This window comes from Nerophis lumbriciformis, linkage group LG36 (genome assembly GCF_033978685.3).
Source record: "Nerophis lumbriciformis linkage group LG36, RoL_Nlum_v2.1, whole genome shotgun sequence".
Lineage (NCBI taxonomy): Eukaryota > Metazoa > Chordata > Actinopteri > Syngnathiformes > Syngnathidae > Nerophis > Nerophis lumbriciformis.
This window is the reverse complement of record NC_084583.2, coordinates 23,877,838-23,949,926: the sequence shown is the minus strand read 5'-3', so window position 1 is coordinate 23,949,926 and position 72,089 is coordinate 23,877,838. Positions and strand designations below refer to the sequence as shown.

The 72,089-nt window shown below is 40.5% G+C and overlaps 1 protein-coding gene across 3 annotated transcripts; it reads right to left on the bottom strand.

Moving 5' to 3' along the window:
• Positions 1-19,786: 19,786 nt before the first annotated feature.
• Positions 19,787-55,130, bottom strand: LOC133576987 (uncharacterized). Of its 3 annotated transcripts, none has more exons than XM_072912415.1 (14): positions 55,018-55,130; positions 54,620-54,958; positions 44,606-44,734; positions 44,364-44,531; positions 39,935-40,005; positions 37,118-37,364; positions 33,824-33,907; positions 26,901-26,975; positions 26,683-26,811; positions 26,434-26,598; positions 24,050-24,102; positions 23,830-23,938; positions 23,722-23,752; positions 19,787-20,012 (listed from the first exon to the last, which is right to left on the bottom strand). In XM_072912415.1, exons 1-14 carry the CDS (start codon positions 55,061-55,063, stop codon positions 19,955-19,957), a joined length of 1,704 nt encoding a protein of 567 aa, XP_072768516.1. In that variant the 5' UTR covers positions 55,064-55,130; the 3' UTR covers positions 19,787-19,954. The 3 variants fall into 3 exon arrangements, with proteins under 3 accessions (XP_072768516.1, XP_072768517.1, XP_061786429.2); XM_072912416.1 differs by lacking the exon at positions 19,787-20,012 and adding an exon at positions 21,734-21,958; XM_061930445.2 differs by lacking the exon at positions 19,787-20,012 and adding an exon at positions 22,809-23,640.
• Positions 55,131-72,089: the final 16,959 nt, after the last annotated feature.

Here is a 72,089-nt window from a genome sequence, read left to right as displayed (position 1 = left end):
GTTAGTTGAGACGTTTTTGCTGTATGGGGGGTTGTACCAGATGATGTTGTTTCGTTTTCTGTTCTTTTTTGGTTGGTTTCCTGGCGTGGGTTCATAGGTGAGGGTGAAATTGTATCCGCTTTCATCAAGGGCTTTTTGGTACATGGGGGGTTGCTTGGTCAAATTCAGCTTTGCTAGATGACAGCATCGATAGCCTTTTATTAATTCCGGTAGGTATTCTTTTCGTGGTGGTGGGCGGGTGGTTGCTGTCATGGTGCATGTGAATGCTCCCATTAAAATCTCCTGATGATTGAGGGAATCCCCTCATGAAACAGGCCTGTAGAGATGAAATAGTCTTGTGATTTTTTTTCCCACACATACATATATTGCGCTCTACTACGGTATCGAGCACTATTTTTTGGATAACCTTATTAAGACATATATATATATATATATATATATATATATATATATATATATATATATATATATATATATATATATATATATATATATATATATATATATATATATATATATCAGTTTCTGATGGCCTCACCTGCCATCATGGAAAGAAAAAAAATGTAAAAAGAAAAAAAAGAAATTAAATTGTCATATGTATCCAGTGATTATACTATAAAGTTATTTTCCATTTAACTTCACCAGTTTTAGATTATTTGTATTCAAAATCGCTGATTTTTCACATTTGCCGTTCAAATACTGAGAAGAGACGGTGCGGTGAACAGCAGCCAGTCGAGGCACGTCACTCAGTGCCTCAACATGGATTGCGGACTCGGCTAACTGCTGGCCTGCTGTGCAGTGAGACCGTATTGCTATATGAATTATATTATACATTTCCATAGTTTAGTTAGCTGAGGTATATAATGTACAGTGTATTTTGTCAACAACTGTATGTGTGTAACGTATTTCTTGTGCTGAGCGATCATAAAACGGCTGCAAAAGACGCACTGGCTGAGGCTCCAGTAGCCCCGCCTCCTGCACCCCCGCCGTAGAATTGTTATATCAACTAAAGCCCACACTTAAACTTTCCACGTGCAAGATTGAATCTATTTAAAAAAGTTATTTCATAAGAAGCCAAAAAGTGCAAAAACAATAATGTTCGTGTTGGAGGAGTTGTGAATGACTGCAGGGCCACAACATTAGGTACACCTGCAGACTGCAGGTGTACCTCCTCCTTCACAAACATTATTGTTTTTGCACTTTTTGGCTTCTTATTAAATAACTTTTGTAACCTATTTTATGGGCTTTCCACTTTGAGATGTTAAGTTCCTGTTATGCGCTGTTATACAGTATATGCCTTGAGCTCTTATTTTGAAGGCGCTAAGAGCGGAAGTGATGACACGTTGGAGTGGAGCGGAAGTTTTTGAAAGAAGGTAAATAAAGTGGTCCTCGTGTAAACTGGAGCCTCCGTGTTTGTTATTTTGTAGTTTCATACAGTATAGGCCACATTTATAAACCCTCGGTTACACTTTTTTAAATAGATTCAATCTTGCACGTGGAAAGTTGAAGTGAGGGCTTTAGTTGATATAACACTCTCGTCAGGGGGTGCATTAATCAAGCACAACAGCGGCTCATTTACTTATTTTATAAGTAAAGGAAAGACCATAATAAAAAAAGATTTAATTAAATGTACTTTTTTGTGTGCTACAGTTTGTATGTGTAAAGTTAAAGTTAAGTTAAAGTAGCAATGATTGTCACACACACACTAGGTGTGGTGAAATTATTCTCTGCATTTGACCCATCCCCTTGATCACCCCCTGGGAGGTGAGGGGAGCAGTGGGCAGCAGCGGCGCCATGCCCGGGAATCAATTTTGGTGATTTAACCCCCAATTCCAAGCCTTGATGCTGAGTGCCAAGCAGGGAAGAATGCTGGTATGAGCTTTTAAACATAACCCGTTAACTGCTGCCAATCAAATGGTGAATAAGATACTCTTTAGGGTTCATATGTTTGTAAATCTGACTGTGATGAAGTCAGTGCCTCACCAGCCATCAACCTCACCGCACGTCACTGATATGTATGTATATATGTATGTGTATATATGTATGTATGTATATATATGTATATAGTTATATATGTATACATATATGTGTATGTGTATATATATATATAAATGTGTATATATATATGTGTATGTGTATGTGTATGTATATGTATGTATGTGTATATATCAGTGACGTGCGGTGAGGTTGATGGCTGGTGAGGCACTGACTTCATCACAGTCAGATTTACAAACATATGAACCCTAAAGAGTATCTTATTCACCATTTGATTGGCAGCAGTTAACGGGTTATGTTTAAAAGCTCATACCAGCATTCTTCCCTGCTTGGCACTCAGCATCAAGGCTTGGAATTGGGGGTTAAATCACCAAAAATGATTCCCGGGCGCGGCGCCGCTGCTGCCCACTGCTCCCCTCACCTCCCAGGGGGTGAACAAGGGGATGGGTCAAATGCAGAGGACACATTTCATTACACCTAGTGTGTGTGTGACAATCATTGGTACTTTAACTTAACTTTAACTTTACACATACAAACTGTAGCACACAAAAAAGCACATTTAATAAAAAAAAACATTTTTATGGTCTTACCTTTACTTAGAAATTAAGTCCATGCGCCGCAACTAAAGCCCTCACTTAAACTTTCCACGTGCAAGATTGAATCTATTTAAAAAAGTGTAACCGAGGGTTTATAAATGTCGCCTATACTGTATGAAACTACAAAATAACAAACACGGACGCTCCAGTTTACACGAGGACCACTTTATTTACATTCTTTCAAAAACCTCCGCAACGTGACATCACTTCCGCTCTTAACACCTTCAAAATAAGAGCTCAAGGCATATACTGTATAACAGCGCATAACAGGAACTTAACATCACAAAGAGGAAAGCCCATGAAAATAGGTTACAAAAGTTATTTCATAAGAAGCCAAAAAGTGCAAAAACAATAATGTTCGTGTTGGAGGAGTTGTGAATTAGGTACACCTGCACTCTGCAGGTGTACCTAATGTTGTGTCCTTGCAGTCATTCACAACTTCTCCAACACCAACATTATTGTTTTTGCACTTTTTGGCTTCTTATGAAATAATTTTTTAAATAGATTCAATCTTGCACGTGGAAAGTTTAAGTGTAGGCTTTAGTTGATATAACAATTCTACGGCGGGGGTGCAGGAGGCGAGCCTCACACAGTGCGTCTTTTGCAGCCGTTTTATGATCGCTCAGCACAAGAAATACTTTACACACATACAGTTGTTGACAAAATACACTGTACATTATATACCTCAGCTAACTAAACTATGGAAATGTATAATATAATTCATATAGCAATACGGTCTCACTGCACAGCAGGCCACTAGTTAGCCGAGTCATTGCGCAATCCATGTTGAGGCATTAAGTGAAGTGCCTCAACTGGCTGCTGTTCACCGCACCGTCTCTTCTCAGTATTTGAATGGCAAATGTGAAAGTTCAGCGATTTTGAATAAAAATAATCTAAAACTGGTGAAGTTAAATGGAAAATAACTTTATAGTATAATCACTGGATACACATAACAATTTCTTTTTATTTTTTTTATTTTTACATTTTTTTTCTTTCCATGATGGCAGGTGAGGCGGGGCCTCACCTGCCTCTAGTGACTGCACGTCACTGGTATATATGTATATGTATGTGTATATATATATATATATATATATATATATATATATATAGACATACATATGACCTGCTACTGACCTTCTACCGCTCGTCCATCGAGAGCCTGCTGACCTACTGTATTACGGTATGGTACGGCAGCTGCACTGCAGCAGACAGGGAGAGGCTGCAAAGAGTGGTCAAGACGGCTCAGAAGATCATCGGCCGCCCTCTCCCCTCTCTGACGGACATCTACACCTCCCGCTGCCTCAACAGAGCCAGTGCCATCATCAAGGACAGCACCCACCCTGGCTCTGACCTGTTCCACCTGCTGCCCTCTGGGAAGCGCTACAGGTGCATTAAAACCAAAACAAACAGGCTAAAGAACAGCTTCTTCCCCAGGGCCATAACCATCCTGAACGGACTGCCCCATTGTCCCTCATAACTGCCTTCTCTTCGGTGCAATAACCCATTCCACCAACCACCCTGTTTTTGTTTTTTGTTTTTTTTTCATGTATATATTCATTTCACACCATATTCATTGCACTTCTATATTTTTTTATATTTTTATATATTTGCACATTGTTTTTCTAGCATGCACACATCGCACTGTATGGAATGGCCTCAATCTCGTTACCTTGCGTAATGACAATAAAGCTGATTCTGATTCTTCTGATTCTGATATGCATATGTATGGATATATGCATGTTTATGGATATATATATACATATATATAGATATATATCTTCTTCTCTATGTTTTTTACTATTTATATTACTATATTATTGTGTATGCACCTGAGGGGATCTGCTCCAATTAAGTTGTTCTTTGAACATGTTCACTGTAATAATGACAATAAAAGTCTATTCTATAATGTGAAATATGTTCATTAATTTTTCACATTGCAAGGTAGGGAAAGATCTAGAAATATAAACAAAAATCTGAAACAGAAATACTACACTATGTAAGTCTGTAGGTACACTTGTGTGAGGTCGACACTTGGGTTGATGGCGGTCTCGAAAGTGCATTTCACTTAGTTGACTTGTTAGTGACATCTCCATGGCGACCGTGACTGTATGCCTGACCTTGCAACATGCGCCCTGCTTTCCACCTCACTCGGGTTGGCTAATCACATCCCATCACACGCAAACAAGCCGGCGCCAAGACAGATCTCGTACAAAAAAATCGTATCCTCGGTGGGGAATTTTTAGATGCCACTTTTTCCCCTACCAGTCCCAATTTGTTTTTTTTCTCCGAGATCTTAAGTCACCTCGCGACGCAGCATTTGATGCTTCTTTTAGCCGTGCGACTTAGTTTTACTCTCACTCGCACGCTGACAAGCTTTGGTTCTAATTGGATGAAATGTTCCCTTTGAGCTGTCTCAGTCAGTAGTGGGGCTGCTTGGCAAGACTTGAATCAATTAGTGCTTCTTTTATCAACAAACGAGCCGGTGGCTGCCGATGGTTTGACAAACTGCATCCGTGTCCCGTCTCATTTTTGTTCCACTTCAACTCCTTTTTTATTTGCAGCTCCGCGCGCGGCGTTGCTCTGAGAAGGGCCAACATCTGGCAGCCGCTTCGGTCCCGGAGTCTTGCATTCATTTTCAGGCAACGTGGCCTGCAGACCAGTCCCTCCTGCGGAGCTCAGCCTTTGGTGTGTGTGGTACTGTTAAGTCTCCACTTCCTGAGTGCTGCTGCCTTGATGTGGCAAGAACCTCAGCGCATGATGGATTGCACTACTAACATTTTATCATTGTCGCTAATACTGCTATTGTTATGGCCAAAGACCGGGGCTGTTCAACTGGCGGCCCGGGAAAGACTCCATCCCGGTCCCCCCCGAGTTCAGATCAAGACAAGCATGTTTGCAACAAATTCTCCAAAACACTCGAGTGTTCCTGTTGTGTCGAGGAACTTGGACCAGTGGAAACACTTTGGCATTGACATGTTAACCTTGCCATAAAACACAGAACTCTCATGACTTGGTCCTGGGGTTTAGTTTTTCTAGAAGGCAACGGAAAGTTGGCTCGGGCGAGACGGGAATGTGAGAACATATTTATTTAATTTTATCAAAAAAAGGAAGTAAACAAAAGGCGCGCAAACCAAAAAGACTATAAACATGGAACAAAAAACTTACTTTGGCATGGGACATGAAGCAGGATCTAAGAGGATGAAGAGTGTGTAGAGCATAAATGTGGAGATGTCACCAGAAAGACAAACTGAAAACAATGAACTTAAATACTACAGACATGATTAACGAAAACAGGTGCGTGACTCAAAACGTGAAACAGGTGCGTGACATTAAAGCAGGGGTGTCAAACTCATTTTAACTCAGGGGCGAGCCGCTCTATTAAAATCATGGCATTGACATGTTAACCTTGCCATCAAACACAGAACTGTCATGACTTGGTCCCGGGGTTTAGTTTTTCTAGAAGGCAACGAAAAGTTGGCTCGGGCGAGACGGGAATGTGAGAACATATTTATTTAATTTCATCAAAAAAAGGAAGTAAACAAAAGGTGCGCACAATGGCGTAGAACAAACTATGAAACCAAAAAGACTATAAACATGGAACAAAAACTTACTTTGGCATGGGACATGAAGCAGGATCTAAGAGGATGAAGAGTGTGTAGAGCATAATTGTGGGATGTCGCCAGAAAGACAAACTGAAAACAATGAACTTAAATACTACAGATATGATTAACGAAAACAGGTGCGTGACTCAAAACGTGAAACAGGTGTGTGACATTAAAGCAGGGGTGTCAAACTCATTTTAACTCAGGGGCGAGCCGCTCTATTAAAATCATGGCATCAAAACAAAAAAATAAAGACAACTTCAGATTGTTTTCTTCGTCTTACTTCGGCCAAAAATAGAACAAACACATTCTGGAAAATATTACAACAAAAATATAGAAAGGAGTACCGGCAGTGGTAGAGTTTAGATTAGATCCACGAAGGAAAGAAGAAAGTGAATGAATGTTTATAACTGAATACATTTACATATGCATTGTTTTCTTTTGTATTATTTATTTTATGAATGAAGTAACGTTTATGACAACCTTTTTCCAAAACACAATATAGAATGTGAGATATAACAGGATAATGCAAACATTTATTATTTGTTTTCAAAAGCGATAACATATTTTATATTCTAGTTTCTATTTTGAAGAAACTAGAATATAAAACATGTTTTATATTCTAAAATATGTTTTTTTGTGAAAACATATTTTATATTCTAGTTTGTTCAAGATATCCACCCATTGCTCTTGTCAGGACTAAGACCATGGCTTGGTTTGTTCTCTCGAGGTGCAAGTGATTTGGACCAGATGTGGCGTGAAGGTGAATACATGATTTATTTAAACACTATAACTACAAAAAAAAAGTACAAACGAAAAGCGCGCACAGTGGCGGAGAAACGACTTGGCTATGAAAACAAATACTTGCACAAAGGCAGAAACTATGAACAACAAAAAACACTAACTGTGGCTTAATAAACAAAAACTTACTTGGCATGGAACCGGCATGAAAAAAGAGCAGCAAGGGTCATAAGGATGTGTGGAGAGTATAAATGCGGGATGTCACCACAAAGACAAACTGAAAACAATGAACTTAAATACTACAGACATGATTAACGAAAACAGGTGCGTGACTCAAAACGCGAAACAGGTGCGTGACGTGACAGGTGAAAACTAATGGGTTGCTATGGTGACAAACAAGAGTGCACAATGAGTCCAAGCGTGGAACAGGTGAAACTAATGGGTAATCATGGAAACAAAAGAGTCCAATAACTAAACAAAACATGACTAAAACAAAACATGATTACACAGACATGACAAGAACACTGGGTTCTAAACTTATGATTTACATAACCGAGGCACTCCTCTAGGCACCCCTTCAAGTGTCACAATTACAAAACCCAAAACCAGTGACGTTGGCACGTTGTGTAATTTGTAAATAAAAAACCAGAATACAATGATTTGCAAATGCTTTTCAACTTATATTCAATTGAATAGACTGCAAAGACAAGATATTTCATGTTCCAACTGAGGAACTTGGTTTTTTTTTGCAAATAATCATTTTTACCACTGTGTTACGAACCTTTCCTTTAGTGCACAAAGTGTATCAGAGTCTTTAATTTGTCTGTAAGGGACCCTTGTTTTTAACTTTAATGTCAAATAGAAATGAGAGCTATGTCACAGATGAACCTAATTTCTCTTTTATTACATTTTTTTTTAAACCATTCTTACCTGTGACATAGTCATGTGAAAAAAAGCCTCCCCTATGGGGTAAAAATGAAACACATGGTAGTGACGTGTGGATTGATACTGAAATAGACTGCAAAGACAAGATTCTTCACGTTCGAACTAGTAAACTTTCTTATTTTTTGCAAATATTAGCTCATTTAGAATTTGATGCCTGCAACATGTTTCAAAAAAGCTGACACAGGTAGCAAAAATAACTGAGAAAGTTGAGGAACGCTCATTAAACACTTATTTGGAACATCCCACAGGTGAACAGGCTAACTGGGAACAGGTGGGTGCCATGATTGGGTATAAAAGCAGCTTCCATGAAATGCTCAGTCGTTCACAAACAAGGATGGGGCGAGGGTCACCACTTTGTCAACAAATGCCTGAGCAAATTGTTGAACAGTTTAAGAACAACATTTCTCAACCAGCTATTGCAAGGAATTTAGGGATTTCAACATCTAAGGTCTGTAATATCATCAAGAATCTGGAGAAATCACTGCACGTAGCATTGAATGCCCTTGACCTTGGATCCCTCAGGCGGTACTACATCAAAAACCGACATCAGTGTGTAAAGGATATCACCACAAGGGCTCAGGAACACTTCAGAAAACCACTGTCAGTAACTACAGTTGGCCGCTACATCTGTAAGTGCAAGTTAAAACTCTACTATGCAAAGCGAAAGCCATTTATCAACAACACCCAGAAACGGCACCGGCTTTGCTGGGCCCGAGCTCATCTAAGATGGACTGATGCAAAATCTAAAAGTGTTCTGTGGTCTGACAAGTCCACATTTAAAATTGTTTTTGGAAACTGTGGACGTCGTGTCCTCCGGACCAAAGAGGAAAAGAACCATCCGGATTGTTATAGGCGCAAAGTGTAAAAGCCAGCATGTGTGATGGTATGGGGGTGTATTAGTGCCCAAGACATGGGTAACTTACACATCTGTGAAGGCGCCATTAATGCTGAAAGGTACATACAGGTTTTGGAGCAACATATGTTGCCATCCAAGCAACGTTGCCATGGACGCCCCTGCTTATTTCAGCAAGACAATGCCAAGCAACGTGGCTTCATAGTAAAAGAGTGCGGGTACTAGACTGACCTGCCTGTAGTCCAGACCTGTCTCCCATTGAAAATGTGTGGCACATTATGAAGCCTAAAATAGCACAACGGAGACCCCCGGACTGTTGAACAACTTAAGCTGTACATCAAGCAAGAATGGGAAAGAATTCCACCTGAGAAGCTTCAAAAATGTGTCTCCTCAGTTCCCAAACGTTTACTGAGTGTTGTTAAAAGGAAAGGCCATGTAACACAGTGGTGAACATGCCCTTTCCCAACTACTTTGGCACGTGTTGCAGCCATGAAATTCTAAGTTAATTATTATTTGCAAAAAAGAAATAAAGTTTATGAGTTTTGAATATGGGTTGAAAAGGATTTGCAAATCATTGTATTCCGTTTATATTTACATCTAACACAATTTCCCAACTCATATGGAAACGGGGTTTGTACTCAATACATTTCTGACGGAGATAGGTTTTCTTTAGAACATCTCAAAAAACAAACAAAGAAGTGCTAACTTTAACTTACATTTTTAAACATTTGTTAACAGTTGTTTTTCGGATGAATGACCAATCAAAGAATTCTTATCACAGTCGTTCAAGCGTTCCAGCCATCGGTGAACGCTTTGGTGCAAAGATGAGAGGAACTGCTTGTTCCGAGAGGATGTCCAGTATATGTCAACGTGTTACAGGCAACAATCATAGTACACAGTTGATTGCAACATCCATCAACAACCATGGGTTTGTGGGTGACTATTAAAAGCCCAAATATAAGCAGTGTTTACAACATGGAGATTTCCTAGGAATCCATCCATGCATTCATCCATTCCACCATAAATAAACACCAGGACATGTGGTATGAACTGGCATTTGCTGACACTCCCATCATCCCGCATTGGTGAGAAAAGTCCTGGCTAGCAGTTAACCCAAATCTCTGCGGACATATCAAATCTCCTCCTCCAATTGAGAGATTTATTAGACAGATGGATGGAAATCTAGTTTGGCTACAGTGGCCCCTCATGAGGATGCTCCAGACTGATTGCCGGGTAAACTGGGGCTTGCTCAACGATGGCCCTCTGGCGCCCTCTGCCGGCATTTGGGGCATACAGCAGGATAACTGCTAATGACATTAAAGCAGGGGTGTCAAACTCATTTTAACTCAGGGGCGAGCCGCTCTATTAAAATCATGGCATCAAAACAAAAAAATAAAGACAACTTCAGATTGTTTTCTTCGTCTTACTTTGGCCAAAAATAGAACAAACACATTTTGGAAAATATTACAACAAAAATATAGAAAGGAGTACCGGCAGTGGTAGAGTTTAGATTAGATCCACGAAGGAAAGAAGAAAGTGAATGAATGTTTATAACTGAATACATTTACATATGCATTGTTTTCTTTTGTATTATTTATTTTATGAATGAAGTAACGTTTATGACAACCTTTTTCCCAAAAAAATATAAAATGTGAGATGTAACAGGATAATGCATACATTTATTATTTGTTTTCAAAAGCGATAACATGTTTTATATTCTAGTTTCTATTTTGAAGAAACTAGAATATAAAACATGTTTTCACTTTTTTTGTGAAAACATGTTTTATATTCTAGTTTCTTCCAAATAGCCACCCTTTGCTCTGATTACTGCTTTGCACACTCTTGGCATTCTCTCCATGAGCTTCAAGCACACCTGAGAAGCATACTTGCCAACCTTGAGACCTCCAAATTCGGGAGATTTGTCGGGAGGGGAGGGCTAGTGGTGTGGGCGTGGCCAGGGGGCGGGGTTAAGGGGGAGGGGTATATTTTTATAGCTAGAATTCACTTAAATTCAAGTATTTCTTATTTATATATATATATATATATATATATATATATATATATATATATATATATATATATATATATATATATATATATATATGTGTGTGTGGGAAAAAATCACAAGACTATTTCATCTCTACAGGCCTGTTTCATGAGGGGGGGTACCCTCAATCATCAGGAGATTTTAATGGGAGCATTCACATACCATGGTTTATATAGGGCACAGAGTGGGTGGGTACAGGCTGGCGTTGGGGCGTGGTGATTGGCTCATGTGTTACCTAGGAGGTGTTTCCGTCTGTGGCGGCATGCTGATACCATTTCGCTGCGCTTGTTGAGGGATGACAGGTCTGGACGGTAAATAATAAACAGTTTCTCTTTCAAGCATAGGTTGCATCTTTTATTACCACTATTGTAAGGTGTGCTGGATGCAAGAATTTGCCATGTTATTGAATATTCAACATTATTGTCTTTGAGGTCCCAAATGTGTTTGCTGAGTTCTGTGGTATTCCGCAGGTTTTGGTTCCTGAAAGAAGCCTTGTGATTGTTCCATCTGGTTTTGAATTCTCCCTCGGTTAATCCTACATATGTGTCGGATGTGTTAATGTCCTTGCGTATTACCTTAGATTGGTAGACAACTGATGTTTGTAAGCACCCCCCGTTGAGAGGGCAATCAGGTTTCTTTCGACAGTTACAGCCGTTGTTGGTTTTGGAGTCGCTCTGTCCGGGGGCCGACGGCTCATTTGCAATTGTTTTGTTGTGGTTTGAGATGATTTGCCGTATATTGTTCATACAGCTGTAGCTCAATTTAATGTTGTTCTTGTTGAATACTTTTCTTAGGGTGTTGTCTTTGGGAAAGTGTTTGTCAATCAGATTGAGGAATTTGTGTCCAATGTTAGTTGAGACGTTTTTGCTGTATGGGGGGTTGTACCAGATGATATATATATATATATATCATATATATATATATATATATATATATATATATATATATATATATATATATATATATATATATATATATATAATAAATACTTGACTTTCAGTGAATTCTAGCTATATATAAATATCAGTGACGTGCAGTCACTAGAGGCAGGTGAGGCGGGGCCTCACCTGCCATCATGGAAAGAAAAAAATTGTAAAAAGAAAAAAAAATAATTAAATTGTTAAATGTATCCAGTGATTATACTAAAAAGTTATTTTCCATTTAACTTCACCAGTTTTAGATTATTTTTATTCAAAATCGCTGAATTTTCACATTTGTCGTTCAAATACTGAGAAGAGACGGTGCGGTGATCGGCAGCCAGTTGAGGCACGTCACTCAGTGCCTCAACATGGATTGCGCAATGACTCGGCTAACTGCTGGCCTGCTGTGCAGTGAGACTGTATTGCTATATGAATTATATTATACATTTCCATAGTTTAGTTAGCTGAGGTATATAATGTACAGTGTATTTTGTCAACAACTGTATGTGTGTCACGTATTTCTTGTGCTGAGCAATCATAAAACTGCTGCGAAGACGCACTGTGTGAAGCTCGCAGTAATCCCGCCTCTTTGTGCCGGTTAATGAACCCCCGCCGTAGAACGCACCCCCCGACGGGAGTGCCACACCGACCAAAGCCCACACCCAAACCCCCCACGTGCAAGACCGAACCCACTCAAAAAAGTCACCCAACAAGAAGCCAAAAAGTCCAAAAACAACAATGCTCGCGTTGGAGGAGCCGTGAACGACTGCAGGGACACAACATTAGGTACACCTGCAGACTGCAGCACGGATTTCATATTTCATTCATTCACAACTCCTCCAACACGAACATTATTGTTTTTGCGCTTTTTGGCTTCTTATTGAGCTGCTGCATTTTTTTGGTTGGGTTGTATATTTCTTTTGAGTAACTTACGTCTACATTTCTAAAAGGGGAGGAATGTAATAGAGTGATCTATGTTTGTCTGTTGCCATCTCCTGGTGAATGTTGGCTATAGCGTACTGTGGTTACTTTTTGGTTGGCCAACGATTTACGTGGTGTTGCGCACCTGACGTCAAGTGTGTTGAGTCTGTTCTGAAGTCTACAGTAAAGAGACGTACTTCATCACCTCGCCTGGTTATTGCCTCCAACTCAATATATTACATAAAGGTAAGACCATAATAACGTTTTTTTTTTTTTTTTATTAAATGTGCTTTTTTGTGTGCTACAGTTTGTATGTGTAAAGTTAAAGTTAAGTTAAAGTAGCAATGATTGTCACACACACACTAGGTGTGGTGAAATTTGTCCTCTGCATTTGACCCATCCCCTTGATCACCCCCTGGGAGGTGAGGGGAGCAGTGGGCAGCAGCGGCGCCGCGCCCGGGAATAATTTTTGGTGATTTAACCCCCAATTCCAAGCCTTGATGCTGAGTGCCAAGCAGGGAAGAATGCTGGTATGAGCTTTTAAACATAACCCGTTAACTGCTGCCAATCAAATGGTGAATAAGATACTCTTTAGGGTTCATATGTTTGTAAATCTGACTGTGATGAAGTCAGTGCCTCACCAGCCATCAACCTCACCGCACGTCACTGATAAATATGTATTTTATTATATATATATATATATATATATATATACATATAAATACAATAAATACTTGAATTTCAGTGTTCATTTATTTACACATATACACACATAACACTCCTCTACTCATTGTTGTATTTGAAAGTGCAATGCTTTGCAGCCAGTAGCACAGCCTTTGAAGGAGCACAGGTATGGGCAGTGTAATATTCTGGGTTGGAGTCAATAACCAGGCGAGGTGATGAAGTTACGTCTCTTTACTTCATACTTCAGAACCGACTCCCACACTTGCCGTCAGGGTGCGCAATACGACGTGAACCGTTGGCCGACCAAAAAGTAACCACAGAACACTATACGGTATTGTGTTCTGTGGTTACTTTTTAAACCGTTGGCCAACCAAAAAGTTACTTTTTGGTTGGCCAACGGTTTACGTTGTATTGCGCACCCTGACGGCAAGTGTGGGAGTCGGTTCTGAAGTATGAAGTAAAGAGCGGACGTGACTCACGGACCTGGAGGGGGCGTGCCTTAAGTCCGGCTGGAAATCGGGAGAAATTCGGGAGAAGGTTGTCCCGGGAGATTTTCGGGAGAGGCACTGAAATTCGGTAGTCTCCTGGTAAATTCGGGAGAGTTGGCAAGTATGCTGAGAAGTTGAAACCATTTCAGGTGACTACCTCTTAAATCTCATTGAGAGAATACCAAGAGTGTGCAAAGCAGTAATCAGAGCAAAGGGTGGCTATTTTGAAGAAACTAGAATATAAAACATGTTTTCAGTTAAGTACATAACTCCACATGTGTTCATTCATAGTGTTGATGCCTTCAGTGACAATCTACGATGTAAATAGTCATGAAAATAAAGAAAACGTATTGAATGAAAAAGGTGTGTCCAAACTTTTGGCCTGTACTGTATACTGTATACCAGGGGTGCTCACACTTTTTCTGCAGGCGAGCTACTTTTCAATTGATCAAGTCGTGGAGATCTACCTCATTCATATATATCATTTATATTTACTTATTTATGAAATATATGTTTTTGTTAACAAGTTAAAGGTGTTTAATGATAATGCAAGCATGTTTAACACATATAGTTAATATTGTTAACAAGTTAAAGGTGTTTAATGATAATACAAGCATGTTTAACACATATAGTTAATATTGTTAACAAGTTAAAGGTGTTTAATGATAATACAAGCATGTTTAACACATATAGTTAATATTGTTAACAAGTTAAAGGTGTTTAAAGATAATACAAGCATGCTTAACACATATAGTTAATATTGTTAACAAGTTAAAGGTGTTTAAAGATAATACAAGCATGTTTAACACATATAGTTAATATTGTTAACAAGTTAAAGGTGTTTAAAGATAATACAAGCATGTTTAACACATATAGATTCCTTTCTTTCATGAAGACAAGAATATAAGGTGGTGTATTACCTGATTGTGATGACTTGCATTGATTGGAATCAGACAGTGGTGATGATAACGTTCGCATTTTCGAATGGAGGAGAAAAAAAGTCCTCCTTTCTGTCCAATACTACATGAAAGTGGTTGGTTTTTGGCATCTTATTTGTCCAGCTTCCGTACTCCTTTGTATACACTTTACAAGAAATACATTGTTGGCAAACTCCGTAGCTTGCTAGCTTGTGCACGCCAGCTTTCTGAGACTCTTATTTTGGTAGCGCAGGCAGGATGAAGCAGAGCTTTTATTGTGCAACTGTGCAGTCGGTCTTTGGAGTTTTGACGACAGGTACGGCACCAGAGTCTGTTGAAATAAAGTGTTTCTCGCCTTCCAGTCGGTAATTTTAACGAGCTGGCAGCAGCCAGCGTCATCTCAGAAGACCCTCGGGTGCCGTGAATGTCAATCAAGTGACGAAAGTGACGTCATAGTGAAGATTTATGATCGCTCATTTTTAGGACTATTTTTTTAATGCCTGGCTGGTGATCGACTGACACACCCTCCGAGATCGACCGGTAGCTCGCGATCGACGTAATGAGCACCCCTGCTGTATACAATATTGTTTTGTTATTGATTACATTTAGCGTACGTTAACTTGTTATTTTTTACAGCTCTAATAAAAATACAGATAAAATATAATAATTTAAGATTTTTTTGAATGTTTTACTTTAATGGACAGATTGTTTTTTAACATTGTACCCATTGCATATTATCAATCAATCAATCAATGTTTATTTATATAGCCCTAAATCACAAGTGTCTCAAAGAGCTGCACAAGCCACAACGACATCCTCGGTACAGAGCCCACATAAGGGCAAGGAAAAACTCACCCCAGTGGGACGTCGACGTGAATGACTATGAGAAACCTTGGAGAGGACCGCAAATGTGGGTAACCCCTCCCTTAGGGGAGACCGAAAGCAATGGATGTCGAGTGGGTCTGACATAATATTGTGAAAGTCCAGTCCACAGTGGATCCATCAAGCCCAGTCAATGTGTGAAGGGCTATATAAATAAAGTGGCTATGGTAGAGGATGGTATTTTGGAGTGAAATTTGCCAGGGTCTCTTCACTCATCGACGCATGCACTGACCTGATCACTGACTGAGTTACAGGCCACGCCCCCTCTCCAGGTAACCATTTGCAGTGAAGGTAAAAACACATGTGCGGTTTAAATAAATTGTGGGCTTAATCCATACTTGCCAACCCTCCCAGGATTTTCCGGGAGACTCCAGAAATTCAGCGCCTCTCCCGAAAACCTCCCGGGACAAATTTTCTCCCGAAAATCTCCCGAAATTCAGGCGGACTCAGGTCCTCCACAATATAAAAAAGCGTACCTGCCCAATCACGTTATAACTATAGAATGATGGAGGGCGAGTTCTTGGTTTCTTATGTGGGTTTATTGTTAGGCAGTTTCATTAACGTCCTCCCAGCGTGGCAACAACACACAACAACACCAGTCACTTTTTTGTATACCGTAAAGCAGTTCGTCTGCCGTAAACAGCAATGTTGTGACACTCTTAAACAGGACAATACTGCCATCTAGTGCATTTGATGAAAGCACTTGTGTGCGTGCCACACAGCAATGCATCATCAGAGAGGGTGTTCAGCATGGTTCGAAAAATAGTGACAGAGAATAGAACAAGGATGGACAATTCAACCCTTAACTCAACAATGAGTAGATGAGTGTTATGTGTGTGTATATGTGTAAATAAATGAACACTGAAATTCAAGCATTTATTTTATATATATATATATATATATATATATATATATATATATATATATATATATATATATATATATATGTATATATGTCTTAATAAGGTTATCCAAAAAATAGTGCTCGATACCGTAGTAGAGCGCAATATATGTATGTGTGGGGGGAAAAAAATCACAAGACTATTTCATCTCTACAGGCCTGTTTCATGAGGGGGGTACCCTCAATCATCAGTAGATTTTAATGGGAGCATTCGCATACCATGGTTTATATAGGGCACAGAGTGGGTGGGTACAGGCTGGCCTAGGGGCGTGGTGATTGGCTCATGTGTTACCTAGGAGGTGTTTCCGTCTATGGCGGCATGTTGTTACAATTTCGCTGCGCTTGTTGAGGGATGACAGGTCTGGACGGTAAATAATAAACAGTTTCTCTTTCAAGCATAGGTTGCATCTTTTATTACCACTATTGTAAGGTGTGCTGGATGCAAGAATTTGCCATGTTATTGAATATTCAACATTATTGTCTTTGAGGTCCCAAATGTGTTTGCTGAGTTCTGTGGTATTCCGCAGGTTTTTGTTCCTGAAAGAAGCCTTGTGATTGTTCCATCTGGTTTTGAATTCACCCTCGGTTAATCCTACATATGTGTCGGATGTGTTAATGTCCTTGCGTATTACCTTAGATTGGTAGACAACTGATGTTTGTAAGCACCCCCCGTTGAGAGGGCAATCAGGTTTCTTTCGACAGTTACAGTCTTTGTTGGTTTTGGAGTCGCTCTGACTGGGGGTCGACGGCTCATTTGCAATTGTTTTGTTGTGGTTTGAGATGATTTGTCGTATATTGTTCATGCAGCTGTAGCTCAATTTAATGTTGTTCTTGTTGAATATTTTTCTTAGGTTGTTGTCTTTGGGAAAGTGTTTGTCAATCAGATTGAGGAATTTGTGTCCAATGTTCGTTGAGACGTTTTTGCTGTATGGGGGGTTGTACCAGATGATGTCGTTTCGTTTTCTGTTCTTTTTTGGCTGGTTTCCTGGCGTGGGTTCATAGGTGAGGGTGAAATTGTATCCGCTTTCATCAAGGGCTTTTTGGTACGGGGGGGTTGCTTGGTCATATATATATATATATATATATATATATATATATATATATATATATATATATATGAAATACTTGACTTGGTGAATTCTAGCTGTAAATATACTCCTCCCCTTTTAGCCACGCCCCCAACCACGCCCCCCGTCCCACCCCGACCACGCCCACCCCTACCCCCTCCCCCCACCTCCCGAAATCGGAGGTCTCAAGGTTGGCAAGTATGGCTTAATCTGTGTATGTACATGATTAATATGATATATTTGTGTGATTAATCGAGTTAAATCTGACAGCCCTAGTTTATTTATATATGATATTTCTACTATCATTGTCCAAATACTTCGGGACCCAAATATACAAAACCCAAAACCAGTGAAGTTGTCACATTGTGTAAATGGTCAATAAAAACAGAATACAATGATTTGCAAATCCTTTTCAACTTATATTCAATCGAACAGACTGCAAAGACAAGATAGTTAACGTTCAACCTTTTCCTCGCGACGTCCACAGTTTCCAAAAACAATTTGAAATGTGGACTCGTCAGACCACAGAACACTTTTCCACTTTGCATCAGTCCATCTTAGATGAGCTCAGGCCCAGCGAAGTTGGCAGCGTTTCTGGGTGTTGTTGATAAATGGCTTTCGCTTTGCATAGTAGAGTTTTAACTTGCACTTACAGATGTAGCGACCGACTGTAGTTACTGACAGTGGGTTTCTGAAGTGTTCCCGAGCCCAAGTGGTGATATCCTTTACACACTGATGTCACTTTTTGATGCAGTACAGCCTGAGGGATCGAAGGTCACGGGCATTCAATGTTACGTGCAGTGATTTCTCCAGATTCTCTGAACGTTTTGATGTTATCACGGACCGTAGATGGTGAAACCCCTGGTTGAGAAATGTTGTTCTTAAACTGTTCGACAATCTGCTCACACATTTGTTGAGCATTAATGGTGCCTTCACAGATGTGTAAGTTACCCATGTCTTGGGCACTAATACACCCCAATACCATCACACATGCTGGCTTTTCAACTTTTCTCCTAGAACAATCCGGATGGTTCTTTTCTTCTTTGGTCCGGAGGACACGACGTCCACAGTTTCCAAAAACAATTTGAAATGTGGACTCGTCAGACCACAGAACACTTTTCCACTTTGTATCAGTCCATCTTAGATGAGCTCAGGGCCCAGCGAAGCCGACAGCGTTTCTGGGTGTTGTTGATAAACAGTTTTCGCCTTGCATAGGAGAGTTTTAACTTGCACTTACAGATGTAGCGACCAACTGTAGTTACTAACAGTGAAGTGTTTTTCAGCCCATGTGGTGATATCCTTTACACACTGATGTAGCTGCTTACGTGCAGTGATTTCTCCAGATTCTCTGAACCGTTTGATGATATTACGGAGCGTAGATGGTGAAATCCCTAAATTCCTTGCAATAGCTGGTTGAGAAAGGTTTTTCTTAAACTGTTCCACAATTTGCTCACGCATTTGTTGACCAAGTGGTGACCCTCGCCCCATCCTTGTTTGTGAATGACTGAGCATTTCATGGAGTCTACTTTTATACCCAATCATGGCACCCACCTGTTCCCATTTTGCCTGTTCACCTGTGGGATGTTCCAAATAAGTGTTTAATGAATATTCCTCAACGTTCTCAGTCTTTTTTGCCACTTGTGCCAGCTTTTTTGAAACATGTTGCAGGCATCAAATTCCAAATGAGCTAATATTTGCAAAAAATAACAAAGTTTACCAGTTTGAACGTTAAGTATTGTCGGAGGCAGATATTTACATATATCCGAATTTAAGTTGTACTTCTTTCATTTCTTAGTCATATTTGAAAACAGCTCGTGTTTTCCATTTCTTCTCTTGATGCTCTGTCAGCAAGTATACTGTGTGTGTTAACCTTGAGTTCTTTGGAATGTGTTTGGACTAGCATTTGTTTGGTCTACAGAGATGGGAGCAGAGAGAGGGTGGTGGGATCGGGAAGACAGACCATTTTTGGGAGGCGCGATAGAATGTTCTAGGGTTGGACTGGTCTCAATCAAAATGTATATTGGCAAAGCTTTGAGAATATACAACAAAATACCTATTCTGTCTCTGGTGGTTTTTCAACTCAGCTTTAAGTGTCGGAAAGAACTTGGGAGCGAATTGTGACTTGAATTCCCTGGGAGGAACAACTGGTCCAAAACGCAACAGTATCTTGTCTTTGCAGTCTATTCAATTGAATATAAGTTGAAAAGGATTTGCAAAACATTGTATTCTGTTTTTATTTACCTTTTACACAACGTTTTTGGGTTTGTATAAGGACATGAGTGTAAAGTCATGTCAGACCTGTGTGCTTTTTATCGTTTTTAGCTGTCAAACTGGATGTTAGTTTAGTACGTTGCTCTTTTTATGCCTTTTTATTGTCCCGTAAAGATACAGGACCTCACAGCTCCTGCATGGAGTCAGAGCTTCTGTAAAGTATCGCTCCATTGCTCAGCCACCTGCAGATTTTGGGCTGTTTTTGACTTTTTGTTCCCCGCTTCCCTTTGCGTCATTCCTGGGTGTATTTTTGACATTTTGGTCATTTTAGCTCTTCCCGGGAATTATGGAACTCAAAACCGGGTAGGTATTTTTGACCATTTTCGGCATTTTTCACATTTTGGGCTGTTTTTAGCCTTTTCTTCCCGGATTCCCTGTGAGACATTTTTGGGTGTATTTTTGACATTTTGGTCATTTTGGCTCTTCCTGGGAGGTATGGAACTGTGCGTCATTCCTGGGGGTATTTTTGTCATTTTGGTCATTTTTGGTAGGTAGTTTTGATCATTTTTGGCATTTTTGAGGTTTTGGGCTGTTTTTGACTTTTTCTTCCCCGCTTCCCTTTGCGTCATTCCTGGGTGTATTTTTGACATTTTGGTCATTTTGTCTCTTCCCGGGAATTATGGAACTCAAAACCGGGTAGGTATTTTTGACCATTTTCGGCATTTTTCACATTTTGGGCTGTTTTTAGCCTTTTCTTCCCAGAATTCCCTGTGAGTCATTTTTGGGTGTATTTTTGACATTTTGGTCATTTTGGCTCTTCCTGGGAGGTATGGAACTGTGCGTCATTCCTGGGGGTATTTTTGTCATTTTGGTCATTTTTGGTGGGTAATTTTGATCATTTTCGGCATTTTTGAGGTTTTGGGCTGTTTTTGACTTTTCTTCCCCGCTTCACTTTGCGTCATTCCTGGGTGTATTTTTGATATTTTGGTCATTTTGGCTCTTCCCGGGAATTATGGAACTCAAAACCGGGTAGGTATTTTTGACAATTTTCGGCATTTTTAACATTTTGGGCTGTTTTTGCCCTTTTCTTCCCGGATTCCTTGTGAGTCATTTCCGGGTGTATTTTTGACATTTTGGTCATTTTGGCTCTTCCTGGGGGGGTATGGAACTGTGCGTCATTCCTGGGGGTATTTTTGACATTTTGGTCATTTTTGGTAGGTAATTTCTGGCATTTTTGACATTTTGGGCTGTTTTTGACTTTTTCTTCCCCGCTTCCCTTTGTGTCGTTCTTGAGTGTATTTTTGACATTTTGGTCATTTTGGCTCTTCCCGGGAATTATGGAACTCCAAAACGGGTTGGAATTTTTGATCATTTTCGGCATTTTTCACACTTTGGGCTGTTTTTGCCTTTTTCTTCCCTGCTTCCCTGTGCGTCATTCCTGAGTGTATTTTTGACATTTTGGTCATCTTTGCTCTTCCCGGGACTTATGGAACTCAAACCCTGGGAGGTAATTTTGATAATTGTTGCCATTTTTCACATTTTGGGCTGTTTTTGCCTTTTTTTCCCCTGCTTCCCTGCGCGTCATTCCTGGTTTAGAGATAAACTGTGTAAACATTTCTGTTATGTACATAATAACACACTCACCTTTCTCTCCAGTTGTAAAGGTAAGGATATTGCTGGCTTTACTGGTGCCATGACTGTTCGTGGCAAACATGCGGATGTTGTACATCGAGGGATTTATCTCGATGATGGTGGCCTCTGTCTGGTTGGGGCTGAAGTCTACTACGGCCTTTTTAAAGTCCCATGAGCCTGTGTTTGTTGGGGGGAACAGTACATTGTTGTTTTGAATGAACAATTAGCTTGGTTTGAATCGTTCCACCGACTGTTTACCAGTTTGAACGTTAAGTATCTTTTCTTTTCAGTCTATTCAATTGAATATAAGTTGAAAAGGATTTGCAAATCATTGTATTCTCTTTTTATTTACCATTTACACAACGTTTTTGGGTTTGTTTAAGGACATGAGTGTAAAGTCATGTCAGACTTTTTATCGTTTTTAGCTGTCAAACTGGATGTTAGTTTAGTACGTTGCTCTTTTTACGCCTTTTTATTGTCCCGTAAAGATACAGGACCTCACAGCTCCTGCATGGAGTCAGAGCTTCTGTAAAGTATCGCTCCGTTGCTCAGCCACCTGCAGATTTTGGGCTGTTTTTGACTTTTTGTTCCCCGCTTCACTTTGCGTCATTCCTGGGTGTATTTTTGACATTTTGGTCATTTTAGCTCTTCCTGGGAATTATGGAACTCAAAACCGGGTAGGTATTTTTGGCCATTTTCGGCATTTTTCACATTTTGGGCTGTTTTTAGCCTTTTCTTCCCGGATTCCCTGTGAGTCATTTTTGGGTGTATTTTTGACATTTTGGTCATTTTGGCTCTTCCTGGGAGGTATGGAACTGTGCGTCATTCCTGGGGGTATTTTTGTCATTTTGGTCATTTTTGGTAGGTAGTTTTGATCATTTTCGGCATTTTTGAGGTTTTGGGCTGTTTTTGACTTTTTCTTCCCCGCTTCCCTTTGCGTCATTCCTGGGTGTATTTTTGAAATTTTTGTCATTTTAGCTCTTCCCGGGAATTATGGAACTCAAAACCGGGTAGGTATTTTTGACCATTTTCGGCATTTTTCACATTTTGGGCTGTTTTTAGCCTTTTCTTCCCGGATTCCCTGTGAGTCATTTTTGGGTGTATTTTTGACATTTTGGTCATTTTGGCTCTTCCTGGGAGGTATGGAACTGTGCGTCATTCCTGGGGGTATTTTTGTCATTTTGGTCATTTTTGGTAGGTAGTTTTGATCATTTTCGGCATTTTTGAGGTTTTGGGCTGTTTTTGACTTTTTCTTCCCCGCTTCCCTTTGCGTCATTCCTGGGTGTATTTTTGAAATTTTTGTCATTTTAGCTCTTCCCGGGAATTATGGAACTCAAAACCGGGTAGGTATTTTTGACCATTTTCGGCATTTTTCACATTTTGGGCTGTTTTTAGCCTTTTCTTCCCGGATTACCTGTGAGTCATTTTTGGGTGTATTTTTGACATTTTGGTCATTTTTGGCTCTTCCTGGGAGGTATGGAACTGTGCGTCATTCCTGGGGGTATTTTTTACATTTTGGTCATTTTTGGTAGGTAATTTATGGCATTTTTGACATTTTGGGCTGTTTTTGACTTTTTCTTCCCCGCTTCCCTTTGTGTCGTTCTTGAGTGTATTTTTGACATTTTGGTCATTTTGTCTCTTCCCGGGAATTATGGAACTCCAAAACGGGTTGGAATTTTTGATCCTTTTCGGCATTTTTCACACTTTGGGCTGTTTTTGCCTTTTTCTTCCCTGCTTCCCTGTGCGTCATTCCTGAGTGTATTTTTGACATTTTGGTCATCTTTGCTCTTCCCGGGACTTATGGAACTCAAACCCTGGGAGGTAATTTTGATAATTGTTGCCATTTTTCACATTTTGGGCTGTGTTTGTTGGGGGGAACAGTACATTGTTGTTTTGAATGAACAATTAGCTTGATTTGAATCGTTCCACCGACTGTTTACCAGTTTGAACGTTAAATATCTTTTCTTTTCAGTCTATTCAATTGAATATAAGTTGAAAAGGATTTGCAAATCATTGTATTCTCTTTTTATTTACCATTTACACAACGTTTTTGGGTTTGTTTAAGGACATGAGTGTAAAGTCATGTCAGACTTTTTATCGTTTTTAGCTGTCAAACTGGATGTTAGTTTAGTACGTTGCTCTTTTTACGCCTTTTTATTGTCCCGTAAAGATACAGGACCTCACAGCTCCTGCATGGACTCAGAGCTTCTGTAAAGTATCGCTCCGTTGCTCAGCCACCTGCAGGGCGAGAGAACATTTGATCCAGTCAGCATGTTTTGAGGGAAGAAAATACAGAATAGAACAAATGTAAACACTCACATGTTGATGTTTCCTTTTTTCCCCTTGAGCCCTGCGAAGGGACAAGCGATGGAGAATTAATTCATCAAACCGAAGCGCCGCTCACTGGCGCAACTCGGGCGTACTTACGTCGCAGTTGCCACACAGTTACTATGGCAACGATGAACAGCATCACCAGCACAACTGGAACAACGATGGCAACGAGGTGACCACTCCGAGCCTCATCCACCGTGCTTGTCTAGCAGGGGACGCCACAGAACATCTTTTTGTTGTTGTCCTCTCGTGGGCCGGATAATTAAAAAAACAACCTTGCTAGTAGCAATGGTACTTCACATTGGTTCCTACTTACTGCAGCATGAGTGTCAATCGATGTAACCGTAGCGACGGCATCCTTTTGAGGACCTGTGCAGACACAAATAAAATGATGAGTAGTGTTAGAATAATGATGTATATATTATCACACTAACTTTAGTATGCTTAAAGTCCGTTGCTTTAGTTATTAGCTATTGTGCTCAAGTTAGACTTTTCTAATATATGCAAGGACAAAACAGATGTTATCTTTGTTTTAGGACTTCAACGACCTCAACGAAGATAAGATGACAGCACGCAGACTAAGCAGAGACTTCAAGGACCTCAACGAAGATAATCACAAGGCCCCCCAGCACATTCCGTCACGTATTGTGCGTCCCGGACCTGCTTTGCATAATATATGTGACCACTCCTTTTAGAGGTCGGCCTCAGTGATGTTGACTATGGGACCTCTGAATACAAAGAGGGACGCGGGAGCTGAACCTTAGAGCGTAGGGCGAGACTGTGACTAAGTGTGCAGCTCCATGCGTTCTCCTCATGAGCTAAATTGAACTCTGTCTCTGCATGATTCCTTGCTTCTTGTCTGATTAATAGATGTCATCAGTGTTTGAACCTGACAGTAGTAGTATTAGAGCCAAAAGATACTACAAGTAGTAATCCAGCATGGATAAAGTAATGTTTTTTTGATTAAACAAAGGCAAAGTCACAATTGTATCAGAATCAGAATCAGAATCAGAATAGTTTTTATTGCCATTGTTTGAGAACGGGTTCACAAACTAGGAATTTTACTTGGCGCAATGGTGACACATAAAACACATATAACACAGAGCTATCAGATCTTGTTATTGTTCATGTGCCTGATGGCCGAGGGGGAAAAAAACTGTTCAGGTGGCGGGAGGTGTGGGTCTGGATGGACCGTAGTCTCCTGCCCGAGGGGGCAGGGGGGAATAGTTTGTGTCCAGGGTGAGAAGAGTCAGCTGAGATCCGACCCACACGCCTCCTGGTCCTGGAGGAGAACAGGTCCTGGAGGGGTGGGAGTTTGCAGCCAATAACCTTGGATAAGTCAGTATATACCATGATCATGAACGTTTAACCCTGCCTTAGAACAAGGAGTGTCAAGGATCATTAGTCAGTCCCTTCAGGAATTTGTGGCAACCATTAATGCTGAAAGGTACATACAGGTTTTGGAGCAACATATGTTGCCATCCAATCGACGTCTTTTTAAATGGACGCCCCTGCTTATTTCAGCAAGACAATGACAAGCCACGTTCTGCAGGTGTTACAACAGCGTGGCTTCATAGTAAAAGAGTGCGGGTACTAGACTGGCCTGCCTGTAGTCCAGACCTGTCTCCCATTGAAAATGTGTGGCACATTATGAAGCTTCAAATACCAAAAATGACTATTTTTGGAAGGTAATTTTTATAATTTTCAGCATTTTTGACGTTTTGGGCTGTTTTTGACTTTTTCTTCCCCGCTTCACTTTGCGTCATTCCTGGGTGCATTTTTGACATTTTGGTCATTTTGCCCTTTTCTTCCCGGATTCCCTGTGAGTCATTTCTGGGTGTATTTTTGACATTTTGGTCATTTTGGCTCTTCCTGGGAGGTATGGAACTGTGCGTCATTCCTGGGGGTATTTTTGTCATTTTGGTCATTTTTGGTAGGTAATGTTGATCATTTTTGGCATTTTTGAGGTTTTGGGCTGTTTTTGACTTTTTCTTCCCCTCTTCACTTTGCGTCATTCCTGGGTGTATTTTTGACATTTTGGTCTTTTTGGCTCTTCCCGGGAATTATGGAACTCAAAACCAGGTAGGTATTTTTGATCATTTTCGGCATTTTTCACATTTTGGGCTGTTTTTAGCCTTTTTTTCCCGGATTCCCTGTGAGTCATTTTTGGGTGTATTTTTGACATATTGGTCATTTTGGCTCTTCCTGGGAGGTATGGAACTGTGCATCATTCATTGGGGTATTTTTGACATTTTGGTCATTTTTGGTAGGTAATTTTTATCATTTTCAGCATTTTTGACGTTTTGTGCTGTTTTTGATTTTTTTTCTTGCCCGCTTCCCTTTGTGTCATTCCTGGGTGTATTTTTGACATTTCGGTCATTTTGGCTCTTCCCGGGAATTATGGAACTCCAAAACGGGTTGGAATTTTTGATCATTTTCGGCATTTTTTAAAGGCTGTTTTTGCCTTTTTCTTCCCTGCTTCCCTGTGCGTCATTCCTGAGTGTATTTTTGACATTTTGGTCATCTTTGCTCTTCCCGGGACTTATGGAACTCAAACCCTGAGAGGTAATTTTGATAATTGTTGCCATTTTTCACATTTTGGGCTATTTTTGCCTTTTTTCCCTGCTTCCCTGTGCATCATTCCTGGTTTAGAGATAAACTGTGTAAACATTTCTGTTATGTACATAATAACACACTCACCTTTCTCTCCAGTTGTAAAGGTAAGGATATTGCTGGCTTTACTGGTGCCGTGACTGTTTGTGGCAAACATGCGGATGTTGTACATGGAGGGATTTATCTCGATGATGGTGGCCTCTGTCTGGTTGGGGCTGAAGTCTACTACGGTCTTTTTAAAGTCCCATGAGCCTGTGTTTGTTGGGGGGAACAGTACATTGTTGTTTTGAATGAACAATTAGCTTGGTTTGAATCGTTCCACCGACTGTCCTTTACCATTCACTGCTTTATACTCAAGGAAATATCCGGTAATGGGGGCGCCTCCTTCAAACCCAGCAGTCCAGGAAAGAGAAACTGCATTGTCTCGGACATCTTTTAACTCAACAACAGGGGGATCTGGAGACTCTGCCACAAAGGAGATGTTCACGATATAAAAAATAGAGTTTGGAACAACAGTGTATCCTGGATCATTATGAATTGTTTATCCTCTGTACCTGAAGAGAAACTTGTAGAGCTTTGTTCCCATGTTGTGCTGGCACGAACCACATCTGTCACGGAAGTTGTGTGATCTGTAGACACAAAAGAAGTGAAATATTAGATAGAATACTATTAAAAAAGGATGGGAAATTGAACTAATTGTATTAAGGCACAATAGAAAATGTTTTTTTTTAATCATTGCAATATTACATTTGCAAAAATGATTTCTGAGTACAGGGTTATTCAACTGGCGGCCCCCGAATTCAGTTTAAAACTTGGGAGACAAACATTTTTTCAGCAAATTCCTGAATGTATAGAGCACAGGTGCCAAACTCAAGGATCCGGGGGCCAAATCGGGCCCGCCCCGTTTCCATATGAGTTGGGAAATTGTGTTAGATGTAAATAAAAACGGAATACAATGATTTGCAAATCATTTTCAACCCATATTCAGTTGAATGCACTACAAAGACAACATATTTGATCTTCAAACTCATAAACTTTTTTTTTTTTGCAAATAATAATTAACTTAGAATTTCATGGCTGCAACACGTGCCAAAGTAGTTGGGAAAGGGCATGTTCACCACTGTGTTGTATCACCTTTTTTTTTAACAACACTCAATAAACGATTGGTAACTGAGGAAACTAATTGTTTCAGCTTTGAAAGTGGAATTCTTTCCCATTCTTGTTTTATGTAGAGCTTCAGTCGTTCAACAGTCCGGGGTCTCCGCTTTCGTATTTTACGCTTCATAATGCGGCACACATTTTCGATGGGAGACAGGTCTGGACTGCAGGCGGGGCCAGGAAAGTACCCGCACTCTTTTTTTAACGAAGCTACGCTGTTGTAACACGTGCTGAATGTGGCTTGGCATTGTCTTGCTGAAATAAGCAGGGGCGTCCATGAAAAAGACGGCGCTTAGATGGCAGCATATGTTGTTCCAAAACATGTATGTACCTTTCAGCATTAATGGTGCCTTCACAGATGTGTAAGTTACCCATGTCTTGGGCACTAATGCACCCCCATACCATCACAGATGCTGGCTTTTGAACTTTGCATTGATAACAGTCTGGATGGTTCGCTTCCCCTTTGATGTCGAATATTTCCAAAAACAATTTAAAATGTGGACTCGTCAGACCACAGAACACTTTTCCACTTTGCATGAGTCCATCTTAGATGATCTCGGGCCCAGAGAAGCCGGCGGCGTTTCTGGGTGTTGTTGATAAATGGCTTTCGCTTTGCATAGTAGAGCTTTAACTTGCACTTACAGATGTAGCGACCAACTGTATTTAGTGACAGTGGTTTTCTGAAGTGTTCCTGAGCCCATGTGGTGATATCCTTTAGAGATTGATGTCAGTTTTTGATACAGTGCCGTCCGAGGGATCGAAGGTCTCGGTCATTCAATGTTGGTTTCCGGCCATGCAGCTTACGTGGAGTGATTTCTCCAGATTCTCTGAACCTTTTGATGATATTATGGACCGTATATGTTGAAATCCCTAAATGTCTTGCAATTGCACTTTGAGAAACGTTGTTCTTAAACTGTTTGACTATTTACTCACGCAGTTGTGGACAAAGGGGTGTACCTCGCCCCATCCTTTCTTGTGAAAGACTGAGCATAATTTGGGGAAGCTGTTTTTATACCCAATCATGGCACCCACCTGTTCCCAATTAGCCTGCACACCTGTGGGATGTTCCAAATTAGTGTTTGATGAGCATTCCTCAACTTTATCAGTATTTATTGCCACCTTTCCCAACTTCTTTGTCACGTGTTGCTGGCAACAAATTCTAAAGTTAATGATTATTTGCAAAAAAAAAAAATGTTTATGAGTTTGAACATCAAATATGTTGTCTTTGTAGCATATTCAACTGAATATGGGTTGAAAATGATTTGCAAATCATTGTATTCCGTTTATATTTACATCTAACACAATTTCCCAACTCATATGGAAACGGGGTTTGTAATATACGTTAATAAAATGCTTAATCTTTTCTTACTACATATATTTGTTCTTTCCCTTTTGTCATTAAAAATCATGTACTGCATTTGCATATCTTTTAAAATCCAATATTATCAAAATCAAAATATATTATCATGTATTCCAAAAATATTTTAAGATAAATACTGTACTTAAATACCTGCTTGACTTATGATTTCAAAACAAATGATCAATCAAATTGTAGACTGGAAAATTGACAATAGATTTTACGGTTAAATTCAGTTTTTTACCGCAAAATCAACTTTGCTACTGTTTTTTTTCCATACACAGTAAGACTCTAAAATGTTAAAAAAGAAAAAAAAAGAAAAAACATTAAATCAACAAGATTTTACGTTAAAAACAAACCTGGCAGTTCTGTTGCTTGAATTTTACCGCTAAAACAGCGGTATTGTTTTTCCATTCCATTCCATTTATTAATTTTTTGTATATGCCGTAAAAAATAAAAAACACTGCTTTTACTGTAAAATTCTGGTGACTGAGCTGCCAGTTTTTAAAGTAAAATTTCAATATATTTTTTTTGCAGCTAATAAAAATATATATTGTTAATGTATTATATGTATACACATTAGAGATGCACGGTTTGCGGACACAACCGCGGAGTCCGCGGATTATCCGCGGATCGGGCGGATGAAATTTAAAAAAATAAGATTTTATCCGCTCGCGGGTCGGGTCGGGCGGATTAATTAGATTTTTTTTTTTTTTTTGCGGGTGGCAGTTAAACCAATTGGGAAATATATATACATAGTTAAATGTTGTTACCCACATACGAAAAACGAGCAGGCACCTGCAGCATATGCCACAACAGAAGAAGAAAAAAAAGAGATGGACACTTTTACGGAGCGGAGAAGGGACGCCTCGCCGGGGTCCGGGACCGAGGCCCCATCCCCCGAGAGGGCCCCACCGGGAGCCGTAGCTGAGGCGATCCGCGAGAAGGGCCCGACGCACGTCCAGGGTCACCACCGCGCCCACCGCACCGACACCCCGCCTCGTCCGCTTTCACCGCGGCCGGCGTCACGCGCAGCAGGTAAGCAGCTTACCTGCCCGCCACCCCCGTGGCCGGGGGCTCGTAACAGGGGTCACTCCGCGCGCTCCGCCCGCGCAGCTTACCTGCTTGCCACCCTTGTTGCCGGGGGCGCGTAACAGGGGTCACTCCGCGCGCAGTGCGCTCACGAAAGGGGTGGGGCTCACCCTGGTTGATATAGAGAGCAGGACGGTGGCCATGGAAGTCGGAACCCGCTAAGGAGTGTGTAACAACCCACCTGCCGAATCAACTAGCCCTGAAAATGGATGGCGCTGGAGCGTGGGCCCATACCCGGCCGTCGCCGGCAGCGAGACGCGCTTGGAGGTGCGCTCAGCGCGGCTCCCATATGATTGCGCACTGGTGTGCGTCTGGGTCGTGACAGCGTGGCACGCGAATGTCTGTGCTGCATTGGATCAGTCTCCTTTCTTTAACAGGCAAAAGCTTTATAACCTCACCATACCTGCCAACTTTTAAATCAGAAAAACCTAGTAGCCAGGGTCCAAGGGCCGCAGGCCCCGGAAGGTCCAGGACAAAGTCCTGGTGGGGGGGTTCAGGCTTCGCCCCCCCGACGCAAAATGATTATTAGCATTCAGACAGGTTAAAATGTTGCTAAAACCATCACTTTTCTATCAGTCACAGTGACTTTTCAAAACAAAAATATTACAGCAAAAATCATATGGGTTGATTGACATGTTTATTCTGTAAGCTAACTTCAATAGTTTGAAATTATTTTGACAGTTAATGCCAGTTATCCTGTCAACCTTTCTACTCAGTGGCCTAGTGGTTAGAGTGTCCGCCCTGAGATCGGTAGGTTGTGAGTTCAAATCCCGGCCGAGTCATACCAAAGACTATAAAAATGGGACCCATTACCTCCCTGCTTGGCACTCAGCATCAAGGGTTGGAATTGGGGGTTAAATCACCAAAATGATTCCCGGGCGCGGCCACCGCTGCTGCCCACTGCTCCCCTCACCTCCCAGGGGGTGATCAAGGGTGATGGGTCAAATGCAGAGAATAATCTCGCCACACCTAGTGTGTGTGTGACAATCATTGGTACTTTAACTTTGTTAATTGAAAGTATAAATAGTATAAACACTTTTAACAGTATGTCGTGCTGTGAAATACAGCCGACAGGATTGGGCATGCATGGTGCAGGAGAACAAAGGACTTCTTTCATTTAAGGTTTGTGATAAACCATCAAACTCATTCGTTAAAAGGACTCTATAGTAATATAAAGCGAATTTTTCTGGACATTATCATGCAAGAAAAGTTTATTTTTGGGATCGCGATCACCGCGTAATGATTTTTAAAGGTTGCATTACATTATTAACTGTCCCATGTGATCAGCCAGTGCGATTGGAAGTCCATGCTCAATTATTGCCTCCGTAAATAAAACTTCGGCATTTATCACATCCAAAGAATCTGTTTGGGCGACGAAAAACGTTGAAAGTTTTCCACTTGTATCGCTAGCAACGGCATTAGACTTGTGTTTTTTTGTCCCAACGTGGTCTTCTACATCGCTAATTCCTCCGTGTCCGATCGAAAAATCTTGTCTGCACAAGGTGCAATTCGCGTAGTTTTCACCCTTTTTTTTTTTTTTTTATTAATATTAGATATATAACAACGGGCGGATGGCGGGCGGGTGCAGTTCTGATCAAACGTTACATCGGGTGGATGGCGAATGGTTGACGACTTTCTGACGCGGTTGCGGATGAAATAATTGCCTATCCGCGCATCTCTAATACACATGTATTTTCATACAGTATATTACTCATTGATAAAATCGGCCCTCTGAAGGCAACCATAACTGCGATGTGGCCATCAATGAAAACACATTTTACATCCCTGGTATAGAGGAACTTGGGCAACTATAAATGCGTCGGCAGATCCTTGCAATGACATTTTTACCTTGCTTGCAAACATAGAACACTGGTGTCCAACCTTGACCATCTGAGGCGGTCGTCAGGGCACCCCTTTGAGTCCTTTCCTTTTTTGGCAGTGGCATTTTTTTTTTCATACTATTATTTGTGTAACTAAAGTGTTGCTCTAGCTTATTTACTTCAGATGCAGTCAGTAGTCATTTGTTCAACTTCTGTAGTTATAGTAGTGGTGTTCCTCAAGGTTCCATTTTAGGTCCTCTTTTGTTCATCCTTTGTCAGAGAAACTAAATTTTTCCTTAAAAATAGGAGAGCGCTCCTGCAACTCTGACAAAATAAAAAGACCAAAATCTCCAGAATATACAAAATATGGCTCCGCATCCATGGTTTTCTGGAAATGTGCTAGTATAATACAGTATACCGGGATATTGTGTTTTTTTGACACTTACAGGTAAAAGCCAGTAAATTAGAATATTTTGAAAAACTTGATTTATTTCAGTAATTGCATTCAAAAGGTGTAACTTGTACATTATATTTATTCATTGCACACAGACTGATGCATTCAAATGTTTATTTCATTTAATTTTGATGATTTGAAGTGGCAACAAATGAAAATCCAAAATTCCGTGTGTCACAAAATTAGAATATTACTTAAGGCTAATACAAAAAAGGGATTTTTAGAAATGTTGGCCAACTGAAAAGTATGAAAATGAAAAATATGAGCATGTACAATACTCAATACTTGGTTGGAGCTCCGTTTGCCTCAATTACTGCGTTAATGCGGCGTGGCATGGAGTCGATGAGTTTCTGGCACTGCTCAGGTGTTATGAGAGCCCAGGTTGCTCTGATAGTGGCCTTCAACTCTTCTGCGTTTTTGGGTCTGGCATTCTGCATCTTCCTTTTCACAATACCCCACAGATTTTCTATGGGGCTAAGGTCAGGGGAGTTGGCGGGCCAATTTAGAACAGAAATACCATGGTCCGTAAACCATGCACGGGTAGATGACATGGCACCCCAAACCATCACTGATGGTGGAAACTTTACACTAGACTTCAGGCAACGTGGATCCTGTGCCTCTCCTGTCTTCCTCCAGACTCTGGGACCTCGATTTCCAAAGGAAATGCAAAATTTGCATGGTTGGGTGATGGTTTGGGGTGCCATGTCATCTGCTGGTGTCGGTCCACTCTGTTTCCTGAGATCCAGGGTCAACGCAGCCGTCTACCAGCAAGTTTTAGAGCACTTCATGCTTCCTGCTGCTGACCTGCTCTATGGAGATGGAGATTTCAAGTTCCAACAGGACTTGGCGCCTGCACACAGCGCAAAATCTACCCGTGCCTGGTTTACGGACCATGGTATTTCTGTTCTAAATTGGCCCGCCAACTCCCCTGACCTTAGCCCCATAGAAAATCTGCGGGGTATTGTGAAAAGGAAGATGCAGAATGCCAGACCCAAAAACGCAGAAGAGTTGAAGGCCACTATCAGAGCAACCTGGGCTCTCATAACACCTGAGCAGTGCCAGAAACTCATCGACTCCATGCCACGCCGCATTAACGCAGTAATTGAGGCAAAAGGAGCTCCAACCAAGTATTGAGTATTGTACATGCTCATATTTTTCATTTTCATACTTTTCAGTTGGCCAACATTTCTAAAAATCCCTTTTTTGTATTAGCCTTAAGTAATATTCTAATTTTGTGACACACGGAATTTTGGATTTTCATTTGTTGCCACTTCAAATCATCAAAATTAAATGAAATAAACATTTGAATGCATCAGTCTGTGTGCAATGAATAAATATAATGTACAAGTTACACCTTTTGAATGCAATTACTGAAATAAATCAAGTTTTTCAAAATATTCTAATTTACTGGCTTTTACCTGTATGTTTATGACTTTTATTTCTGTCTATGTTAGCCAGTCGGTGATATAAAAGGTAATAAAAATTATAGTGAAAGGAAGATAAATGTATTTGACAAGCTTTGTGCTTCACTTTTCCTTTTTTTAACATTTTATTATGGTCATGATTTAGTTTTTTGTGTGTCCCGGACTTTGTTACCTGGGATCAACCTGGTGGTATCTTCAATGCTCCATATGACAGTGAAGGGTGTGTTGATTGTTGCCTGAGTTGAAGTTTGGACAACTGAATAAAAAAAATAAAAAAAACATAGTATTATCAATGGTGAGGTAATTTGTTCAAATCATGAGGTACTGTGCAAAAAAAAAACGACTTTAGCAATGACAATTATTAGTATTTTGTTCCATTTAGTTTTTAGAGAGGTAATTTTACATTGATACATTTTAATTTGTTATTTTCGTACCTTACGGTTAGAGCAGTGGTTCTTAACCTGGGTTCGATGGAACCCTAGGGGTTCGGTGAGTCGGGCTCAGGGGTTCGGCGCAGGTCGAGACACACCCGACTCATCGTGTAAATAAAAACTTCTCCCTATCGGCGTATTACGGATACGGCAACAGCTGACTGATTTGCAGGTGTGTAATTTGTTGTGAGTTTATGTGTTGGTTTTGTTCTTTGAACAAGGTGATGTTCATGCACGCTTCATTTTGTGCACCAGTAAAAAAACATGGTAACACTTTAGTATGGGGAACATATTCACCTTTAATTAGTTGCTTATTAACATGCAAATTAGTAACATATTAGCTCTTAACTAGTCATTATTAAGAACTTATTAATGCCCTATTCGGCATGGCCTCATTATAACCCTAACCCTCTAACCCTGGCCCTAACCCTCTAACCCTAACCCTAACCAAATAACTCGAAATTAAGTCTTTGTTACTTAGAATATGTTCCCCATACTAAAGTGTTACCAAAAACATATAAGTTTGTCTTGAATTTGAAAAAAACAGCATTTTATTTTCCACTAAAGAAGGGTTCGGTGAGTGCGCATATAAAACTGGTGGGGTTTGGTACCTCCAACAAGGTTAAGAACCACTGGGTTAGAGTCATGGCTCTTTCATGGATATTTAATGGGACAAATGTACAGCTCTGCTGCTCGTCTGCTAACACAGACCCGCAGACGTGAGCACATCACCCCTATTTTAGCGTCCCTTCACTGGCTCCCTGTGCGTTACCGAATCAATTTTAAACTCCTTTTATTTGTTTTTAAATGTCTAAACAACCGCGCACCAACCTATCTCTCCGACCTGCTTCAGCCTTACTGCCCCACCCGATCCTTAAGATCAGCCGATCAGCTGCTGTTGACGGTCCCTGACACAAGGCTGAAGCTTAGAGGTGACAGAGCTTTCGCCGTTGCTGCTCCCAAGCTCTGGAACGACCTACCCCTGAGTGTTAGACAAGCCTCCTCTCTTCCTGTTTTTAAATCTCTCTTAAAAACATACTTTTATTCCATGGCTTTTAACACTGAGTGATATCCATCCTGCAATGGCGCCCCATAATACACCTGCTGTGATCCTGTTTTTATGTTTTTATTAATTCTATTTTAATTATTTATTTTTTATCGTGTTCTGTTTGTGTTGTGTTGTGTTTGCTCGGTACTCGTTTTATCTTTTAACCTGCCCGTTGTACAGCACTTTGGCTACCCCTGTGGTAAATTTTAAATGTGCTTTATAAATAAAGTTGATTTGATTTGATTTGATACAGTACAGGCCAAAAAGTTTGTACACACCTTCTCATTCAATGGGTTTTCTTTATTTTCATGACTATTTACATTGTAGATTGTCACATCAAAACAATGAATGAACACATGTGGAGTTATGTACTTAAAGGGGAACATTATCACCAGACCTATGTAAGCGTCAATATATACCTTGATGTTGCAGAAAAAAGACCATATATTTTTTTAACCGATTTCCGAACTCTAAATGGGTGAATTTTGGCGAATTAAACGCCTTTCTAATATTCACTCTCGGAAGCAATCCGCCATTTTCTCAAACACTGAGTCAAATCAGCTTTGTTATTTTCCGTTTTTTTCGACTGTTTTCCGTACCTTGGAGACATCATGCCTCGTCGGTGTGTTGTCGGAGGGTGTAACAACACCAACAGGGACGGATTCAAGTTGCACCAGTGGCCCAAAGATGCCAAAGTGGCAAGAAATTGGACGTTTGTTCCGCACACTTTACCGACGAAAGCTATGCTACGACAGAGATGGCAAGAATGTGTGGATATCCTGCGACACTCAAAGCAGATGCATTTCCAACCATAAAGTCAAAGAAATCTGCCGCCAGACCCCCATTGAATCTGCCGGAGTGTGTGAGCAATTCAGGGACAAAGGACCTCGCTAGCACGGCAAGCAATGGCGGCAGTTTGTTCCCGCAGACGAGCGAGCTATCGACCCTAGCTTCCCTGGCCTGCTGACATCAACTCCAAAACTGGACAGATCAGCTTTCAGGAAAAGAGAGCGGATGAGGGTATGTCTACAGAATATATTAATTGATGAAAACTGGGCTGTCTGCACTCTCAAAGTGCATGTTGTTGCCAAATGTATTTCATATGCTGTAAACCTAGTTCATAGTTGTTAGTTTCCTTTAATGCCAAACAAACACATACCAATCGTTGGTTAGAAGGCGATCGCCGAATTCGTCCTCGCTTTCTTCCGTGTCGCGTCATTTTCGACGGTTTCGCTTGCATACGGTTCAAACCGATATGGCTCAATAGCCTCAGTTTCTTCTTCAATTTCGTTTTCGCTACCTGCCTCCACACTACAACCATCCGTTTCAATACATGCGTAATCTGTTGAATCGCTTAAGTCGCTGAAATCCGAGTCTGAATCCGAGCTAATGTCGCTATAGCTTGCTGTTCTATCAGCCATGTTTGTTTGTGTTGGCATCACTATGTGACGTCACAGGAAAATGGACGGGTGTTTATAACGATGGTTAAAATCAGGCACTTTGAAGCTTTTTTTTAGGGATATTGCATGATGGGTAAAATTTTGAAAAAAAACTTCGAAAAATAAAATAAGCCACTGGGAACTGATTTTTAATGGTTTTAACCCTTCTGAAATTGTGATAATGGTCCCCTTTAACAAAAAAATGTGAAATAACAGAAAACATGTTTTATATTCTAGTTTCTTCAAAACAGCCACCCTTTGCTCTGATTACTGCGTTGCACACTCTTGGCATTCTCTCAATGAGCTTCAAGCGTTTTGATGCCTTCAGTGACAATCTACAATGTAAATAGTCATGAAAATTAAGAAAACACATTGAATGAGTGTCCAAACTTTTGGCCTGTACTATATATTTGTTCTATGTGAATGTGTTGGCTAGCTGTATTCCAATTCACAAATAATTCTATATGGTCATTGCTAAAATCATAAAACTTTTGCACAGCACCAATTAATATCCACTTTCCCCTGAAGGAAGTTCTATGATAAGTCACCCTCATCTAGCGTGGAGACGTAGGGTAGAGTTGAAGCAGGTCCAATTCCCACGTTGGTCAAGGCCTGTATGATCACTCCGTACTTGGTGGAAGGCTTCAGTCCACTCAGGATGAGGCTCTCCTGTTCCCGTGTGGCCCCGACACGTTGGTTTTGCCACCTTTTTAATTGTCGGCTTGCAGGGTCGTACTCTCTGTAGCTGACGCTGTAACTTTGCAGAACCCCATTTCTCAGGTCAGCGCTCGGAGGCTAAACACAACATTGTCATTATTAGCACTTTCAACTCTTCACAGTGTTGAATAAAGGACATCCATCCATCCATCCATCCATCTTCTTCCGCTTATCCGAGGTCGGGTCGCGGGGGCAGCAGCCTAAGCAGGGAAGCCCAGACTTCCCTCTCCCCAGCCACTTCGTCCAGCTCCTCCCGGGGGATCCCGAGGCGTTCCCAGGCCAGCCGGGAGATATAGTCTTCCCAACGTGTCCTGGGTCTTCCCCGTGGCCTCCTACCGGTCGGACGTGCCCTAAACACCTCCCGAGGGAGGCGATCGGGTGGCATCCTGACCAGATGCCCGAACCACCTCATCTGGCTCCTCTCGATGTGGAGGAGCAGCGGCTTTACTTTGAGCTCCCCCCGGATGGCAGAGCTTCTCACCTTATCTCTAAGGGAGAGCCCTGCCACCCGGCGGAGGAAACTCATTCCGGCCGCTTGTACCCGTGACCTTGTCCTTTCGGTCATAACCCAAAGCTCATTACCATAGGTGAGGATGGGAACGTAGATCAACCGGTAAATTGAGAGCTTTGCCTTCCGGCTCAGGTCCTTCTTCACCACAACGGATCGATACAGCGTCCGCATTACTGAAGACGCCGCACCGATCCGCCTGTCGATCTCACGATCCACTCTTCCCTCACTCGAGAACAAGACTCCGAGGTACTTGAACTCCTCCACTTGGGGCAGAGTCTCCTCCCCAACCCGAAGATGGCATTCCACCCTTTTCCGGGCGAGAACCATGGACTCGGACTTGGAGGTGCTGATTCTCATCCCAGTCGCTTCACACTCGGCTGAGAACCGATCCAGCGAGAGCTGAAGATCCTGGCCAGATGAAGCCATCAAGACCACATCATCTGCAAAAAGCAGAGACCTAATCCTGCAGCCACCAAACCGGATCCCCTCAACGCCTTGACTGCGCCTAGAAATTCTGTCCATAAAAGTTATGAACAGAATGGGTGACAAAGGGCAGCCTTGGCGGAGTCCAACCCTCACTGGAAACGTGTCCGACTTACTGCCGGCAATGCGGACCAAGCTCTGACACTGATCATACAGGGAGCGGACCGCCACAATCAGACAGTCCGATACCCCATACTCTCTGAGCACTCCCCACAGGACTTCCCGAGGGACACGGTCGAATGCCTTCTCCAAGTCCACAAAGCACATGTAGACTGGTTGGGCAAACTCCCATGCACCCTCAAGGACCCTGCCGAGAGTATAGAGCTGGTCCACAGTTCCACGACCAGGACGAAAACCACACTGTTCCTCCTGAATCCGAGGTTCGACTATCCGGCGTAGCCTCCTCTCCAGTACACCTGAATAGACCTTACCGGGAAGGCTGAGGATAAAGGACACGTTCAGGACTTATTCCAGAAAATGTGACACTTTACTGCTTTAAAACCTCTAAATAAAGTCCATTGGTGACTTTGTATCAGAGCCAACCAACGTAACGTGTGGAGTCCCCCAAGGTTCAATCTTGGGGCCGATTTTATTTAACATTTATATGCTCCCACTAGGACAAATCATGCAAAATAATAACATTGACAATCATTGCTATGCCGATGACACCCAAATCTATGTAGCGCTATCACCAAATGACTATCGCCCCATAGATCTTCTGTGCCAGTGCATTGAGCAAGTCAAACACTGGATGTGCCAAAATTTCCTACAACTAAATGAATATAAAACTAAAATAATTGTTTTTGGTGCTAAAAAAGAAAGGTTTAAAGGCCTACTGAAATACCAGCATGAAAGGATCATCAATAGAGAAGAGCATGAATAAAACCAATGGTAACAGAGTTAACGGAGTTAATGTCGCCAGCCCAACCAACAGAAAATCACAAGCTTAAATAACACAGACATGATTAACAACAGGTGCGTGAGTGAAAACGTGAAGCAGGTGGAACTAATGGGTTGCTATGGTGACCAAACAGGAACTAAAAAGAGTCCAAAAACCAAAACAGCCACATGGCCAAACAAAACATGATCACAGACATGATGTGACAAATAAAATAAATAAATAAATAAAATACAAATACAACATATAATTTAATTTAATTTAATTAAACATTTTTCAATATTATTAAATTAATTGAATTTTTTTATAAAAACATATTATTCAACATTTGACATGTAAGCCAATGGCATAATATATGATTATTCAAATTCACATTCTAGCCACTAAATATTGAATTTGTTGTCACTTTTTTGTAAGATTTTTATTTTTTTTTTCTTAACAAGTTCAAAACCAAATAACTTAAGGGGGTTTATATGTTCTAGACATGTTATTCCCATCTTTAAAAAGTAAAAAAAACCTAATAAGATGTTTACCTGTCTTTTAAAACATTGCTTTCAACCAAACCCATGCAATAATTAGTTGTTTTAGTGCATGTAATTATACCAATTGTGTGGATTTATGGGGTGGTGACAATTGGTTTAGTCCCTATGTGAAATCTATTTTTTGGAATAAAAGCATACTTTGCTTAGATGATCCTCAGGGGTTTTTAATGTTCAAAGGTTTTTCTTAGAGAACCTGTGAAAAGTGTCACTTTACCTTCCAAGCGACTCTAATGCTTGTTGACGAGAGAGCAAGGAGTTGCATGTCCAAGGGTGGACCGTCCGGTGCTAAACAGGAACAACAACAAAAAAAGAAAACCGATAAAACGCTCAACAAACGTATGACTAGGGATGATGTTCGAAACCGGTTCTCCCGGTTGTTCGATAAGGAAAGAACCGATTCCATGGACTCGAATCCCTTTTTTGAGAACCGGTTCCCGCTATCGAGTCCACTATAGTAAAGAAAAAGAGTTGGTTCTTTATTCAAATCCCTGGGAACGAATCCCGTCCCACAGGAAATGCCCTGTGGGACATCACAGGAATTAACGTAGCTCAGTCATTAGGTGGAAGATGTCACACCGCGGTGAGGGAAGTCTTGTCTTGGTTTTTTCTGTCTTGTGATTTACATGTTTTATTTTGAAAAGCAACTCCTCTTGTTTCAGATCACGGGTCCTTCCTCTTGTGTCACCAGTCTGACGTCATTCCTGACCCTTGATTGTTTCCACCTGTTTCCCATTACCCTCATGTTCTTTATAAGCTCAAGCCTCCCCTTGTTCTGTGCCAGATTGTCTCGAGCTTTCGTGCCTGTCTTGCGTTCCATGTCCTTGTTCATGTCCATGCCTTGCCTTGTCCCACGTCTATGTCCTTGCTTCCAGAATATCCCACGCTGTAATTTTGAATTAACTTTTTTCCTCCCTCAGAGCGACTTTTGTTATTATACCTTTTTCTACCGCAGTGGTGAGTTATAATTTTTCCTTAAAGATTTTTTCCTCAAAGTTTGTTGAGTGATTTTTTGTTTTCATTGATTAGAGTAGTTAAGTTTTATAGTCTTTATTTTCTTCCTCCTGTTGGAGCGTTTTTTGTTAAAGTTTTTTGATAACAGATACGGTGCTAATTATATCGTCCTTATTTTTGTATTTCCTCCCTTTTGGAGTGATTTTCGGTTTTTCCCTTTTGGAACATTTTGTCGATAGTATTTTTGTATTTCATAGTATTAGAATTTACTCGGCTCTGGAGGCTTAAAGAGTTTTTCAAAATAAAAGCTTTATTTGGAATCCCCTCTCTGCATCTTAGTCCCTTCCTTCGTCCAAGCCTGACAGAAGATACAGAAAGCAGCAAAAATAATGGACCGGAAAAAAACGCCTCAAGGCGTGGCTTCATTTTACAAAAAAATACGACGAGGAAACGGCAATATTCGCTCTCATGTAAGGGGAGCAGTACAACAAACATGTTGAAACATGTTCAGGCCGCGCGTAACCTGAACACGTGGAGAAGCAGCGACAGAGATGACGAAACACGGCCCTCTTCCTCTGCTTCAACCTGCAGCCCAAGTTCCAGTGATAGTGCCGGTGAGTAACTAACATTAACTCATACTTGCCAACCTTGAGACATCCGATTTCGGGAGGTGGGGGGAGGGGGTGGGGGTGGGCGTGGTCGGGGTGGGACGGGGGCGTGGTTGGGGGCGGGTATATTCACAGCTAGAATTCACCAAGTCAAGTATTTCATATATATATATATATATATATATATATATATATATATATATATATATATATATATATATATATATATATAGAAATACAAGTCAAGTATTTCATATATATATATATATATATATATATATATATATATAAATACTTGACATATAGTGAATTCTAGATATATCTATATTTATTTTATTATATATATATTTTATTATATATATATAAAATAAATACTTGAATTTCAGTGTTCATTTATTTACACATATACACACACATAACACTCATCTACTCATTGTTGAGTTAAGGGTTGAATTGTCCATCCTTGTTCTATTCTCTGTCACTATATTTCGAACCATGCTGAACACCCTCTCTGATGATGCATTGCTGTGTGGCACGCACAAAAGTGCTTTCATCAAATGCACTAGATGGCAGTATTGTCCTGTTTAAGAGTGTCACAACATTGCTGTTTACGGCAAACGAACTGCTTTACGGTATACAAAAAAGTGACTGCTGTTGTTGTGTGTTGTTGCCGCGCTGGGAGGACGTTAATGAAACTGCCTAACAATAAACCCACATAAGGAACTAAGAACTCGCCCTCCATCATTCTACAGTTATAACGTCATTGGGCAGGTACGCGTTTTTATATTGTGGAGGACCTGAGTCCGCCTGAATTTCGGGAGATTTTCGGGAGAAAATTTGTCCCGGGAGGTTTTCGGGAGAGGCGCTGAATTTCGGGAGTCTCCTGGAAAAATCCGGGAGGGTTGGCAAGTATGCATTAACTGTTGCCGGTTAATTTCCATATCTGCTCACTTGTAGCCTTAAGGCTAAAATAAGGTTACCTCTTATGTCAACCAGGACTGCAGAATTGTTGATTGATGACTGTGGCGTTCTTAGTGTCATAGCGTGTGTAGTTAGTATGTTCCAATAGCAGCAGAAGTGCACTTTTTGGAGAGTTGTATTATTTTCAGTTTTGTTCCCAAGGGACTGATTTTATTTAACACTATATTATTATTTATACACCTGTAGTGATCACAGAGAGAGGTTGTTTTTTTGTTACTGTATATATTTGTTTTTCTGAAAAATTCCACTTAATATACAGGTAAAAGCCAGTAAATTAGAATATTTTGAAAAACTTGATTTATTTCAGTAATTGTATTCAAAAGGTGTAACTTGTACATTATATTTATTCATTGCACACAGACTGATGCATTCAAATGTTTATTTCATTTAATTTTGATGATTTGAAGTGGCAACAAATGAAAATCCAAAATTCCGTGTGTCACAAAATTAGAATATTACTTAAGGCTAATACAAAAAAGGGATTTTTAGAAATGTTGGCCAACTGAAAAGAATGAAAATGAAAAATATGAGCATGTGCAATACTCAATACTTGGTTGGAGCTCCTTTTGCCTCAATTACTGCGTTAATGCGGCGTGGCATGGAGTCGATGAGTTTCTGGCACTGCTCAGGTGTTATGAGAGCCCAGGTTGCTCTGATAGTGGCCTTCAACTCTTCTGCGTTTTTGGGTCTGGCATTCTGCATCTTCCTTTTCACAATACCCCACAGATTTTCTATGGGGCTAAGGTCAGGGGAGTTGGCGGGCCAATTTAGAACAGAAATACCATGGTCCGTAAACCAGGCACGGGTAGATTTTGCGCTGTGTGCAGGCGCCAAGTCCTGTTGGAACTTGAAATCTCCATCTCCATAGAGCAGGTCAGCAGCAGGAAGCATGAAGTGCTCTAAAACTTGCTGGTAGACGGCTGCGTTGACCTTGGATCTCAGGAAACAGAGTGGACCGACACCAGCAGATGACATGGCACCCCAAACCATCACTGATGGTGGAAACTTTACACTAGACTTCAGGCAACGTGGATCCTGTGCCTCTCCTGTCTTCCTCCAGACTCTGGGACCTCGATTTCCAAAGGAAATGCAAAATTTGCTTTCATCAGAAAACATGACTTTGGACCTCTCAGCAGCAGTCCAGCTGGTGTCGGTCCACTCTGTTTCCTGAGATCCAGGGTCAACGCAGCCGTCTACCAGCAAGTTTTAGAGCACTTCATGCTTCCTGCTGCTGACCTGCTCTATGGAGATGGAGATTTCAAGTTCCAACAGGACTTGGCGCCTGCACACAGCGTAAAATCTACCCGTGCCTGGTTTACCGACCATGGTATTTCTGTTCTAAATTGGCCCGCCAACTCCCCTGACCTTAGCCCCATAGAAAATCTGTGGGGTATTGTGAAAAGGAAGATGCAGAATGCCAGACCCAAAAACGCAGAAGAGTTGAAGGCCACTATCAGAGCAACCTGGGCTCTCATAACACCTGAGCAGTGCCAGAAAGTCATCGACTCCATGCCACGCCGCATTAACGCAGTAATTGAGGCAAAAGGAGCTCCAACCAAGTATTGAGTATTGTACATGCTCATATTTTTCATTTTCATACTTTTCAGTTGGCCAACATTTCTAAAAATCCCTTTTTTGTATTAGCCTTAAGTAATATTCTAATTTTGTGACACGGAATTTTGGATTTTCATTTGTTGCCACTTCAAATCATCAAAATTAAATGAAATAAACATTTGAATGCATCAGTCTGTGTGCAATGAATAAATATAATGTACAAGTTACACCTTTTGAATGCAATTACTGAAATAAATCAAGTTTTTCAAAATATTCTAATTTACTGGCTTTTACCTGTACTTTGGGTAACAACAGTCAATATATATTTATTTATATTAATTTTATTTTATTCTTATAAAATAAAAGGGAGCTTTTGTTAAACCAAATATTGTGTGGTTTTTTTCCATATACAACAACCTATCTGGATTCGATAATAGAATCGATAAGGAATCGGTTCGATAAGTGGATTCGATAATGGACTCGAACTCGATAATTTCTTATCAAACATCATCCCTATGTATGACTATATAAATGTTCTTTTTTTACTACCTGCTTCTTTGGTGGTGACTTTAAGAACGTTACTCGGCTCACTCATGCCTACACTGTTGATGGCAAACATGCGGAGGTTGTAGTTTCTAGCAGGGTGTAGGTCCACCAGAGTGACCCGTGTTAGGTTTGGATTGGACACCTCAGTCGTCACTGCAGCATCCCACGGATCTGTGCGGCACACCCAAGCATGGGGTTAAAAAAAACTCCCTTTCCAAAAAAAATATTGCATTTGTCAGCATTACCATCTTCATTCTTGATGTCGATCCTGTATGACGTGATGGGTCTTCCCCCGTCAAACACGTGAGACCAGCCGACAGTGAGACTCCTTTTCCCCACCTCCTGCATTTTCACCATGAGAGCATCAGGGCGCGCTACAGACGTAGAAATGCAATTTAGTAAACAGAGAGGAGTCGCATGGAAGGCTGCAGTCTGATCACATAGAGACGCGGCTGCATGCTACAAACCCCGTTTCCATATGAGTTGGGAAATTGTGTTAGATGTAAATATAAACGGAATACAATGATTTGCGAATCATTTTCAACCCATATTCAGTTGAATATGCTACAAAGACAACATATTTGATGTTCAAACTCATAAATATTTAGACTTTAGAATTTGATGCCAGCAACACGTGACAAAGAAGTTGGGAAAGGTGGCAATAAATACTGATAAAGTTGAGGAATGCTCATCAAACACTTATTTGGAACATCCCACAGGTGTGCGGGCTAATTGGGAACAGGTGGGTGCCATGATTGGGTATAAAAACAGCTTCCCAAAAAATGCGCAGTCTTTCACAAGAAAGGATGGGGCGAGGTACACCCCTTTGTCCACAACTGCGTGAGCAAATAGTCAAACAGTTTAAGAACAACGTTTCTCAAAGTGCAATCGCAAGAAATTGAGGGATTTCAACATCTACGGTCCATAATATCATCAAAAGGTTCAGAGAATCTGGAGAAATCACTCCACGTAAGCGGCATGGCCGGAAACCAACATTGAATGACCGTGACCTTCGATCCCTCAGACGGCACTGTATCAAAAACCGACATCAATCTTTAAAGGATATCACCACATGGGCTCAGGAACACTCCAGAAAACCACTGTCACTACCGTATTTTCCGCACCATAAGGCGCCCTGGGTTATAAGCCGCGCCTTCAATGAACGGCATATTTCAAAACTTTGTCCACCTATAAGCCGCCCCGTGTTATAAGCCGCATCTAACTGCGCTAAAGGAATGTCAAAAAAACAGTCAGATAGGTCAGTCAAACTTTAATAATATATTAAAAACCAGCGTGATGTGGGCGCGCATGGAGTCGTATATCAACATGGACGGAGCTGCGTGAAAAAAGCCACCCGGCCTCTTCGCGTAAACTTCCCTTAACCACTCGCTCATCTTTTCTTCATCCATCCATCCCTTCGAGTTAGCTTTTATGATGACGCCGGCTGGAAAGGCCTCTTTTGGCAAGGTCTTCCTTTTGAATATCACCATGGGTGGAAGTTTCTGGCCATTAGCATGGCAAGCTAGAACCACAGTGAAGGATGACTTCTCATTCCCTGTGGTGCGAATATTCACCGTACGTGCTCCCGTTGTATCCACAGTGCGGTTCACAGGAATATCAAAAGTCAGTGGAACCTCGTCCATGTTGATAATGTTCTCTGGCCGGATCTTTTTTTCAGCTATCTTGTTTTTACAATATGCACGGAAAGTAGCCAGCTTTTCTTGAAAGTCTTTAGGCAGTTGCTGTGAAATAGTAGTCCGTGTGCGGATGGAGAGATTGCGTCTTTTCATGAACCGGAAACCTGTCGCCATTTTGTGGTCTTTACAGATGTAAACACACAAAGGAAATGAAACGTAATATCCGCGCGCTTCTTCTTCTTCTACGGGGGCGGGTGGTTGCTTACAGTAGAAGAAGAAGCGCTTCCTCTTCTATGGGGGCGGGTGCTTACCTTGGCGGTTGCTTGCGTAGAAGAAGAAGCACTTCCTCTTCTACGGGGAAAAAAGATGGCGGCTGTTTACCGTAGTTGCGAGACCGAAACTTTATGAAAATGAATCTTAATATTAATCCATATATAAAGCGCACCGGGTTATAAGCCGCACTGTCAGCTTTTGAGTAAATTTGTGGTTTTTAGGTGCGGCTAATAGTGCGGAAAATACGGTAAATACAGTTGGTCGCTACATCTGTAAGTGCAAGTTAAAGCTCTACTATGCAAAGCGAAAGCCATTTATCAACAACATCCAGAAACGCCGCCGGCTTCTCTGGGCCCGAGATCATCTAAGATGGACTCATGCAAAGTGGAAAAGTGTTCTGTGGTCTGACAAGTCCACATTTCAAATTGTTTTTGGAAATATTCGACATCGTGTCATCCGGACCAAAGGGGAAGCGAACCATCCAGACTGTTATCGACGCAAAGTTCAAAAGCCAGTATCTGTGATGGTGTGGGGGTGCATTAGTGCCCAAGGCATGGGTAACTTACACATCTGTGAAGGCACCATTAATGCTGAAAGGTACATACAGGTTTTGGAACAACATATGCTGCCATCCAAGCGCCGTCTTTTTCATGGACGCCCCTGCTTATTTCAGCAAGACAATGCCAAGCCACATTCAGCACGTGTTACAACAGCGGGGCTTCGTAAAAAAAGAGTGCGGGTACTTTCCTGGCCCCGCCTGCAGTCCAGGCCTGTCTCCCATCGAAAATGTGTGGCGCATTATGAAGCGTAAAATACGACAGCGGAGACCCCGGACTGTTGAACGACTGAAGCTCTACATAAAACAAGAATGGGAAAGAATTCCACTTTCAAAGCTTCAACAATTAGTTTCCTCAGTTCCCAATCGTTTGTTGAGTGTTATTAAAAGAAAAGGTGATGTAACACAGTGGTGAACATGCTCTTTCCCAACTACTTTCGCACGTGTTGCAGCCATGAAATTCTAAGTTAATTATTATTTGCAAAAAAAAAAATAAAGTTTATGAGTTTGAACATCAAATATGTTGTCTTTGTAGTGCATTCAATTGAATATGGGTTGAAAATGATTGGCAAATCATTGTATTCCATTTATATTTACATCTAACACAATTTCCCTACTCATATGGAAACAGGCTTTGTAATTTATTTTCTACCGCTTGTTACTCTCTGTGTCTCCTAGTCGCTCAGGCAAATCATATTGTCTACAAATGCATTTTCCCATCGATAACGTGATATCATCGCGCTCTGAATATATATATATATATATATATATATATATATATATATATATATATATATATATATATATATATATATATATATATATATATATATATATATAATATAATACTATATATATAATATAATAATAATAATATAATATATATAATATAATAATACATATATATATATATATATATGTATATATATGTATATATATATATATGTATATATATATATATATATATATATATATATATATATATATATATATATATAATAATACATATATATATATATATATATATATATATATATATATATATATATATATATATATAATATAATACTATATATATAATATAATAATAATAATATAATATATATAATATAATAATACATATATGTATATATATGTATATATATATATATATATATATATATATATATATATGTATATATATATATATATATATATATATATATATATATAATATAATTACACATATATATATATATATATATATGTATATACATATATATATATATATATATATATATATGTATATATATATATATATATATATATATATATATATATATATATATATATATATATATATACATATATATATATATACAGGTAAAAGCCAGTAAATTAGAATATTTTGAAAAACTTGATTTATTTCAGTAATTGCATTCAAAAGGTGTAACTTGTACATTATATTTATTCATTGCACACAGACTGATGCATTCAAATGTTTATTTCATTTAATTTTGATGATTTGAAGTGGCAACAAATGAAAATCCAAAATTCCGTGTGTCACAAAATTAGAATATTACTTAAGGCTAATACAAAAAAGGGATTTTTAGAAATGTTGGCCAACTGAAAAGTATGAAAATGAAAAATATGAGCATGTACAATACTCAATACTTGGTTGGAGCTCCTTTTGCCTCAATTACTGCGTTAATGCGGCGTGGCATGGAGTCGATGAGTTTCTGGCACTGCTCAGGTGTTATGAGAGCCCAGGTTGCTCTGATAGTGGCCTTCAACTCTTCTGCGTTTTTGGGTCTGGCATTCTGCATCTTCCTTTTCACAATACCCCACAGATTTTCTATGGGGCTAAGGTCAGGGGAGTTGGCGGGCCAATTTAGAACAGAAATACCATGGTCCGTAAACCAGGCACGGCTAGATTTTGCGCTGTGTGCAGGCGCCAAGTCCTGTTGGAACTTGAAATCTCCATCTCCATAGAGCAGGTCAGCAGCAGGAAGCATGAAGTGCTCTAAAACTTGCTGGTAGACGGCTGCGTTGACCCTGGATCTCAGGAAACAGAGTGGACCGACACCAGCAGATGACATGGCACCCCAAACCATCACCCAACCATGCAAATTTTGCATTTCCTTTGGAAATCGAGGTCCCAGAGTCTGGAGGAAGACAGGAGAGGCACAGGATCCACGTTGCCTGAAGTCTAGTGTAAAGTTTCCACCATCAGTGATGGTTTGGGGTGCCATGTCATCTGCTGGTGTCGGTCCACTCTGTTTCCTGAGATCCAGGGTCAACGCAGCCGTCTACCAGCAAGTTTTAGAGCACTTCATGCTTCCTGCTGCTGACCTGCTCTATGGAGATGGAGATTTCAAGTTCCAACAGGACTTGGCGCCTGCACACAGCGCAAAATCTACCCGTGCCTGGTTTACGGACCATGGTATTTCTGTTCTAAATTGGCCCGCCAACTCCCCTGACCTTAGCCCCATAGAAAATCTGTGGGGTATTGTGAAAAGGAAGATGCAGAATGCCAGACCCAAAAACGCAGAAGAGTTGAAGGCCACTATCAGAGCCACCTGGGCTCTCATAACACCTGAGCAGTGCCAGAAACTCATCGACTCCATGCCACGCCGCATTAACGCAGTAATTGAGGCAAAAGGAGCTCCAACCAAGTATTGAGTATTGTACATGCTCATATTTTTCATTTTCATACTTTTCAATTGGCCTACATTTCTAAAAATCCCTTTTTTGTATTAGCCTTACACAATATTCTAATTTTGTGACACACAGAATTTTGGATTTTCATTTGTTGCCACTTCAAATCATCAAAATTAAATGAAATAAACATTTGAATGCATCAGTCTGTGTGCAATGAATAAATATAATGTACAAGTTACACCTTTTGAATGCAATTACTGAAATAAATCAAGTTTTTCAAAATATTCTAATTTACTGGCTTTTACCTGTATATATGTATGTATAGCCCGACCCACGGCCAAATTTTTTTAACCCAATGCGGCCCCCGAGTCAAAATGTTTGGGGACCCCTGGTATACATCATACTCCAGCAGCCAAAAATTTGCTTTTGTAGCCTGAAAATGTTTTAATAAAATTTTTTACTAAATGACAAAAATTGGTTTCAATCAAAAATCGTGTTGAATCGATTCTAAATCATATTTTTACCCCAAGAATTTTAATAAAATCGAATCATGAGTTGTTGTAAGAGTTGCATCCCCAATAGATAAACACCTGCAATAATCCAAACATTACTAAAGTCATTGCAAAGTATCAAGCTTCAACGAAAGTGCGTGAAACGAGATCAAACACCAAATGTCGGCAGCTCTGTAACTATACAGGACATAATTGATTTAAAAAAAAAATGGTAATGGTGGATTATTGGGATATGATATTCTGGGGTGTTAAAAAGAACAACAATGTACACGGAAACAAACCGAAAACCATGACCAAAACCCTCAAATCTAAACTCCAAACATCCCAGAACAAGCTAGTCAGGTTACTTCTAGACCTCCACCCCAGATCACACCTCACTCCTACCCACTTCTCCAAAGTGGGCTGGCTCAGGGTGGAGGACAGAGTAAAACAACTTGCACTGAGCCTAGTCTATAAAATCCGCTACACCTCCCTGATACCGAAGGACTGTGCACCCTAACAATTATATGGTGAAATTTGCGGACGATACCGTGCTCCTAAGCCTTCTACACAAGGATACGGACCCCTCTGCGTACCAAGACGAGATAGACCTATTTATTAGGTGGTGTGACACTAACCATCTTATTTTAAATGTGACCAAGACACAGGAAATGGTTTTGGATCCGAGGAAAGTGACTGACCATGAGCCAGTGGTCATCAAAAATCAGGAAATCACCCAGGTATCCTCATATAAATATTTAGGGGTTCATATTGATAATCTTCTCTGCTGGAAGACACATATTGACAAACTGTGCAATAGACTGCAACAGAGGCTATATTTTTTGCGAAGATTAAGATTGTACGGCGTAAGCAGCCACATCATGATGATTTTCTACCGTGCCATTGTAGAGAGAGCATCATTAGATACGGGATCACCTCATGGTTTGGCAACCTAACCGTTAAGCTAAAAAGCAAACTGGCCGGCATGCATAAAACGGCAATGAAAATCGTAGGGAGGAAAGAATATGAGCCTATACAGAGCATCTATGAGCAGGCAGTTAGGAAAAAAGCTAAGAAAATTATTTCCAACTCACAACACCCACTCTTTCCTGAATATGGAACCCTGCCATCAGGGAGAAGACTCCGGGTCCCACTATGCAAATCTAACCGCCTTAAATTATGATTTGTCCCAGCCTCCATTAAGCTGACCAACAATGTGCAATAGAATTTTAATACATAGGTTAGCACTTTTTTAGCACATAGCACTTTAGCACATAGCACTTTAGAACTAAGCACTTTAGCACACAGCACTTTATCCATGAGCTCTAGTGCAATGCACATTGGTACTTTATCTTTATCTCCATACTGTAGATTTTATGCCTACATCAAAGTGCCACCTATGTCTATCAAGCTCCATGTTCTGATGTTTAAATGTTAGTTGTATGGTTGTGGTTGTGTCTGTGCTTGTGTTTTTGTTCTGTTGTTTTTGGGTATGTTAAGAAAGCAATGATACACTGTGCCCAAGACAAATTTCCCCGCGGGGACAATAAAGTTGAACCTTGAACCTTGAACCTTGAACTTGTCAAACTACTTCCTTAACGTAAATGACCGCCATAACCACAACACCAGGGGGAGCTCCACTAACCACGTTAAACCCAGATTCCGATCTAACAAAGGTCTTAACTCATTCTCCTTCTATGCCACGTCAATATGGAATGCACTCCCAACAGGTATAAAAGAAAGGGCATCTCTATCCTCCTTCAAAACCGCAATAACAGTACACCTCCAGGCAACTTCAACCCTAAACTAACACCCTCCCCGGATTGTTAATAGTCAAATGTAAACAATCAAATGTAGATACTTTTCTTATACCTCCTGATCTCTCTCTCTCTCTCTCTATGTCCACTACTTGCTGTACATATCCTACCAAGTCAGACCTACACTGTTTCAATATCCATTTCTCTGTTCTCAATTGTTGATGACTGATGATAACAACCAGAGGTGGGTAGTAACGCGCTACATTTACTCCGTTACATCTACTTGAGTAACTTTTGGGATAAATTGTACTTCTAAGAGTAGTTTTAATGCAACATACTTTTACTTTTACTTGAGTATATTTATAGAGAAGAAACACTACTTTTACTCCGCTACTTTTATCTACATTCAGCTCGCTACTCGCTACTAATTTTTATCGATCTGTTAATGCACGCTTTGTTTGTTTTGGTCTGTCAGACAGACCTTCATAGTGCCTGCGTTTCAACAAATACAGTCACTGGTGACGTTCACTCCGTTCCACCAATCAGATGCAGTCACTGGTGACGTTGGACCAATCAAACAGAGCCAGGCGGTCACATGACCTGACTTAAACAAGTTGAAAAACTTATTGGGGTGTTACCATTTAGTGGTCAATTGTACGGAATATGTACTGTACTGTGCAATCTACTAATAAAAGTTCCAATCAATCAATCAAAAGTGTGAAGGAAAAAAGACCATTTTTTATTTCAACCGTACATCTCGTCAAAAGCCTAAAGACTGACTGCACAGTTCCTGTCTTCACAATAAAAGTGCCGCTCCATCGCGCCTGCGCTTTCAAAATAAGAGTCTCCGAAAGCCTGCGCTAACAAGCTAGCAAGCTACGGAGTTTGCCGCCAATGTATTTCTTGTAAAGTGTATAAAAACGAATATGGAAGCTGGACATATAAGATGCCGAAAACCAACCACTTTCATTAGGTATTAGACAGAAAGGAGGAACTTATTTTCTCCTCCATTTGAAAATGTGGACGTTTGTCATCACTACTGTCTGATTACAATCAATGCAAGTCATCAGAATCAGGTAATACACCAACTTATATTCTTGTCTTCATGAAAGAAAGGAATCTATATGTGTTAAACATGCATGTATATTCATTAAAACACTATTAACATGTAAACAAAAACGGCAAAAAAAATAAAAATAAATTATATACTGTATATATCTATGTATATATATATATATATATATATATATATATATGTGTGTGTGTATATATATATATATATATATATGTATATATGTGTGTGTGTGTGTATGTATATATATATATATATATATATATATATATATATATATATATATATATATATATATATATATATATATATATATATATATATATGATATGTGTGTGTATGTTACTCATCAGTTACTCAGTACTTGAGTAGTTTTTTTACAACATACTTTTTACTTTTACTCAAGTAAATATTTGGGTGACTACTCCTTACTTTTACTTGAGTAATAAATCTCTAAAGTAACAGTACTCTTACTTGAGTACAATTTCTGGCTACTCTACCCACCTCTGATAACAACTATCAACAACTATCTATGTATATATATATATATATATATATATATATATATATATATATATATATATATATATATATATATATATACATATATATATATATATATATATATATATGTGTGTGTGTATGTATATATATATATATATATATATATATATGTATATATGTGTGTGTGTGTGTGTGTGTATGTATATATATATATATATATATATATATATATATATATATATATATATATATATATATATATATATATATATATATATATATATATGATATGTGTGTGTATGTTACTCATCAGTTACTCAGTACTTGAGTAGTTTTTTTACAACATACTTTTTACTTTTACTCAAGTAAATATTTGGGTGACTACTCCTTACTTTTACTTGAGTAATAAATCTCTAAAGTAACAGTACTCTTACTTGAGTACAATTTCTGGCTACTCTACCCACCTCTGATAACAACTATCAACAACTATCTATGTATATATATATATATATATATATATATATATATATATATATACATATATATATATATATATATATATATATATATATATATATATATGTGTGTGTGTATGTATATATATATATATATATATGTATATATGTGTGTGTGTGTGTGTGTGTGTATGTATATATATGATATGTGTGTGTATGTTACTCATCAGTTACTCAGTACTTGAGTAGTTTTTTTACAACATACTTTTTACTTTTACTCAAGTAAATATTTGGGTGACTACTCCTTACTTTTACTTGAGTAATAAATCTCTAAAGTAACAGTACTCTTACTTGAGTACAATTTCTGGCTACTCTACCCACCTCTGATAACAACCAAACCTACCCCCCCCCCCCCCCCCCCCCCGCCTCCACACCCCGAATTGTAAATAATGTAAATAATTCAATGTATACACCCTGATGATTATCTTGTGTGATGACTGTATTATGATGATAGTATATATCTGTATCATGAATCAATTTAAGTAGACCCCGACTTAAACAAGTTGATAAACGTATTCGGGTGTTACCATTTAGTGGTCAATTGTACGGAATATGTACTTCACTGTGCAACCTGCTGGTAAAAGTCTCAATCAATCAATCAAACCACAAACCTTGATAAGATCCGTTAACTGTTTTGACTTTGAAATTTTGACTTTGACACAACTGGTTAGTTTAGCAGGTCTGGAAAAATAGATTTTCTCTGCTTTTCCGGAACTACTGCACCACCCCTTATGTCTTTTGACGCCTCCTAGTGGAAGCCCAACTTACATTTTGGATACCACAGGCAAAAACCAAGCATTTGAAGTGTCCTCACCTGGTACCACCGTCAGGGTGATCTGATGTTTGCGATCGTTGAACCAGCCTGGGACTTCCACACGGCAGCCATATGTCCCCGTGTCACTCTCTTCAACCTGTCTGATGGTCAGCGACACGTCGCCCTCGCCGATATTACCCATAAGCAGGTAACGCTCAGATTGTCTGCTGGTCACCGTTGTTCCATCGGTCTGGATGAGCTGATTTGCACAGCCTCTGTTCGGGATCGGGCCTCGTCCCCAGCACATTGACAGCTTGCCATAGTACCCAGCGTTGTATACGCACATTAGGGTAACATCCGACCCCACTTTGACCTCCAGGCCCACTGAAAAGCTGCAACCTGAAAAGCCAGAAAACATGGTTTAGTATCACAAATACATGCCAGGGAAAATGTTTTACCTAGAAGAAGGCAGAGGCTGCAACCCAAGCTGACAAAAGAAGTCATTGTCAGATGCACTTAGCCAAGGACTTCATCCACCTGCTGCTGGACACTCAATTAGACCACAAGTGGGTTTCGGCTTTGAAAAGTTTCCAAATCACATGACGCCGTCCTTGATTTGCTCACACAAACACTTCTGCAGGCCGAGGTGGGATGTGCAAAAGGTCCGCTTCCTTTTCTGTGGTTTTGGTTCCTTCTCCTCCAAGTGCCAAGCAGTTCCCTTTTGATGAATAGACAGAGAGAGCAAACTTTGGAGCTAATGAGTCGTCAGAGGTAACAAATGAAGTAGCCTGAACTCAGAGGTCAATCAGTCATTTTTGCAGTTACAAATTTGAGCAATGCCCCATAGGCGCTCATCCATTAGAAGAAGGCTGCTTGACGTTTTCAGGAAATTGTAACTCCCAAAATTCTTTTTTTAGGGGACAAGGTTTACCACAACATCTAAACACAATTTTGAAGTAAATGAATTATTATGTGTTTACAGGGAACTGCATTTTTTTTTTTGAAATCCTGCCTATTGTTCACAATCATTATGAGAGACAAGAACATGTCTTTTTTTTTCAGGATTCTAAAGATGATAAAAAACACTTGCCAGACCCTACTAATAGGATTCACCATTGTACCCTTCCCCAAAATCAACCGGAAAATCTCCCCCGGCCAGCTTGACCAAGAGGAGGATTCACCATTTTCCGGTTGATTTTGGGGAAGAGCACCATTTCTGTCGGCATAGCTAGGCTCCAAGTTCCGCATATACACCGTTAAGTCACGCCGACCTCACTCTCTCGGCTTCCGTCTGCTCCCAACGTTACACCCTGTCTTCATGCTCACTTCTTTAGGTAGAAGTTCATCCTCTATATATTCAGGCACAAAAAGATAAGGTTGTGAATCCTCATTTGTCCAAAAATGGTCGTCTTCGTTGTCTGTTGCCAAATCTGCTATGATTACAACACACAAACACACGTTTATTTCTGGAAGTACGAACACACATTTGTTGCCGGCAGTCGGAAGTGCGTTGCTATGGGAACGGAAATAAATGTGCTGAGGGAATAAGTTCCAGTAATGAATAAAATTACCAAAATACGGTAAATATTGAACATATTACATATTGTTATGAATGTGTCTGTTACTACATTATATATAGACTTGCAGAGTGTCTATAAAACCTTTATGGGGTGTTTTGAAGTTGTTTTTGAAGGGTACAATGGTGAATCCTCCTCTTGGTCAAGCTGGCCAGGGGAGTTTTTCCGGTTGACTTTGGGGAAGAGCACCATTTCTGTCGGCATAGCTTGGCTCCAAGTTCCACATTTACACCGTTAAGTCACGCCGACCTCACTCTCTCGGTTTCCGTCTGCTCCAACGTTTCACCCTGTCTTCATGCTCGCTTCTGTAAGCAGCAGTTCATCCTCTGTATATTCAGGCACAAAAAAGATAAAGTTGGGAATCCTTATTTGTCCAAAAATGGTCATCTTTGTTGTCTGTTACCAAATCTGCCATGATTACAACACACACACACATTTTTGTTTCTAGAAGTACGAACACACATTTGTTACCAGAAGTCGGAAGTGCGTTGCTATGGGAATGGAAGTAAATGTGCTGAGGAAATAAGTTACAGTAATGCATAAAATGACCAATACACGGTAAATATTGAACTTATTACATATTGTTATGAATGTGTCTGTTCCTACATTATATATAGACTTACAGAGTGTATATAAAATGTTTATGGAGGGTTTTGAAGTTGTTTTTGAAGAGTACAATGGTGAATTCTCCTCTTGGTCAAGTTTTTCCGGTTGATTTTGGGAAAGAGCTCCATTTCTGTCGGCATAGCTTGGCTCCAAGTTCCACATTTTCACCGTTAAGTCATGCCGACCTCACTCTCTCGGTTTCCGTCTGCTCCAACGTTTCACCCTGTCTTCATGCTCGCTTCTTTAAGCAGCAGTTCATCCTCTGTATATTCAGGTACAAAAAAGATTAAGTTGGGAATCCTTATTTGTCCAAAAATGGTCATCTTTGTTGTCTGTTACCAAATCTGCCATGATTACAACACACACACATGTTTGTTTCTAGAAGTACGAACACACATTTGTTACCAGAAGTCGGAAGTGCGTTGCTATGGGAACGGAAGTAAATGTGCTGAGGGAATAAGTTCCAGTAATGCATAAAATGACCAATACACGGTAAATATTGAACATATTACATATTGTTATGAATGTGTCTGTTACTACATTATATATAGACTTGCAGAGTGTATATAAAATGTTTATGGAGGGTTTTGAAGTTGTTTTTGAAGAGTACAATGGTGAATTCTCCTCTTGGTCAAGTTTTTCCGGTTAATTTTGGGGAAGAGCTCCATTTCTGTCGGCATAGCTTGGCTCCAAGTTCCACATTTACACCGTTAAGTCACGCCGACCTCACTCTCTCGGTTTCCGTCTGCTCCAACGTTTCACCCTGTCTTCATGCTCGCTTCTGTAAGCAGCAGTTCATCCTCTGTATATTCAGGCACAAAAAAGATAAAGTTGGGAATCCTTATTTGTCCAAAAATGGTCATCTTTGTTGTCTGTTACCAAATCTGCTATGATTACAACACACACACATTTTTGTTTCTAGAAGTACGAACACACATTTGTTACCAGAAGTCGGAAGTGCGTTGCTATGGGAATGGAAGTAAATGTGCTGAGGAAATAAGTTACAGTAATGCATAAAATGACCAATACACGGTAAATATTGAACTTATTACATATTGTTATGAATGTGTCTGTTCCTACATTATATATAGACTTACAGAGTGTATATAAAATGTTTATGGAGGGTTTTGAAGTTGTTTTTGAAGAGTACAATGGTGAATTCTCCTCTTGGTCAAGTTTTTCCGGTTGATTTTGGGGAAGAGCTCCATTTCTGTCGGCATAGCTTGGCTCCAAGTTCCACATTTTCACCGTTAAGTCATGCCGACCTCACTCTCACGGTTTCCGTCTGCTCCAACGTTTCACCCTGTCTTCATTCTCGCTTCTTTAAGCAGCAGTTCATCCTCTGTATATTCAGGTACAAAAAAGATTAAGTTGGGAATCCTTATTTGTCCAAAAATGGTCATCTTTGTTGTTTGTTACCAAATCTGCCATGATTACAACACACACACATTTTTGTTTCTAGAAGTACGAACACACATTTGTTACCAGAAGTCGGAAGTGCGTTGCTATGGGAACGGAAGTAAATGTGCTGAGGGAATAAGTTCCAGTAATGCATACAATGACCAATACACGGTAAATATTGAACATATTACATATTGTTATGAATGTGTCTGTTACTACATTATATATAGACTTGCAGAGTGTATATAAAATGTTTATGGAGGGTTTTTAAATTGTTTTTGAAGGGTACAATGGTGAATCCTCCTCTTGGTTAAGCTGGCCGGGGGAGTAAACATTTAAGAGAGTAAGGTCGGCGTAACTTAACGGTGTAAATGTGGAACTTGGAGCTAAGCTATGCCGACAGAAATGGTGTCCTTCCCCAAAATCAACTGGAAAATCTTCACCGGCCAGCTTGACCAAGAGGCTAACTGTCCATCAAGCGAGTCACTATGATATTGACCATGATACATGAGTGTTAGTATAACTACAGTACATACAAAAACATGAAATGTGTGCTAATACTTTACAGATACTGTAATATGATTATTCATGTTTTTCTGTCAGTACAGATTGTTGTCCTATCGCATTCGAAAGCCATTCAGCTGCTGATGCAAGAAGTTAGCTTACGACAAAAGCCGTAGCATGCCGTCGCTAGGTGATGTGATAGTACGCCAGAAAAATAGTTCCACAGTGTTTGCTCTTACAATAACAATGTCTCTACAGCTTGGTTATTATCAGAGGTGGGTAGTAACGCGCTACATTTACTCCGTTACATCTACTTGAGTAACTTTTGGGATAAATTGTACTTCTAAGAGTAGTTTTAATGCAACATACTTTTACTTTTACTTAAGTATATTTATAGAGAAGGAACGCTACTTTTACTCCGCTACTTTTATCTACATTCAGCTCGCTACTCGCTACTAATTTTTATCGATCTGTTAATGCACGCTTTGTTTGTTTTGGTCTGTCAGACAGACCTTCAAAGTGCCTGCCTTACTGGTGACGTTTCACTTCGTTCCACCAATCAGATGCAGTCACTGGTGACGTTGGACCAATCAAACAGAGCCAGGTGGTCACATGACCTGACTTAAACAAGTGGAAAAACTTATTGGGGTGTTACCATTTAGTGGTCAATTGTACGGAATATGTACTGTACTGTGCAATCTACTAATAAAAGTTCCAATCAATCAATCAAAAGTGTGAAGGAAAAAAGATACTTTTTTATTTCAACCGTACATCCTGTCAAAAGCCTAAAGACTGACTGCACAGTTCCTGTCTTCACAATAAAAGTGCCGCTCCATCGCGCCTGCGCTTTCAAAACAAGAGTCTCCGAAAGCCAGCGCAAACAAGCTAGCAAGCTAAGGAGTTTGACGCCAATATATTTCTTGTAAAGTGTATAAAAACGAATATGGAAGCTGGACAAATAAGATGCCAAAAACCCACCACTTTCATGTTGTATTAGACAGAAAGGAGGAACTTTTCTTCTCCTCCATTTGAAAACGTGGACGTTATCATCACTACTGTCTGATTACAATCAACGCAAGTCATCAGAATCAGGTAATACACCAACTTATATTCTTGTTTTCATGAAAGAAAGGAATCTATATGTGTTAAACATGCATGTATATACATTAAAACATCTTTAACATGTAAACAAAAACAGCAAAATAAATACATATAAATGATATACTGTATATATCAATGTATATGTATGTATGCATATATATATATATATATATATATATATATATATATATATATGTGTGTGTGTGTATGTTACTCATCAGTTACTCAGTACTTGAGTAGTTTTTTCACAACATACTTTTTACTTTTACTCAAGTAAATATTTGGGTGACTACTCCTTACTTTTACTTGAGTAATAAATCTCTAAAGTAACAGTACTCTTACTTGAGTACAATTTCTGGCTACTCTACCCACCTCTGGTTATTATACAGGTTACGAAACGTAAATGACATTGTCGGCGGTTTTTGGACGCATTTTCAAAGTGATTACGAGGCAGAATGGATTGCACCCAGACGTCGCATTGCCAGCCACCTAGAGCGGGCAAAATTCCAAAGAAAGAGAAGTTCGCTTTTAACAAACAATGGGATTATGCGGGTATAAATAGAGTCGCTCACAGGCAACTGACCCTTGTTTTATAGACTGCTGAGTGTGTATCTTAGTCTAGTCTTTAGTAACCCCGGCATAGAACTTCCTCTTTCAGCGCACCCAAAAACCAAACTAGACAAACTAATACATGCATGGAATTATTCAGATGGCCTTGTTTGTTTGTGGCTTGAAGTTAATAAGCTGCGACTAACATAATGGGGAAAAAAAAAATCAATTTCTATTCAACCCATAACTTCTTTGAATCATTGTTTTTCTGCATACAAATGCACCCCAAACGCTTCTCTAAACACGGAGGACAGAACAATGCCTGATCAACTGATTAGTTCTGCTGATTGGTTTTTGGTGGCATTAGAGATTCATGTCAAAATTAACAAGAAGAAGAAAAAAAAATCAACAAAACACATCGACTTCAATCCTTTGAAAAATGCTGCCATTATGTTTTGGAGTTGGAAATAATTGATGGCATTGTCGAAACAGAAGAAAGCTAATGTTATTGATAAACAACAGCTTTCAAAATATATTTTGTCATTAAAATGTCTTGTAAAAAAAACACAATGAAGTCTAAAGCGCTGCAAATCACAAGATAAAGAATAACATGTGCACAGGTTTGATGGACATACAGGTAAAAGCCAGTAAATTAGAATATTTTGAAAAACTTGATTTATTTCAGTAATTGCATTCAAAAGGTGTAACTTGTACATTATATTTATTCATTGCACACAGACTGATGCATTCAAATGTTTATTTCATTTAATTTTGATGATTTGAAGTGGCAACAAATGAAAATCCAAAATTCCGTGTGTCACAAAATTAGAATATTACTTAAGGCTAATACAAAAAAGGGATTTTTAGAAATGTTGGCCAACTGAAAAGTATGAAAATGAAAAATATGAGCATGTACAATACTCAATACTTGGTTGGAGCTCCTTTTGACTCAATTACTGCGTTAATGCGGCGTGGCATGGAGTCGATGAGTTTCTGGCACTGCTCAGGTGTTATGAGAGCCCAGGTTGCTCTGGTAGTGGCCTTCAACTCTTCTGCGTTTTTGGGTCTGGCATTCTGCATCTTCCTTTTCACAATACCCCACAGATTTTCTATGGGGCTAAGGTCAGGGGAGTTGGCGGGCCAATTTAGAACAGAAATACCATGGTCCGTAAACCAGGCACGGGTAGATTTTGCGCTGTGTGCAGGCGCCAAGTCCTGTTGGAACTTGAAATCTCCATCTCCATAGAGCAGGTCAGCAGCAAGAAGCATGAAGTGCTCTAAAACTTGCTGGTAGACGGCTGCGTTGACCCTGGATCTCAGGAAACAGAGTGGACCGAAACCAGCAGATGACATGGCACCCCAAACCATCACTGATGGTGGAAACTTTACACTAGACTTCAGGCAACGTGGATCCTGTGCCTCTCCTGTCTTCCTCCAGACTCTGGGACCTCGATATCCAAAGGAAATGCAAAATTTGGTTTCGTCAGAAAACATGACTTTGGACCACTCAGCAGCAGTCCAGCTTGTGTCGGTCCACTCTGTTTCCTGAGATCCAGGGTCAACGCAGCCGTCTACCAGCAAGTTTTAGAGCACTTCATGCTTCCTGCTGCTGACCTGCTCTATGGAGATGGAGATTTCAAGTTCCAACAGGACTTGGCGCCTGCACACAGCGCAAAATCTACCCGTGCCTGGTTTACGGACCATATATATTATTACTCAAGTAAAAGTAAGGAGTAGTCACCCAAATATTTACTTGAGTAAAAGTAAAAGTATGTTGTGAAAAAACTACTCAAGTACTGAGTAACTGATGAGTAACATACACACACACACACACATATATATATATATATATATATATATATATATATATATATATATATATATATATATATATATATATATATATATATATATATATATATATATATACATACATATACATTGATATATACAGTATATAATTTATATGTATTTATTTTGCTGTTTTTGTTTACATGTTAAAGATGTTTTAATGAATATACATGCATGTTTAACATATAGATTCCTTTCTTTAATGAAGACAAGAATATAAGTTGGTGTATTACCTGATTCTGATGACTTGCATTGATTGTAATCAGACAGTAGTGATGATAATGTCCACGTTTTCAAATGGAGGAGAAGAAAAGTTCCTCCTTTCTGTCTAATACCACATGAAAGTGGTTGGTTTTTGGCACCTTATTTGTCCAGCTTCCATATTCGTTTTTATACACTTTACAAGAAATATATTGGCGTCAAACTCCGTAGCTTGCTAGCTTGTTTGCGCTGGCTTTCGGAGACTCTTATTTTGAAAGCGCAGGCGCGATGGAGCGGCACTTTTATTGTGAAGACAGGAACTGTGCAGTCAGTCTTGAGGCTTTTGACGGGATGTACGGTTGAAATAAAAAAAGTATATTTTTTCCTTCACACTTTTGATTGATTGATTGGAACTTGTATTAGTAGATTGCACAGTACAGTACATATTCCGTACAATTGACCACTAAATGGTAACACCCCAATAAGTTTTTCAACTTGTTTAAGTCAGGTCATGTGACCCCTGGCTCTGTTTGATTGGTCCAACGTCACCAGTGACTGCATCTGATTGGTGGAACGGAGTGAACGTCACCAGTGACTGTATTTGTTGAAACGCAGGCACTATGAAGGTCTGTCTGACAGACCAAAACAAACAAAGCGTGCATTAACGGATCGATAAAAATTAGTAGCGAGTAGCGAGCTGAATGTAGATAAAAGTAGCGGAGTAAAAGTAGCGTTCCTTCTCTATAAATATACTTAAGTAAAAGTAAAAGTATGTTGCATTAAAACTACTCTTAGAAGTACAATTTATCCCAAAAGTTACTCAAGTAGATGTAACGGAGTAAATGTAGCGCGTTACTACCCACCTCTGGTTGTAAGTAAAAAAAAAGGTCAAAGACAAAGCTATTCGGTTTCTTGTGAGTATATACACTTCACTGCCGATGTGGGGGGGCGCCACCTAAAATCTTGCCTAGGGCGCCAGATTGGTTAGGGCCGGGCCTGCCCATACCATCACAGATGTTGGCTTTAGAACATTGTGCCTATAGCAATCCGGATGGTTCTTTTCCTCTTTGGTCCGGAGGACACGACGTCCACGGATCCTAAAACTTCAACCACCCCTGAATTACAGTACAGACCAACAGTTTGGACACACCTTCTCATTCAATGCATTTTCTTTATTTTCATGACTATTTACATTGTAGATTGTCGCTGAAGTCATCAAAACTATGAGTGGAGTTTACATGTGTTCTTTCATAGTGTTTACACTCACAAATCAACACAACCCCAGTCCTACATATTCTTACCATATCTCAAAGGGCTGCTCGATGAAGTTAATAGCCTGCTTAGGTAGACATGATGTAATAACAGAAGACAGCTGCAATAATAATTCAGTAACATTCCTAAGAATGTCCCTCGGGAAGTCCTGTGGGGAGTGCTCAGAGAGTATGGGGTATCGGACTGTCTGATTTTGGCGGTCCGCTCCCTGTATGATCAGTGTCAGAGCTTGGTCCGCATTGCCGGCAGTAAGTCGGACACGTTTCCAGTGAGGGTTGGACTCCGCCAAGGCTGCCCTTTGTCACCCATTCTGTTCATAAGTTTTATGGACAGAATTTCTAGGCGCAGTCAAGGCGTTGAGGGGATCTGGTTTGGTGGCTGCAGGATTAGGTCTCTGCTTTTTGCAGATGATGTGGTCCTGATGGCTTCATCTGGCCAGGATCTTCAGCTCTCGCTGGATCGGTTCGCAGCCGAGTGTGAAGCGACTGGGATGAGAATCAGCACCTCCAAGTCCGAGTCCATGGTTCTCGCCCGGAAAAGGGTGGAATGCCATCTTCGGGTTGGGGAGGAGATCTTGCCCCAAGTGAAGGAGTTCAAGTACCTCGGAGTCTTGTTCACGAGTGAGGGAAGAGTGGATCGTGAGATCGACAGGCGGATCGGTGCGGCGTCTTCAGTAATGCGGACGCTGTATCGATCCGTTGTGGTGAAGAAGGAGCTGAGCCGGAAGGCAAAGCTCTCAATTTACCGGTCGATCTACGTTCCCATCCTCACCTATGGTCATGAGCTTTGGGTTGTGACCGAAAGGACAAGATCACGGGTACAAGCGGCCGAAATGAGTTTCCTCCGCCGGGTGGCGGGGCTCTCCCTTAGAGATAGGGTGAGAAGCTCTGCCATCCGGGGGGAGCTCAAAGTAAAGCCGCTGCTCCTCCACATCGAGAGGAGCCAGATGAGGTGGTTCGGGCATCTGGTCAGGATGCCACCCGATCGCCTCCCTCGGGAGGTGTTTAGGGCACGTCCGACCGGTAGGAGGCCACGGGGAAGACCTAGGACACGTCGGGAAGACTATGTCTCCCGGCTGGCCTGGGAACGCCTTGGGATCCCCCGGGAGGAGCTGGACGAAGTGGCTGGGGAGAGGGAAGTCTGGGCTTCCCTGCTTAGGCTGCTGCCCCCGCGACCCGACCTCGGATAAGCGGAAGAAGATGGATGGATGGATGGATGGCATTCCTAAGAAGCTCGATTGTGGTTTATTGTCTGTTTAATAACCCCGTCTCTACCCACACAACACAGCTCCCCTTCCTGATTGTTCTAAAAGGGAAACGAAACAATCTGCATCGGTCAACAACCGCGGGGGGGAAAAAACCTCTTAGTGTTGGAAAGGAATACAAACAAGCCAGTGATTTAAAACAATGTGAGAACACGAGTAATTGTTCAAGCCCAGATATGTTTTTATTCAGTGTGTTTAAAACTGTAATTCATCCTACTGACTATGATCCAACCAAGATAATAGATCAACCAACAGAAGAATATGAAAGCCAAATAATACGTCCATTACGTTAATTAAAAGAACATGAAACTAAAAGAACAAGATTTTTTTAAAGACTGAAGAACATTTATTTTTAGTTGGTTCATTTACAAAAACAAATCACGTCGCATTTTATAGGCCAGCATGTTGTAACCTGATCCGTGGGAAAGCATGAATAGTTTGAAGAAATGTTATACATATTCCATTAGGCTTTTTTCTTTTTCCAATATATATTATTTTTTAAGGAAAATAAGAGCGATGTACAAACCCCGTTTCCATATGAGTTGGGAAACTGTGTTAGATGTAAATATAAACGGAATACAATGATTTGCAAATCATTTTCAACCCATATTTGTTACGATCCGCTGCCCGGATCATAGTTTGTTTATATTTTCTAGTCACATGTGTTTTCAGGACCTTGAGTTTTTGTTTGTTTCAGTTGCCATGACGGCAAATTGCTTACACCTGCCTCTGGTTAGTGTCCGGGACGCGCACCTGTTGCCCGGGCGCTAATCAGAGGGCTATTTAGTCTTTGCTCTGGCCTCACTCGGTCTGGCTTCCTAGTTTGTTCCCATACAACTGATAACGACTACTTAGATTTCATGCTATGCTATTTTTGCCTGCTAGCTCCAACGCTAGTCCTTTTGTTTTGCCTTTTGTGCTACGTGCATGTCTTTTGTTTGTTCATCGAATGATTTATATTTTAAATAAATCATTTTCCTACCTGCAAGCTGTGTCCGAAGCCGTCTGCATCCTTGGGAGAACCACTCCCGCATCACGATGCGACCAAGTCGTTACAATATTCAGTTGAATATGCTACAAAGACAACATATTTGATGTTCAAACTCATAAACATTTAGACTTTAGAATTTGATGCCAGCAACACGTGACAAAGAAGTTGGGAAAGGTGGCAATAAATACTGATAAAGTTGAGGAATGCTCATCAAACACTTATTTGGAACATCCCACAGGTGTGCAGGCTAGTTGGGAACAGGTGGGTGCCATGATTGGGTATAAAAACAGCTTTCCCAAAAAATGCTCAGTCTTTCACAAGAAAAGGATGGGGCGAGGTACACCCCTTTGTCCACAACTGCGTGAGCAAATAGTCAAACAGTTTAAGAACAACGTTTCTCAAAGTGCAATTGCAAGAAATTTAGGGATTTCAACGTCTACGGTCCATAATATCATCAAAAGGTTCAGAGAATCTGGAGAAATCACTCCACGTAAGCGGCATGGCCGGAAACCAACATTGAATGACCGTGACCTTCGATCCTTCAGACGGCACTGTGTCAAAAACCGACATTAATCTCTAAAGGATATCACCACATGGGCTCAGGAACACTTCAGAAAACCACTGTCACTAAATACAGTTTGTCACTACATCTGTAAGTGCAAGTTAAAGCTCTACTATGCAAAGCGAAAGCCATTTATCAACAACATCCAGAAACGCCGCCGGCTTCTCTGGGCCCGAGATCATCTAAGATGGACTCATGCAAAGTGGAAAAGTGTTCTGTGGTCTGACGAGTCCACAGTTCAAATTGTTTTTGGAAATATTCAACATCGTGTCATCCGGACCAAAGGGGAAGCGAACCATCCAGACTGCTTTCGACGCAAAGTTGAAAGCCAGCATCTGTGATGGTATGGGGGTGCATTAGTGCCCAAGGCATGGGTAACTTACACATCTGTGAAGGCACCATTAATGCTGAAAGGTACATACAGGTTTTGGAACAACATCTAAGCGCCGTCTTTTTCATGGACGCCCCTGCTTATTTCAGCAAGACAATGCCAAGCCACATTCAGCACGTGTTACAACAGCGTGGCTTCGTAAAAAAAAGAGTGCGGGTACTTTCCTGGCTCCGCCTGCAGTCCAGACCTGTCTCCCATCGAAAATGTGTAGCGCATTATGAAGCGTAAAATACGACAGCGGAGACCCCGGACTGTTGAACGACTGAAGCTCTACATAAAACAAGAATGGGAAAGAATTCCACTTTCAAAGCTTCAACAATTAGTTTCCTCAGTTCCCAGTCGTTTATTGAGTGTTGTTAAAAGAAAAGGTGATGTAACACAGTGGTGAACATGCCCTTTCCCAACTACTTTGGCACGTGTTGCAGCCATGAAATTCTAAGTTAATTATTATTTGCAAAAAAATAAATAAAGTTTATGAGTTTGAACATCAAATATGTTGTCTTTGTCGTGCATTCAATTGAATATGGGTTGAAAAGGATTTGCAAATCATTGTATTCCATTCTCGCCCGGAAAAGGGTGGAGTGCCATCTCCGGGTTGGGGAGGAGATCTTGCCCCAAGTGGAGGAGTTCAAGTACCTCGGAGTCTTGTTCACGAGTGAGGGAAGAGTGGATCGTGAGATCGACAGGCGGATCGGTGCGGCGTCTTCAGTAATGCGGACGCTGTATCGTTCCGTTGTGATGAAGAAGGAGCTGAGCAGGAAGGCAAAGCTCTCAATTTACCGGTCGATCTACGTTCCCATCCTCACCTATGGTCATGAGCTTTGGGTTATGACTGAAAGGACAAGATCACGGGTACAAGCGGCCGAAATGAGTTTCCTCCGCCGGGTGGCAGGGCTCTCCCTTAGAGATAGGGTGAGAAGCTCTGTCATCCGGGGGGAGCTCAAAGTAAATCCGCTGCTCCTCCACATGGAGAGGAGCCAGATGAGGTGGTTCGGGCATCTGGTCAGGATGCCACCCGAACGCCTCCCTAGGGAGGTGTTTAGGGCACGTCCGACCGGTAGGAGGCCGCGGGGAAGACCCAGGACACGTTGGGAAGACTATGTCTCCCGGCTGGCCTGGGAACGCCTCGGGGTCCCACAGGAAGAGCTGGACGAAGTGGCTGGGGAGAGGGAAGTCTGGGCTTCCCTGCTTAGGCTGCTGCCCCCGCAACCCGACCTCGGATAAGCGGAAGAAAATGGATGGATGGATGGATGTATTCCATTTATATTTACATCTAACACAATTTCCCAACTCATATGGAAACGGGGTTTGTATAACAATAACAAATCATCTTAATTTTGGCTCAGCACTAAATTGGCATTCCCAATGACTGCGTTTGTCTTTGGTTTATATTCATGCTGTCAAGGTTCAGACAAGGAAGCCAGGACCCAGTAGCAGAGTGTACTTACAAAAAGGGTTTATTAACAAAAAAAACAACAAAAGTACACTTCGTCAAGAAATATAGCAACAAAGTATCAATTGAAATTTATTCGAGTGAAAAGTGACAACAAACATTAATATGGGAAAATATAACATATTTTCATAAAATATGAACAACGTTTGTGTGTTTGGATACAAACCAAACAAATGATGAACAAAACACACTTTTCTTGGCAGAGGCGATGAATCTCTTCCTGTAATTTGTCATATCTGTTTTTGTAGTAATAAATCACATCCACAAGGAGGCAGTGTGTCTGTGAATACAGAACCATGCATACACTGCATGAAAGATATATATATATATATATATATATATATATATATATATATATATATACTACCGTTCAAAAGTTTGGGGTCACCCAAAGAATTTTGTGTTTTCCATGAAAAGTCACACTTATTCACCACCATACGTTGTGAAATGAATAGAAAATAGAGTCAAGACATTGACAAGGTTAGAAATAATGATTTGTATTTGAAATAAGATTTTTTTTTACATCAAACTTTGCTTTCGTCAAAGAATCCTCCATTTGCAGCAATTACAGCATTGCAGACCTTTGGCATTCTATCTATCTTGTCGATTGCATTGTACCATATGTCCCGGCAAGAAATCTGCGTTCAAAGAACTCCGGCTTATTAGTGATTCCCAGAGCCCAAAAAAAGTCTGCGGGCTATAGAGCGTTTTCTATTGGGGCTCCAGTACTATGGAATGCCCTCCCGGTAACAATTAGAGATGCTACCTCAGTAGAAGCATTTAAGTCCCATCTTAAAACTCATTTGTATACTCTAGCCTTTAAATAGCCCCCCTGTTAGACCAGTTGATCTGCCGTTTCTTTTCTTTTCTCCTCTGCTCCCCTTTTCCTTGAGGGGGGGGCACAGGTCCGGTGGCCATGGATGAAGTGCTGGCTGTCCAGAGTCGGGACCCGGGGTGGACCGCTCGCCTGTGCATCGGCTGGGAACATCTCTGCGCTGCTGACCCGTCTCCGCTCGGGATGGTGTCCTGCTGGCCCCACTATGGACTGGACTCTTACTATTATGTTGGATCCACTATGGACTGGACTCTCACAATATTATGTCAGACCCACTCGACATCCATTGCTTTCGGTCTCCCCTAGAGGGGGGGGGGTTACCCACATATGCGGTCCTCTCCAAGGTTTCTCATAGTCATTCACATCGACGTCCCACTGGGGTGAGTTTTTCCTTGCCCGTATGTGGGCTTTGTACCGAGGATGTCGTTGTGGCTTGTGCAGCCCTTTGAGACACTTGTGATTTAGGGCTATATAAATAAAGATTGATTGATTGACATTCTAGCTGTTCATTTGTTGAGATAATCTGGAGAAATTGCACCCCACGCTTCTAGAAGCAGCTCCCACAAGTTGGATTGGTTGGATGGGCACTTCTTGCGTACCATACGGTCAAGCTGCTCCCACAACAGCTCAATGGGGTTCAGATCTGGTGACTGCGCTGGCCACTCCATTACCGATAGAATACCAGCTGCCTGTTTCTTCTCTAAATAGTTCTTGCAGAATTTGGAGGTGTGTTTTGGGTCATTGTCCTGTTGTAGGATGAAATTGGCTCCAATCAAGCACTGTCCACTGGGTATGGCATGGCGTTGCAAAATGGAGTGATAGCCTTCCTTATTCAGAATCCCTTTTACCCTGTACAAATCTCCCACCTTACCAGCACCAAAGCAACCCCAGACCATCACATGACCTCCACCATGCTTAACAGATGGCGTCAGGCATTCTTCCAGCATCTTTTCAGTTGTTCTGCATCTCACAAACGTTCTTCTTTGTGATCCAAACACCTCAAACTTGGATTCATCCATTCACAACACTTTTTTCCAGTCTTCCTCTGTCCAATGTCTGTGTTCTTTTGTCCATCTTAATCTTTTTCTTTTATTGGCCAGTCTCAGATATGGCTTTTTCTTTGCCACTCTGCCATGAAGCCCAGAATCCCGCAGCCGCCTCTTCACTGTAGATGTTGACACTGGTGTTGTGCGGGCACTATTTAATGAAGATGCCAGTTGGGGACCTGTGAGGCGTCTGTTTCTCAAACTAGAGACTCTAATGTACTTATCTTCTTGCTCAGTTGTGCCTCCCACTTCTTTTTCTACTCTGGTTAGAGCCTGTTTGTGCTGTCCTCTGAAGGGAGTAGTACACACCGTTGTAGGAAATCTTCAATTTCTTAGCAATTTCTCGCATGGAATAGCCTTCATTTCTAAGAACAAGAATAGACTGTCGAGTTTCAGATGAAAGTTCTCTTTTTCTGGCCATTTTGAGCGTTTAATTGACCCCACAAATGTGATGCTCCAGAAACTCAATCTGCTCAAAGGAAGGTCAGTTTTGTAGCTTCTGCAACGAGCTAAACTGTTTTCACATGTGTGAACATGATCGCACAAGGGTTTTCTAATCATCAATTAGCCTTCTGAGCCAATGAGCAAACACATTGTACCATTAGAACACTGGAGTGATAGTTGCTGGAAATGGGCCTCTATACACCTATGTAGATATTGCACCAAAAACCAGACATTTGCAGCTAGAATAGTCATTTACCACATTATCAATGTATAGAGTGTATTTCTTTAAAGTTAAGACTAGTTTAAAGTTATCTTCATTGAAAAGTACAGTGCTTTTCCTTAAAAAATAAGGACATTTCAATGTGACCCCAAACTTTTGAACGGTAGTATATATATATATATATATATATATATATATATATATATATATATATATATATATATGTATGTGTGGGGAAAAAAATCACAAGACTATTTCATCTCTACAGGCCTGTTTCATGAGGGGGGGGTACCCTCAATCATCAGGAGATTTTAATGGGAGCATTCGCATACCATGGTTTATATAGGGCACAGAGTGGGTGGGTACAGGCTGGCCTAGGGGTGTGGTGATTGGCTCATGTGTTACCTAGGAGGTGTTTCCGTCTATGGCGGCATGCTGTGACAATTTCGCTGCGCTTGTTGAGGGATGACAGGTCTGGACGGTAAATAATAAACAGTTTCTCTTTCAAGCATAGGTTGCATCTTTTATTACCACTATTGTAAGGTGTGCTGGATGCAAGAATTTGCCATGTTATTGAATATTCAACATTATTGTCTTTGAGGTCCCAAATGTGTTTGCTGAGTTCTGTGGTATTTCGCAGGTTTTTGTTCCTGAAAGAAGCCTTGTGATTGTTCCATCTGGTTTTTAATTCTCCCTCGGTTAATCCTACATATGTGTCGGATGTGTTAATGTCCTTGCGTATTACCTTAGATTGGTAGACAACTGATGTTTGTAAGCACCCCCCGTTGAGAGGGCAATCAGGTTTCTTTCGACAGTTACATCCTTTGTTGGTTTTGGAGTCGCTCTGTCTGGGGGTCGACGGCTCTTTTGCAATTGTTTTGTTGTGGTTTGAGATGATTTGTCGTATATTGTTCATGCAGCTGTAGCTCAATTTAATGTTGTTCTTGTTGAATACTTTTCTTAGGGTGTTGTCTTTGGGAAAGTGTCAGATTGAGGAATTTGTGTCCAGTGTTCGTTGAGACGTTTTTGCTGTCTCAACGAACATTGGACACAAATTCCTCAATCTGATTGACAAACACTTTCCCAAAGACAACACCCTAAGAAAAGTATTCAACAAGAACAACATTAAATTGAGCTACAGCTGCATGAACAATATACGACAAATCATCTCAAACCACAACAAAACAATTGCAAATGAGCCGTCGACCCCCAGACAGAGCGACTCCAAAACCAACAAAGGATGTAACTGTCGAAAGAAACCT

Coding starts and splice junctions, on each gene's coding strand:
- LOC133576987 (XM_072912415.1), bottom strand. CDS start 55,063: ATGACTTCTTTTGTCAGCTTGGGTTGCAGCCTCTGCCTTCTTCTAG. Junction 40,006..44,363: donor AGTCACCACCAAAGAAGCAG/GTAGTAAAAAAA, acceptor GTTCCTGTTTAG/CACCGGACGGTCCACCCTTG. Junction 26,599..26,682: donor TGAGTATAAAGCAGTGAATG/GTAAAGGACAGT, acceptor CAACAAACACAG/GCTCATGGGACTTTAAAAAG.